The following is a 72,089-nucleotide window of genomic DNA, read 5'->3' as shown; positions in this document are numbered from 1 at the left end:
TGGGATTTCTTTAAGTGGAGCATGTCCAACAGCTCTGGGTTTGACATAGCTTTGTATGTTAGGCAGAGATCACCTCTGAGTAGGCGATATGCGATGGAGTAAAGCTGGAGTTTTTTGAAACTGTCTGCGTAGGGCATCTGTTTGAGGCCGGTAATTCTTTTTGTGAGGTATTTCTGTGGCCTTTCCAGTTGTTGTAGATGTCTTGTGAGGTACATACCAAAAGGGATGTTGTACTCTATAATAGGTCTAATGAGTGATGAGTAGAGGGGAACAATGACCTTTTTTTTTTCTGGATGATAAACCTCTTGTGATGAGGTGTGCCACGTAGAAGGATTTCCTATCTGCTGTGGCGATGTGATTATCAAAGGAGAGACTACTGTCCACCTGTGTCCCAAGGTCTCTTATCACACTTTTGGTGTTAAGTATACTACCGCCTATGTTGTAGTTCATGGGTACAGAGTTTTTACCAAAGGGGATGACAATGCACTTTTTGGCATTGAGCTTGATGCCATGGCTTTGACACCAGGCATCTGTCTCAGTGAGGCCCTTTTGTAGGATGTCCACATCGTTAGGAGTTTCAATTATGGCTCCTGGTTTGCAGTCATCTGTGAACTTCATTAGCCAAAGACCTTCTGTGTTAGCCTGTACTTCAGAGAAGTAGATACAAAACAGAAGAGGACCCAAGACTGAACCCTGTGGTACTCCACTTGCCACTGGTCCGAAGTCAGATTTGGAGTCTGCTACTTTCACAGTGTGGATTCTGTCAGTGAGCCTGTTGACAACCCATCTTATGACATAGGGATTTATACCTAGTTTAGTGAGTTTATCTATAATTCCAGAGTGGGGGATGGTGTCGAAAGCCTTGGCAAGATCTAGATAGGCTGTGTGAACCACCTTACCCTTGTCTATGGCTTTGGTGACTGCTTAAAAGAAGTCTATCAGGTTTAGGAGACATGATCTGCCTTTTATAAACCCGAACTGGGTGGGGTCTAGAGTTTGGAGATTACCAATGTCTTTGTTTATAAGTTCCATGATGATACGTTCCATGGCCTTGCAGACCAGGCTCGTCAGGCTAATGGGGTGGTAGTTCCCGGGGTCTGTGGTGGCTCCCCCTTTGTGGAGTGGGATAACAGTTGCTGTGCGCCATTCAGCAGGCACAAACCCTGAGGTGAGGCTATGACTGAACATGGTACTTAGGTGGGGTGCCAGTTCGTTCTGTAGTTCATGTAGAACGCAACCTGGAATGTTGTCTGGTCCCATGGATGCTGTGTTCTTGGCTTTGGAGAGTGTGTTTTTTACCTGTGCAGCCGTGATTACAGGAACTTTGCATTCTTCCAGTATAGAGATGGGCTCTTTAGGGGGTGATAGGGGGGTAAAGTTAGCACTGAACCTATCTGCCAGGATGTTGGCAATATTAGTTGGGTCTGTATATTTAGTGCCATTGTGCTGTAACTTAGAGCAGATCTGAGTGTTGCCATTGAGATTCTTGACATAGCTATAGAATGCTTTGTGGTTGTCTTTGGAATCAGTGGCGATTTTGTTTTCATAACTAGCTTTGGTGGATTGTATCAGGGATCACAGCTTCTTACTGAGGCTCCACTCATGGGATTTTACTCTCTTTTGCAACAATTTCTTCCTTCTGTTGTACGGTTTATGGCAGGGGACCACCAGATTGGCTTCTTTTTTTTTTTTTTTGGAGGATGGCATCTTGGTTCTGTTTGGGATAGCACGATCCATGCACTCATGTAAGTGCTTATAAAGTGCAATTGTGTAGGATTCAGTAGTTGTAACTGTATTGTCCATCTGCATGGGTGTCATGAAGTTCACTACTTCTGTCTTAAGAAGCATGAAGTTGGCTTTGGAGAAATTTTTTACTATGGTTTCCTTAATGGGGGGTGGGGGCAGGATGTGGATATCTAGGGTAATTAGCTTATAGTCATATCGGACCAATGAGGCTGGATTTTTCTTAAACAATGTCATTGTATAATAGCAATAACCCACTTCTGGGTGTGGGTAATGCTGGATTTACCCACGGTTGTCTTTGTTTGGCCACTCAGGCTTCACCCTCGTGACCAAACCACACCAACCGTGGGTAAATCCAGCATTACCCACACCCAGGCATGGGTTATTGCTTAATTTAATATGTTGTTGACCATATATGTTGAATGTTCAAACAGTCAACAAGAAAAAACATACTGAAAACTCCTTGTAACAAGTGAGGCAGCATAATAAAGGGCAGAAGGGACTGATATATAAAGACATCAGACAGCAGAGAAGCATTAAAAGAAGAGTCAGACTAGAGGGGATCTGGATGATTCAGGAAACTATTAACAAGGAAATAATTCAGGACAATTGGAAAACTACATGAGAAAATGCCTTTTATCTTAGGAAAAGGTCAATACTTGGGATCAATAAATGAGGATCCTTTGTTTGTGGTATAAAATAGCACATGATAGAGGAATTTCTCATTTTTATATGTTACAGATCTGGAGCTAAAGATGCTGGAAATATTCATTTGTTTTGTGAGTGTAGGAGAACAAAAAAAAGATAGAGGCAGGCCATTCAAGGGTAGACCGAGATATTTGGTAAAATAAAGCTTGGGACTGGGAGGCATTTCGAGTCAGGTTAAGGACACATGCAATAGGTTGGAGGAACAAGGAATTGCCCACTCAAATGCTACTGCTATTTGTGAAAAAAAAGGTCCTAGCAAAGGAATGTAGAATGATGAAGATGCCCTCTGCAAACGTGGGGTATTTGCTTACAAGGGATTTGAAACTGATTAGAAGAGTTAATAGGTACACAGGTTCATAGGAGGTTACTAGGCTAATGGCCGTAGGGCCTTTACAAGCTTAGCCGTGTAAAAAACAAAGTACCCTTATTGACCATATTTAGATGGTCATTATTAGCACAACCATTCTGTGATCAGTACCAACTGCCCCTGTTCATGACGGACATAGGTGCTGCCCCTGGGATGAATTTATGGTCAACCATCCAGTTGTCAAGGTTGTGCTTGAAAAGGGTAATTGAGAAGCTCTGCTTCACATGGAGTGGGAGATCATTCCAAAGGAGCGGTAATCATTGGGAGATATATCTGTCTCTCCACATGTTGTATTAATATCATAGGCTAGATTGAGATCCCTGGAGTGAGTTATCCTTGGCCCATTTGATTTGCGGATGTGCAGCAATTCCATTAGGGCAGGATCTGAGACTGCTCTATAGGTCAGACACAGGTCACCCCTCAGCAGCCTGTATGATACAGAGTACATTGACAGGGATTTCAGTCTTTCCATGTACGTCATGTTTTGGAGGTCCTGGATTCTCTTGGTAAGAAAACTCTGTGGTTTCTCCAGTTGCTGCAGGTGTCTGGTGAGGTACATAAAGAAGGAAGCATTGCACTCAATTAGGATTGTACTAATGGTCAAGTACAGTGGAGCTATAACCTCCCTGGTCTTGGATGTGATGCCCTTATTTATAAGCTGCACAATGTAGAAGACTTTCCTTTCCACTATAGACACATGGTGATAGAAGTTTAGATTGCTATCAACCTGTGTTCCCTAGTCACACACCACTGGGTTTGACTTTAGAGGGGTGCTATCTATATCATAATTAGCAGGGGCTACTTTTTTGCCAAAGGGGATAATGAGGCATATTTTTGCATTAAGTTTTAGTCTTTGAGTTTGGCACCAATCATTTCTCTGTGTCAGCTCTTTCTGTAATATGTTAACATTGTTCAGGAAATCTATAATTGCACCCAGTTTACAGACATCTTCAAACTTGGTAAGCCACGGGCCATCTGCCTTTGGCTGGACTTCAGAGAAATAGATTCCAAACAGTATAGGGACCAGCACAGATCCTTGCAGAACCCCACTAGTAACTGGTCTACTGGTGGAGGCCAACTTCCCAACTTTGACAATGTGAATTCTGTTGAGGAGCCAGTTGGCTACCCATCTAGTAATGTATGGGAAAATCCCCAGCTGGGAGAGAGTTTCTCTGGGGAATTGTGTCAAAAGCCATGGCTAAATCTTGATAGGTGGTGTGTACTGTTTTGCCCTCATCCAGGGCTTTGGTGGCATTCCTAAAGAAGTCCACCAGGTTTAATAAGCAATATCTACCCTTGATGAAGCCAAACTGGGTTGGGACAAGAGTCTGAAGGTCTCCTATGTCCTTGTAGATAAGGTCCATGGTGATTCTTTCCATTGCCTTGCAGATAAGGTTGATTAGGCTTATGGGCTGATAGTTCCCAGGGTCAGCTGATAGTCCCCCTTTTGTGCAAGGGAATTACTGTTTTCCACTCTGCCAGGACAAAGGTAGTTCTCAGGCTATGGTTAATGAGAGTGCCAAGTGGTTCTTCTAGGTCTTATTTTAGATTATTTAGTAAGCAGCCAGGGATGTTATCTGGTCCCATAAAGGCTGTATATTTGGCCTCGGAGAGTGCTTGTATGACCTGCTCTTTGGGGACACTTGGTAGAGAACTGGTGTTGGGAATAATTTGGGGTATGTCAGATGGGAACAGGGGGTGAAATTATTGCCAGATCTGTCAGCTAGCAAGTTGGCAATTTCCTCATGTTCAGTGTGAGTGATACTATTCACTATATGTTTGGCCCAAAACTGGGCATTCCTTACTGGGTTTCAGATGTAGCCAAAGAATGCCTTATGATTGTCTTTAGCTAGGGATGCTAATGTAGAATAATAGCTGGCCTTAAAGGACTTATCAAGCTTTCTGATTTGCTTGTTCAAGCTGTGGTGGGTATTCTTCCTCTATTGAGTTAGTTCCCTCCTATTCTTAGATATCTGTTTCTTTATTTTGTTGTACAACTTATTTTATACTTCCAGTCCACCAGGATGGCTGTTTTTTGGGACAACCTGGTTTTGTTCCTGTTAGGTTCTGTGACGATGTGAGGTATTGCCAGCTATACCAGGAGAAGTAGGGCAGTGGATGTGCAACATATGCCATTGTAACAGCTACAAACAAATGCAATCTGAGGGGCATGCTGCTCAATGCTAGAAGTCTAAATCTCAAAATGCACTTGCTCTAAGCACTCCTTAAAATGGAGAACATCGACATTTGTGCTGTAACAGAGACCTGGTTCAAGGCAGCAGAAAGCACCCCTGCACTACCAGGCTATAACTCATTCCACACCTTTCGGCCTTGGAACTTGGACCGGAGCTCCAAAGGTGGTGGTGTTTCCATATTCATAAAGGATGCGCACACCTCCAGACTGGTAGCCCAACATAATGCATCAGAGATACTTCAGGTGCAGCTAACACTGGGTAAGATAGAGATTCACATCATAGCCTGCTATAGATCGCCAACCATGACTCAAGACTCACACTCCATGCTCCTAAGCACCCTGGAGAATATTAGGGTCCATCCTAACACTCTCATACTGGGCGACTTCAACTACCCCTCCATTAACTGGGAAAACTACTCATGTACCAATACACTTGCCCAACATTTCCTGGAATTCATTAATTCCAATGCCCTGGACTAGCTCCTTCTTACCCCCACTAGAGGTAGCAACATCCTTGACCTGGTCATTACTAACATGGGTGACCATTGCTCTACATCAATAGTCAACTCCTCCCTGGTTAGATCTGACCACAAACTAATCACCTTGGAAATCCACATCCCTTCCATCTGCCCCAGAAAAGTAACCACCATGAAAAGTTTCTCCAAAGCTAACTTTGGGCTCCATAAAACAGAGGTGGCTAACCTCACATCACTCATGCAAATGGAGAACAGTTGCATGACCACCAAATCATGCACCAATGCACTGTACGAACATGTACACAAATGCATGGATCTCGTCATACCCAATAGAACTAAGAAGCTCTCCTCCAAAAAAAGGAAGCCAATCTGGTGGTCCCCTGCCATAAACAAACTCTACAACAGAAGGAGGAAACTGATGCTGACTAAGGTGAAGTCCCAAGACTGGAAAAAGTTGAGATCCCTCATCAAATCCTCTAAAGCTAGCTATGAAAACAGAATTGCAGCAGATACTAAAGACAACCACAAGACCTTCTATAGTTATGTAAAGAATCTCCATGGCAATACCCAGATTTTGGTCTGAGCTATTGCACAATGGTACCTCCTATACCGAGCCAACAGATATTGCCACTATACTTGCCGACAGATTCATTGCCAACTTTGCCATTCTCTCCCCCACCAAAGGACCAATCACAATACCAGTAGATTGCCGGACATCTAGTATTACTGCTGCACAGGTTAAAACAGCACTGCCCAAGGCCAAGAATACAGCTTCTATGGGACCTGACAATATCCCTGGCTGTGTTCTACATGAACTACAGAATGAACTGGCACCTCACCTGTATGCCCTGTTCAATCACAGCCTCACCTTAGGCTTTGTCCCTACCAAATGGTGCACAGCTACACTCATCCCTCTCCACAAAGGAGGAGCAACTACAGACCCTGGGAACTATTGCCCCATTAGCCTGACAAGTCTGATATGTAAAGCTATGGAACACATTATCATGGACCTAATAAACAAGGATATAGGGAATCTCCAAACTCTGGATCCCACAGAGTTTGGTTTTGTGAAGGGTAGATCTTGGCTGCTCAACCTGGTTGACTTCTTTGAGTCAGGCACCAGAGCTGTGGATGAAGACAATGTGGTTCATATAGCCTATGTTGATCTGGCCAAAGCCTTTGATACCATTCCCCACTCAGGAATCATAGAAAAACTCACTAAGCTAGGCATCAACCCGTATATCACTAGGTGGGTTGCAAACTGGCTCACAGATAGAACCCACAGTGTGAAAGTAGCTGACTGCAAGTCAGACTAGCGTCCAGTCATGAGTGGATATACACAGAGTTCAGTCCTGGGACCTCTCCTGTTTGGTATCTACTTCTCTGAAGTCCAGGCCAACACAAAGGGACTCTAGCTGAGAAAGTTCATAGTTGGGAGCTATTATTAACTCCCCAAGTGATGCTGACATACTACACAAAGGCCTCACTGAGACCAACGACTGGTGTCAGAACCATGGCCTTAAGCTCAATGCCAAAAAATGTGTCATCATCCCCTTTGGGAAAAACTCATTTCCCATGAATTACCACATCGATGGTAGTCCACTGAACACAGAAGGCATTATAAGAGATCTGGGAACACAGGTTGACAGCAGCCTCTCTTTTGACCACCACATTGCCAGTGTGTTCAGAAAATCCTTCAATGTGGCACATCTCATTACTAAGGGTTTTGCATCCAGGAAGAAAGAGGTCATTGTCTCCCTCTACTCTTCCCTCATTAGGTCAATCAGCAAGTACAATGCCCCATTTGGTATGTACTTCACTAGACTACCTGCAACAACTGGAGAGGCTACAAAAGTGCCTCACAAAGAGGATTCTAGGCCTTAAACACTTGTCCTATATGGACAGACTCAAAAAACTCCAACTATTCTCTGTCTCATATCACCTACTTAGAGGTGATCACTGCTTGACTTACAAAGCCATGTCTGATCCAGCTCTGTTAGAAATGATACATCTAAAGAAATCCCAATCCCTCGACACCACACACTCCAGAGACCTCAACCTCATTTCCACAATCAACAGAACAAACTGGAGGGACAGGTTCATAACCCAGAGACTGCCCATGCTATGGAATAGACTTCCCATACATGTCAAACAGAACACCTCACTGGCCCTCTTCAAGAGAAATCTTGATGAGTGGATGGGAAATAGAAAATTCACCCTGGGGATCACTCCAGTGGCTCTACTTGACAGATGCACTGGAAACTAAAGTCAGGTGGCACAATACCAGGGTAATCATATGGGCTAGGCTTGTAAATGCTCCAGGGCCATTAGCCTAGTACACACTGATGAACCTATGAACCTAAAACTGGCTGAAATTTTGTAAAGAAGTATATGTCATTTGTATATCAAACTGATTTGTACAGATACTTGTGTTTAAAATGTATTTGTAAAGCTGCTTGTGTTAAAAATATACCTGTATGCCAGACTGCAGTGTAACTGATTAAATGTATATGTTTTAAAAGAGGATACTGGAAGAGAATAGGTTAATCTCAGTCCAGACAACTTTGAAAAATAATTTGGAATTAAATTGCTTGGTAGACCATGCAGATTGTATCTTACAGTTCTGATTGCAGCCAGGGATGAAATGTCTGTGAAAACAAGGACTATGAATCCTTGTTGTATTGTCCTTAGCAGTGAATTATTTGCTAACCTGGAAGGGTGGAAGTGTTGAGATGGTTTTATGACTTCCAGAAGCTGCAACATATCTTAACAAAGCTCCAGGTGTGTAAGGTAACACATCTGTTATAAATCCTAGCAGTTTCAAGTAATGGGGCTAGTATGGGAACCAGATGTGAGATGACTCGATGTATGTAATGTAATTTTGTAAATCATCACTGAAATGATGTTTTAGGACTAGATAAGAATGAAGTCTCAGGGCAGTCTGTTTTTGAAACCTGACATAGAAGGATTACTTACCCACTTTATCTTGCTTTGCTCTAGTAAGTGACCAGGGAATAGTAATTCTTTAGATCAGACAGGAAAAATAGTGAGATTAGTTAAGTACTGTTTTTCTATATCTGTGTAAATCTATTCATTTGTGTTATTTTAATATTTCCTGTAATGAAACTCTGGTGTTTATTGTAACTAGATATTTAGTATTTTCATGCTCTTTTATTATTTATTATTAAATATATTTAAACTTTTCATTGTGGCTGGTCCTTTAGAGAATAATTTAACCTTTGAGAGTACTTATATTTATTTGGTGACACTGTGGCTGCACCTGTGTGTATGTGTGTCTGTGTGTGTATATGTATGTGTGTGTGTGTGTGTGTGTGTGTGTGTGTGTGTGTGTGTGTGTGTGTGTGTGTGTGTGTTTTTGAAAATCAAATCTCAAAGAGTGTGTATGTGTGTGTGTGCATGTGCGCGCGCATGTGTGTGTGCATGTGTGTGTGCGCGCGCGCGCGCGCGTGTGTGTGTGTGTGTGTGTGTGTGTGTGTGTGTGTGTGTGTGTGTGTGTGTGTGTGTGTGTGTGTGTGAGAGCTGCTTGGAGCAGGGACACAAAGCACTCATTTCACAGAGAGGGTACTAGAGGACTTGACTTGAACACTCAGCTGAGGACTCAACTCTGAATCTGTGCCAGTGGGGAGTCTTATAGGGGGACTGGAGAGAGAGAGAGAGAACTCAGTCCCCAGACTGAGTGTGTTCCTTGTGTGCTCTTAAGGGAAATTGTGCTTGATGCAGAAAGCTGCAGCTGGAAATACTGAGTGTATCCATTTTTGTTCCAAGTGAACATCCTTCTCCAGTGTCAGTGATGAGGATTCAGGATTCTTGATTACTGGCCCAGAAGAGGGGGCATCACATATAGGTGAGCAGTGGTGGGATATGAATTGAACTTCTGTAGCCTGTAAGTGGATGTACTCTCAGTAGCCACAAGGTAAACATACAGAGTTGCATTTTTACAACAGTTTTATTTATTTATCTTTTGTTAGTTTAGTTTAGCCAGAGAAAGCAAGCAAAGATGTCAGTGGAGGATTATGGCAAGCTGAAAAGAACCACTTGACCAAGATGTGCAAAGTCAAAGGACTGGTGCATGCCAATCTGACTAAAGAGGAAATTATTTCAGCCTTAGTCACAGCTCAAACCAGCAGCCAGGAGGATAACCAGTCTGGTGATGGGGATTTGCAGCCCTTAGAAACAGGACAGTTCATCTTTTCTTCAGAGGATCTAAAAATCCATCTGGAGTTAAAGAGACTTGAACTGAAGACCAAACATTTGGAATTAGAATCAGCAGAGAGACTGTAGCATTTGGAGGCTGAAGAAAATCAGAGACTGGGGCAGGCAAACCATACTGAGTTAGAATCAGCAGAAAGACTGTGGCGTTTGGATGCCAAAAAAAAAAAGAGAAACAGTGCCAACATGTGAGGGAGATGCTGACTCTTCATCTGGGTCATGGAGGTAATGGGGGAAGTGAATAATAGTACCCCAGAAGCAATAAAGGTCAGTAAATTTCTTTGACAGTTTACAGAGGGTGATAATTTTGATAGTTTTATTCATATATTTGAAAGAGTATCTATATAGTACAATGTTGACCAAGGGCTCTGGGTACGGTTCTTGACCCCCTTACTCCATGGTAAAGTTGTAACTGCTATTTCTAAATTGTCTAATACTGATTGTTTAAAACATGATAAAGTAAAACATTGCTTACTAGAATGTTTTAAGTTAAGACCTGAAGCTTACAGAAAAAAGTTTTGTGAGCGTAGACACAAGGCAGATGAAAGTGTGTGTGTGATTATGTTGCTGATCTAAGCACTTATTTTCATAGGTGAGTGAGTGGGTGTCAGTTCACCACTTTTGAAGGGCTGGGAGACCTTTTGGTGAGGGAACAAGCCCTTAGCACTTTGCTTGAGGACATGAGAATCTGGTTGGCAGACCGGGAGTGTAAATCTGCAGATGAGCTGGGGAAAAAAGGGGATCTCTACTTAGCAAGCAGGGCATTACTGCACAAGAAGGGGATACCCAGTACTGCACATGGATATAAGGAAACCCATTGTGGGTAGCCTAAATCACCCCAACAGAGTCCACCAGTAACAGGGGAAGCCACTAGTTCAGGTACACAGCCAGGATCAATGGTTAGATGTTTAAATGTAACCAGTGGGTCCACATATCATATAGATATCCATGGAAGCAAGGTGGGGAACAAAGGGTGGGGGAGGCAGCAAGTGGGATTAACGGTATGCCAGTGGTAAGTATTCTGGAGACAATGGGAGTACCAAACTATCACAAGAGTTTATATCCTATCTTAGTGAATTGAAAACAGGCCACTGCTAAGAGATATACAGCCTCTGACATAACTACTGTGAGACCTGCAGTGGTTAAAGAAGAGCAGTACTTGCTTAGGCAGTCCACTCCAGTCAAAGCTTTAGGAGGGACCCCTTTCCAAATGTCTTTGGCAAGGGTTCACCTTGACTGGGAGGGGGAAAAAGGAAGCAATCAAGTAGGTGTGTTTGAGGATATCCCTGGATAATGTGGGACCTCTGAGTACTCCAAGTTTCACAGTGAAGAAGTCTATCCTGGTGGTAGTAGATTATGCTACTAGATACCCTGAGGTGGTGGCGGTATCCTCTTATTGAGGCAGAGAAGATGTCAAATGCTTTTTTAGAGATTTTCATCAGAATAGGTTTCCAAAGAGTAATACTGATTAACAGAGTTGCCAGTTTCATATCAGACCTGCTGGCCTTTCTGTGGGAGTGCTGTGGGGTGAAGCACCTAAAGACCAACCCCTACCATCCCCAGAATAAAGATCTTGTGGACAGTTTTAACTACACTATAGACTATGCTACGGCCATTTGCAGACGACTTTAAGATAGAGTGGGATAAATATTTGACGCATTTGCTATTTTCATGCAGAGAGGTACCCCAGGAATGCACAGGTTTTGCACCCTTTAAGTTGCTGTATGGGCAGAAGATGAGGGGGCCTTTAGATTTGATTCATGATGAATGGGAGGGTGAGTATAAATTGCACAAAGAGTCCATTGTGGCACATGTCCTAAACCTCAAGACAGGGCTTAAGAAGCTCATGGGCTTGGCTCAGGAGAAACTAGCAGGAGCCCAACAGCAGAAAAAGGTCTGGTGTGATAAGAATGTTCAAGCCCGAGAGTATGCTGTGGGTCAGCAGGTTATGGTTTTCATTCTTGTCAGATACAATAAGATGCAGGCAGCTTGGGAGGGACCCTTCAAAGTGGTAAGGAAGGTCAGTGATATTAACTACATGGTAGAACTGCTAGGCAGGTGACAGGGGCACAAAATGTACCATGTTAACATGATGAAGCCTTACCATGATAGGGAGGCCCTTGTGCTAAGTAGTGCTAAGTATTTGCAGTGGATGACAGGAGGAGTCTGAAGAGGATCTATGGCTACATCGAGCCAGCCAGCAAAATGCCAATGTATTAAGGTGGTGCCTAGTTTGTAGGCATATGATATGGCAGTGCAGCACCTTAGTTGCATCAGCAATGCCAATGCAGATGGGCTGTCAAGACAGGGTATGGGTTAATGTATTCCTAGACAGGCTCATTCCTCTCAAGCAACGTTTCTCAAGGATCACTTGAAAAAATAGCTTGAGTCTTTAAAGGGAGGAGATGGATGTGAAGACGTGAGGTTTTGACAGCTATGCCAAGAGAAGTATGGCAGTTGATGTGCAACATATGCCAGCATAGCTAGCTGGAATTTTGTAAAGAAATATATGTCATTTGTATATCAAACTGATTTGTAGAGATGCTTGTGTTGAAAAATGTATTTGTAAAGGGGATTGTATTAAAATATACTTGTATGTTGGACTGTATTGTAATTGATTAAATGTATATGTTTTAACAGAGGATACTGGAAGAGAAGAGGTTAATGTCAGTCCAGATAACTTTGAAAAATAATTTGGAATTAAATTACCTGGTAGGCCATGAAGATTATATCTTACAGTTCTGATTGCAGTCAGAGATGGAATGTCTGTGAGAATAAGGACTAGGAATCTTTGTTATATTGTCCTTAGTAGTGAACTAACTGTTACCCTGAAAGGGTGGAAGTGTTAAAATGGTTTTATGACTTCCAGAGGCTGCAACAGATCTTAGCAAAGCTCCAGGTGTGTAAGGTAACATATCTGTGCTAAGTCCTGGCAGTTTCTAGTAATGGGGTTAGTATGGGAACCAGAAGGCAGATGACAAGATGTATGTAATGTAATTCTGTAATTGATCACTGAAATGATGTTTTAATACTAGATGAGACTGAAGTTTCAGGGCTGTCTGTTTTTGAAACTTGCCCTAGAAGGATTATTCACCCACTTCATCTTGCTTTTGCTGTAGTAATTGACCAGGGAATAGTAATTCTTTAGATCAGACAGGAAAAATAGTGATATTAGTTAAGTACTGTTTTTCTGTATCTGTGTGAATCTATTCATCTGTGTTATTTTAATATGTCCTGTGATTGAAACCCTGGTGTTTATTGTAAATAGATATTTAGTATTTTCATGCACTTTTATTATTTATTATTAAATATATTTAAACTTTTCATTGTGGCTGGTCCTTTAGAGAATATTTTAACTCTTGAGAGTACTTATATTTATTTGGTGATACTGTGGCCACTCATGAAAGCCTTACTGCATTGGTCAAACACTATCATTTGTTTTAATATTAATTTCACTCATTGTAATTTGGTACCCTTGTAAGAGCCGGTGTTGGAGGACTTGGCTTGGAGACTCAGCTGAGGACTCAACTCTACAGCTGTGCCAGTGGGGAGTCTTACTGGGGGCCTGGTGAGAGACAGGGAGAGAGAGAAAGAGAGAGAGGACCCAGCCCCTGGACTGAGTGTGTTCACTGTGTGCTCTTAAGGGAATTTGTGCTAGATGCAGAGAGATGCATCTAGAAATACTGTGTGTATCCATTTTTGTTCCAAGTGAACATCCCTCTCCAGTGTCAGTGATGAGGATTCAGGCTCCTTGATTACTGGTCCAGATGAGGAGACACCGCAGGTACAGCAGAGTCAATGCATTTGTTTAAGTGGCTATATAGTGCAAACGTATATTCCTATGCATAGGAGACATTGTTGTTTATGCTGTCAGGGGCTTTGAAACTTTTTATACCATTGCTCAGTAGGCAATAGTTTGCTGTGGAGAAATTTTTAATTTTTTGTTACTCCTGTAGGGGTGTCAGGTTTGATATTTACTTCAAACAAGACAGATTTATTGTCTGACCTTACCAGAAAGGGCACCACACAGGGGGTAGTGCAGTAACCCCCCACATTGGTGAGCCTTAAGTCCAGGACATTTAAGCTCCTTGTGGCGGAGCAGACCAACTGTTCCAGGGGATTTGAATTAACAAAGTCCAGGAACCTCACAGTGATCATGTTTGTGCTCATGTAAGTCATCCAGTCGATGGAAGGATAGTTGAAATTACCCATGACCAAGGTGTTTGGCTGTATGTTGATTTGATCGGCTCTAGCAAGTCCAGGTAGGCAGTGTGCCTCTCCTAGCTCATTGTCAGGGACCTGTAGCTAGTAATGATATGGAAAGGTATTTTTCCTATAGTTAATTGGAGCTAGAGTAGCTCAAGAGAGTCGTACTGTTTAACCAGTCTTGAAGTGTATTGGGATTTAATGAAGATGGCTACACCTCCACCTTTGGTTCTTTCATGCTTGCTTTGGGGTCTGAACATGTAAAAGGCATTGTAGCCTTGTACGGCCAGGGTGCTCTTAGTCGCCTTGAACCAAGTCTCTGTGACTGCACAAATGCCAGCATCTACCAAGATGAGGAGTGCTTCCAGGGAGTATAGTTTACTGTTTAAGCTCCTAGTATTAAGCAGCATGTCCTTGAGTTTGTCTTTACTGGATTTCTTTATGTTGGAAGTTTTGTTGTTTGGACATTGCCTAAAAAGGCACTATAGGGAAGGCAAGCATCTTTACCTGTATTTGAAAGCCTTGAGGAGAGAGGTGAAGGCCATCTCTGGCAAAGCAGCATGGACTGTTGACCATGTCTTCCCAGGCAGACAGATACTGGATCCCCCTACAGTGACACCAGAGGCTAAGCCAATTATTGAAATCAATCATATTTTGTCTGTATTGTGGCATCGTCCTTAGTTAAGGTGGAATGCTGCTTAGGGCTAGGGACGTACCTGTTGGGACACATAATCTAAGAGTTCGGTCATGTCTTTGTTCATATAGTCCAGAGAGGTCCATCTCAAGTCATTCACATCAACAGGTACTATGACAGAGTCATAACAGTAACTTTTGCTGTGTGACTTGAGTGCGTGCGTGTGTGATTTGATGGATCCTGGCGTCTGACAGGCAGTAAACCATGACCTTCTCCTTGTTAAACCTGGTGAGGGGAATATCTGTGTGTCTCACTACTGTGTTGCCAATAACCTGAACATTTGGTTTTGAGGTGTTTTGCCTTAGGAGATTAATTGTCAAGACACTGATATGTGTGTTATGTGTGGAGGTGGATTCTGTTTGTGTACCAGTATGTGTATGTTGTTTGTGTTTGGGAGGTCTCTTATCTTTTGGTACGTTCTTAGTGAATACCTCCATGTATGTGGGTTTATGTGTCATGACTTTCTCTTGTTTGAGAGGGAAGGATTGTGTGCTGACAACCAGTTGTATGCCTTGTTTGTTGTTATGTGAGAGGACTGATTCTAATTTCATGGTATAGTTCCATCTCTCACATACTGTATTTGGTTGCTTTCGAAGCACTGTTACAACTGAAAATGGTGGAAACTATGCCTAAAAGTGGGATACCTGTGACACATGTTATTGGAATTTGAGCAAAACTAATGGTCTATAAGCTATATTGGTATTGTTCAGATAATAACTATGCATGTGAGGGTAGAAAACATGTTGGTCATTCACAAATATGTATATAATGTTTAAATATGGTTTAATTCTGTTAATGTATCACACACAGATTGTGTTTACATGTTGTAATGCTGAATCTGTTGACGTTCTTGTTGTTCATGTTATTTTGTTTTGAAAATCTAATAAAAAAATTATTAGAAAAACCATTAATATTAAACAGCAGGATATTCAGACTGATCTGCTTCACAGTTATTATCTAAGCATAAACTAAACAGTGTCCATATCTGTACATTGAATTATATTTTGTCACGCGTTTTAAAGTGGTTGTGAATTACCACAGAGGTTATGATTTGCTCTCTGATCATAACCAAGTTAATATATGTTTGAATAAAGGGTGGTAAAAAATCCACATTGAGAGCAGAGTAAAGCAGAACTCAAGAAGTGAATCCTCACATCCCATTCCAGAACATATAACTATTTGATTACCATCAGACTGGATCATAGTTCTTTGTTGCTTTACTAGCCAGAGAAAGAGAGATGTAGGTCAGTCAAGTGTTTTACAGCTTCAAAAGTTGTAACACAGTGCTGTCGCACATATGTGTTGCTAGTCTTTATAAAAGTATAGTCATTGTGCCATACAAATAAAAGTTTCACAATAAACCAATAAAATCTGATATACAGGAATGTAAATGTACTATGTTTCATTAACTGTGTATTAATCAATTTACATAACGTTTCTAAATCCCCCTGACAACCTGTTATTATAAGACTTCTTGGAGGTTTAATCAAACTTTTATAAACTTATGAATGAAAGACGGAATCATTGACTGATCACCAATCAAACTTTTTTGAAATCAGGGTAATAAATAAGGCCTTTCATCCTTATTACAAAGAGATTTATGTTACTGCAAAGCTTCATCGTGCATAGACATGTTTCCAGTTTTAGAGAACTGAAGTACCCTGAAGATATTTATAACCCATTATTAAATATTCCTGGGTTTTAAAATAACAGTATTATCTTCTATTGCGAGCTTAATTGATGACAATATTTTATTATTCTGTAAGTCTTTAGTAGTTGTACATTCCATTTTTGTCAGATTATATTAATTTTATTTGCTTATTAGTATGGTATATTCTAAATGCACTAATAAAGTTTTGTTTATTATATTTATAAAAATCATTTATATGGTGACTAGTAAAGGGTGGAATAAAGTTGCTATCTGTTACTATATACTTTGTCAGTGAAATCCTGGAATGGCTGTAATTCCACATATTCACAAATTTATTATCTGATGGACAAGAGAAAATTTCATCTGTGTTTAGAGTTTAAATTTACTTAGAGATGTAATTTTGCTTTAATAAATAGCTAACATTAGAACTGAATATAATGTTAAAACTAATACAAGATATAAGGATACCAGATTTATTTTCATGTTTAGTACTTTACCGTCTGTTAATTTAAATATTGAAGTAACATGTAAGCATTCAGTTTAATTCTAGCGGTCTGACTTGTTACACATTATTTAATTTCAATGTACTAAGTTCAGGAAGGAGCTGTTATATGAGAAGGTAACAGGGGATGGTCTCAATGTTAGATTGATAGATACAGATAGATCAGGAAAGTAGCAGCTGTGTAAGACACCAAAGTGAAGGCCTGTGTATGGAAAGGGTTTGACAAAGTTGTGCAGAATGACTTTCACATCACTTCACTGAAGTTCTGGTAAACTATCTGGTGAGTCTTGGTTGGGTTGGAGAAATTTCCTTGTCATTGTAAACCAGGGTGAGGAAATACTAGCCTCATCTGGGAACATTACTTAGAGGTAAAGAATATTTTGTGAAACTTCTGAAATTGATAGATATGGGGCCCAATTCCAAAAGAGTTGCTCTCGGTATAAGTAGTCACTTTCACTGAAAGCAGGCTGAGAGTAGGTGTTTTGGAATCTGGCCTCCTTTGTAAGTCTGCTTGTAGATAGGCTTTACATTGAAGTAAGTTACTTACACTGAGATCAACTCTTTTAGAATCTGGTCCCTGTTCTCCATTGAGGAGGAACTGCCAGAAGCAGTAGGCCAAACTTGTTCCTTTTCTACAGATGATGGCATTGCGGCAGTTAAACATTTTTTTTTAAATTCTGTAAAGGCAAAGCTTGAGGAACTGGACAAAATCCAACCAAAAACTGTGAAGGTGTTGGCTATTATTGGGGTGTTATGGTTAATGTGACTTTTCAATATTGCTTAGTAAGTGGAGAATGACAATCTGGGACTGTGGTGCCCATTTTCAAGGAGAGCACAGGAGGTTGTATTCCAGTTATAGAGGGCTCATGTTCTTCAGCCGTCTTGTGAAAGTCTACATCAGAATGCTTGGAAGGAAACCTAAATTAAAAAAGCTGAACATTTGATGGAAAAGTGCAGATTTTGTCCTGTCCATGAAATACTTGATCAGTTCTTTGTGTTTGCACAGATACTGGATAAGTCATGAGAGTTCATCAGTATACTCTAGCTATGATTTGTGAGTCAGAAGAAGGCATACACCTGTGTACTCCTGAATGTTTTGGGCAGAGTGCTAGAACAGCATAGGATCCCAGAGCATTTGCTGTGTGCTATTTGGTTCCTGTATTTGTGGAAATTAAAAAGTGCCAACATTTTCAGTGTTAAACCAAGTATATGGTTCAATGCCATTTGACTGAAAGAAAAAAATGTTGAAACACAAAAAGTGTAAAACACAAAATCTTGAAAATGTAATTTTCCCTTTCCACATTTTTGTGCAATCCTGAAGTTGGTGCACATAATTAACAGAAGGTGTGGAGGATGCTGGTGCAGGAGGGCTTTCCCCATTCAATAAATAATTTTGACATTTTGTGATTTTCAACATTTTTTTTTCCAAACAAACGTGTGTGTGCATATATATATATATATATATATATATATATATATATATATATATATATATATATATATATATATATATATATATATATATATATATATATATATATCTATATATATATATATATATATATATATATATATATATATATATATATATATATGGGTCCCCTTCAGTTGATCGAACGTTTACAAGTTCGAACCACATATGGCCGAGACCATATGTTTGAACTTGTAAATGGATCGGACTGAATGGAGATCTCCGTACAGAGCGGAAAGGGAAGATTTCCCATTTCCACACTGTAGTTCGATCTCGGAGTTGCTATATTTAAGTAAGAGGGTGGGGGGGTGCAGGGGGGGCATAGCCCCCCTGCTATACACATTTTGTTTTGTGTTTTTTCATTTTATGTGTTTTTACTTCAGTGTTCGAACTTTTATGAGTTTGACATATGGTTTCGGCTATATGTGGTTCGAACTTGTAAAAGTTCGATTTACTGAAATAGATCCCTATATATATATATATATATATATATATATATATATATATATATATATATCTCCCTCCCTCTGCCCCTCCATTTCCTCTACCTTTAAAATGCACCTTCCAGAAAGACTCAAGATCCAACAATCAGAACCTGATTGAACTGCACAAACCAGCCCACTCTCCAGGCAAAAACCTTTTGTCCTTTGCCCTAGCATGCCTTTGGAACTCCCTACCACCACACATCCATACCACCACAAGTCACTCTGTCTTCAAAACCATACTCCACTCACATCTAACATCTTGCTGGGAATGCTCCTGCTCCCATCCCACATAACATCTTTATCTCTTACCTTCCTCACCCCTCCCCTTTTTCTCCCTTCTCTCAATCAATTTCTCCCCATCTCACATCCCCACTAACATCCGAGGTACCCCTAGTGCTCATTGCCCAGCTGTCTTTATAGCAGGAACAGATATATTTGTAAATATTTATACATACTTATATTTTATGCTTGCTTTGTTTATTTTTATACTTAATTGTGGATTTTCATTAATTGTATCTCTAAATGCCATGTTTTTACATGTTCTACTGTTCTACTATGTAACTTACAATCTGTTGTTCATGAATATTGTCTGTATGGAGCTTTTCTCCCCTGGACTCCATTGAAAATGGTCTCTTCTTGGCCCAGTGGACCATCCTGGTAAACCAACTGCAAATACATAAATACAAAAAAAAAAAAAAAAAATATATATATATATATATATATATATATATATATATATATAAAAACACTCCTTATAGAGGTTATGTGATTACCCGGTTCAGTTCTCAGCTGGAGTACCTTCTGTGCGGTTTCTACATGTCCTCCCTATGTTTGTGTGAGTTTCCTCCAGGTGCTTCGGTTTCCTCCCATATTCCAAAGACATGCAGCAGGTGGACCGGACAGTCTATATTGTTCCTAGGTGTGAGTGTATGTGCGAATGTGTATTATGGATGAACTACCGCTGCAGGACTAGCCACCCATTGGTGTAAACCATGGCTCTAAAAATGATTGTCACTGTTGAAGTGACACCCCAACCCCGTGTGCAAAAAGCAATTAACTCAGAACTGGGTGTGGGATTATCAAGATTTACCCATGGTTAGTGTGGTTTAATCACAAGGGTGAAACAGGTTAGAGATAATGGTATGATCTGTATTAATTACAGAGGGTGCAATAAAGGGTATGGAACAGAACAATTCTGGGTTTGTCAGAAAAAAATATTTGTAAGAAAGTGCCATCCCTAGATGTATTTCATACTATTTGCTCCAAGCTATTTTGGCTACCATAATCAGTTACTATTTGTCATGATTTATTCATATTTATTCGATGTTGAGTAGTCTGCCCAATCTGCATTTCGATAATTAAATCCCTACATGAGTATTGTATTTTTATTCATTTTTACATTGTGGAATTAGTAAGGAGATCCTCTTTTTCTTTGCACAACATAGCTGGTGTAATGTAAGTTCTGATAATATTATATTCAATATCTCTGATGTTAATTATAATACAAGCAATTTCTAGATCAAAACTGATTTTCTAGCCTCTGGCTTCTGTGTTTGCAAATATGGAGACACTGCCATCTCTCCAGCTGGATCTGTAACAATGAAAATTAGCTGCGCACCCCTGGAATTTATGATAGCATTTTGGATATTTAAACCAGCTTTCGGCAGAGGCACCGATGTGAACATCCTGAAAGCGGAGAAAAGCTTCTGAATCATCCATTTTAATGTTGAGACTTTGGGCATTTAGCAAAGTCACCTTCACCTCTGATTTTTCATCCTTTACATGTTTTGGAATTGGAAGATGTTTTAAAAAGGCACTATGGGGTTGGAATTTTGCTGTCTGGTACTTGTATTCCCCAGGGAAGATGGTGAAGCCTATCAAGTGGAAATCACTGCGGATGGTTGCACATCTCACTAAAGCTTAACAGATACTGAATCCCCTATCTATGATGCGGTGTTATTCGCCATTGACTAAATGCAAACTTTTTTTCTTGATATTCGGCTTCATTAAGCAGATGTGTTTTTCCTCATTACTGGCCATGATTTAATTATAATTAACTCTTTTTAATGTAGATAATATCCCAAGAATAGAGTTTTCATTGCTAAGTCACTGAGGTAACAGAAAACACTCAATTCCTAAAACAGTGCTAGCTTAAGTGGCAAAGTGAAAATCAAAGAATACTGTAAATCCTCGACAATTTATTACAATACTTACTGCAGAGTACAAAAATAACTAGGTGTAAGCTTTCAGAGTCATGTCACATATGCCTCTGTTCCAGCACATACACAGCACAGGACGTGTTGTATTGCTTGTCTTGCACAGTGAATTCTCATCCCTTTATCTTATTTCAGATCATATTGTTTATAAGAACATCACAGCCAGCTAATCATCTCTGCTGCTTAAGGTGTCTACTTATTTTGCACACAGTTGGATGGCTATCTGCAGTCTCTAAACGTCCTTCAACCAGCAATGCATATATGCAAAGGTGGTGATGTAAGTCTGCTCAATTGCCACTGTTGTCATTCCACTTCTTGCACCGAAGGCCATCAGTAAATTGTTTTCCATCCAGACCACTGATTATCTCATCACATTCAGCCTCTGAAGTGTCTGCTGAATACTGTTGCTGTATTCCTTACTAGAGACAATTTCCTTTATGACAGTATTGCTGTAACACCATGTAAACATACCAAAACTTTGACTAAAGAGGACCTCTGATCCAATTGGCCCAACCATGTTTTGCAGCTTACCCTGAATTGCTGCATCCTTTTTGCATCAGTCTGATTTATATTTAAACTTTTCTGTCAAACTGCATTTCATCTCCCCTTTAGCAATGACATCTGAAGCCCATCTAGCTTCTAAGTGAAGTAATATTTTAAGATGTCAGTTTTAAATCTCCTCTTCAGTTACTACATATACCCCAGAATATTCCATATGTTCTCCTCAATGCTGTGAAATAGTCATATCATGTTTCTTTTTTCTCTTCTCTCATCTATTATGTCTCAGCAGTCCCATAAGCCTTCCCTCATACTCTGTGTCTTCCATTTCCTGTACTGTGACCAGTCTTGGCGTATAATTCACTGTTCTGTGTTTATAAATAAATGTAAAAATAACGCGGTAGCTGCTGTGAGCAAAAACAAGTAACCAAAGTAAACAGCACCAAAAACGAAAGACAATGGTCACGAATCTCTCTAAAATCTTTTATTCCACAATAAATCCAGTCAATAGTTAAGCGCTTTCATCAAATAAAGTTTGACTTCATCAGAACAATGAAATACTAGAACTACAAGTTTAAAATAGCCAGAGAATGAGCCCAATTGGACAACAGTTTGACCAATCAACTATAAACAATCATTAAAAACTGGTCAATACTAAAGGTGTATAACCATACATATAATTCCTGTTAATGCTAAATAGGAAATACTTGATATTAAAATATGTATAAATATATTGCATGTCATAAAATAATACCTCATAAAAACTATTGCACATTTTCATCATAAAAATTGTGAATACTTTTTAGAAAATTAAAATTTGGCTGCTTTTTCTTTCAAGGCCGGTGCAACAGAAGTACAATCATTAAGCCCTGGATATATGTTGGCAGCCAAACGTAATTGCCACATCATTTCTTTTTATTCAACATATTTTTCCAATCCCCTCCCCTCACATCATTGGATACCTCGTCAATAATACCGAAACTGTACCCTGTATAGTTTTCACATTTCTTGCTGTGCCTGTAAAGTGCATTTGTTTCCTTCATAGTCTTGATGTCATATAAGTGTTCATAAATCCTAAGTTTTAATGCCCTCTCTGTTTTACCAACATAAAAGCTGGTACAGGTGTTAAACTTAGCAAGGTACACTATCCTTCTAGTAGCACAGTTCCCTTCTCTAAAGTAAACTTCAGTTTCAGTGTAGTTATTTAATATGACTGAGGATTCCTGTATTATAAACTTGCATTGACCCCACATTCCACATGCCTTTGTTCCTTTGTTCACATTTTTTGTTGTAATTACAGGATGACCTTCTAAAATGTTTTTAATATTTTTACCAACTTTAGTGGAAAAAGTGGGTTTTTCCCCCAACTTTGTAAAAACATCAATATTAACTCTAAAAATATTACAGTTCTTACATAAAATGTTTCGAATGCCACTATAATGAGAACTATATTGTATCACACAAGCTTGTGTAAACCTGCAAGTGCTAGCCATGCCATTATTTGAATGTACAAAGTGTACATTTCCATCAAGCTTTTTCCCTAACAGGGGTTAATATTTCTCCCCCCAACCATTGTATGTATCTTGCAAAATGTCATGGGCAAGTGCAGTCGGGTATCCTAGTTCTAGGAACATACTGGATAAGATATCCAATTCTCTCTTTAAATCCTCCTTATTAGGTGTCATCCTAGCTATTCTGATGGCCTGTCCTTTGATAATACCCTTTTTCTGAAAAAAAAAGGTGATGGCTGTTGAAGTGGAGATAAGAGTTGCAAAAGGTGTGTTTACGGAATACTTTGGACCTGAAATCATCTTTGTCCTTAATGATCAAGGTGTCTAAATAACTAATCTCCAAGGGGTCACAATGGTATGTAAACTTGAAGAAATGAGTGCCGTTGATAAGATGTTCAATAAATAGTGGAATTTTATCCAGATCTCGCTTCCATAACATAAAAATATAGTCCAGGTACCTGTTGTGTAATAAAATATCAGAATTAAAATCACTCTTGAAGACATGTTCACGCTCCCACCCCAACATGACAAGGTTAGCATAAACAGGTGCACAGGCCGCTCCCATAGCAACCCCTGAAACTTGTTGATAGTATTGCCCTTCAAAATAAATATAATTGTATTCCAAATTAAGGGCCATTATTTCACAAATAAGTTTAACCTTGTCATCATGAGGTTGGAACTAGAATGCAAAATTTCCTCAAAGTAATTTAAACCTTCGGTTTTAGGTATGCTGGTAAAGAGGTCATGGACGCCAGTGGTGAGGAATATGATGTTTGGGGACCAGAGATCAGGGGTAAGATTAGCAAGAAAGTCCCACGAATCCTTAACAAGATGGGGGACAGCAGCTGCCACGTTTCACCATCTGGTCAACAAAAAATGCCAAATTGTGGGTTTTTGACCCACTACCTGCCACAATTGGCCTAAAAGGTGGATTAGCAACATCTTTATGCACTTTGGGTATACAAAAAAGTGCAGGTATTTTAGGGTGGGAGTTGGTTAAAAAGTTGTAGGTGTCGATGTCTATTGTGCTCTCTGATACATATTCTTCCAGGAAACTATCAATCCTGTGGTATGAAATGCGGATTTGATTGATGGACACTTGCAAATAAGTGTCTTCATTAAAAAGTATCTTTTGCATGGTATTAGTGTAGTCCTCAGAATTGAAAATCACTAAACCACCTCCTTTATCTCGGGTCATAATATGGATCTTCTTATCTCCCCTTAATTCACTAAGTAAATTTTTCTCTTTTTCATTCAAATTGTGGTGCATTTTCTTATTGTCCACCCATAACCTATATATATCATCCATGACTGTCCTTTCATGGCTGGCAATCAAAGGATGTAAAATAGGGTTGAATACACTATTTTTCTTGAAACCATCTATCATATCAATATCAGAATTAGGAAATACAATTTTGAAATTCAGTTTCCTGGTGTACAAATGTATATCCATAAGAGTGTTGGCTATATCTAGTAATTTACTAACAAATTTGAATCCTTTTAAAAATAGTGAAACAAATTCCTCACCAATATCCCGATCAGTGTAATTGTAGACATTGAAGCCTTGAAAACTAAGGATAATGTGGTCAGAAGTAACCATTAGTATCTCCCCTGCCCCTCCCCCTTTTCATATATCCTTGTTGAAATTCCCCCTATTTGTGGGTATAAGACCCCTTTGTATTCCTTTTCGCTATTCTCTCTGAGCACCTCACAGTATGAAAATCCTGTGACTCAAGTAAATCTTGTTCATCTGCTTCAAGTAAGTGGCCATTGGATCCACTTTCTCTACCTTCTACCCCCAACCCTGTATCCAATTGGTTGGGGTGAACCTTCAGGTTAGACAATTGTTCTCCATCAGTAACTAACCTGTCAACTGGGTATACAGAATGCGTATTGTATTGTTTAACATCTCTGTTCAGTTTTCTTTTCTTTTCTTTTTCTGAAACAAGCTGTTACATTTTTTCTCCACCCTATCAATATTTTTTTTCAAATAATCCCTCATACTGATCAAACAAAAGGTCTGTGGTGATATTTCGGTGTAAACATGCAACCTCTTCCTTTTCAGAAAAAGGGTATTATCAAAGGACAGGCCATCAGAATAGCTAGGATGACATCTAATAAAGAGGATTTAAAGAGAGAATTGGATATCTTATCCAATATGTTCCTAGAACTAGGATACCCGACTGCACTTGTCCATGACATTTTGCAAGATACATACAATGGTTGGGGGGAGAAATATCAACCCCTGTTAGGGAAAAAGCTTGATGGAAAGGTACACTTTGTACATTCAAATAATGGCATGGCTAGCAATTGCAGGTTTACACAAGCTTGTGTGATACAATATAGTTCTTATTATAGTGGCATTTGAAACATTTTATTTAAGAACTGGAATATTTTTAGAGATAATATTGATGTTTTTACAAAGTTGGGGGAAAAACCCACTTTTTCCACTAAAGTTGGTAAAAATATTAAAAACATTTTAGAAGGTCATCCTGTAATTACAACAAAAAATGTGAACAAAGGAACAAAGGCATGTGGAATGTGCGGTCAATGCAAGTTTATAATACAGGAATCCTCAGTCATATTAAATAACTATGCTGAAACTGAAGATTACTTTAGAGAAGGGAACTGTGCTACTAGAAGGATAGTGTACCTTGCTAAGTGCAACACATGTACCAGATTTTATACTGGTAAAACAGAGAGGGCATTAAAACTTAGGATTTATGAACACTTATATGACATCAAGACTATGAAGGAAACAAATGCACTTTACAGGCATAGCAAGGATTGTGAAAACTATACAGGGTACGGTTTCAGTATTATTGACAAGGTATCCAATGATGTGAGGGGAGGGGATTGGAAAAATTTGTTGAATAAAAAAGAAATGATGTGGCAATTACGTTTGGCTGCCAACATATATCCAGGGCTTAATGACTGTATTTCTATTGCACTGGCCTTGAAGGAAAAAGCAGCCAAAATTTAATTTTCTAAAAAGTATTCACAATTTTTTATGATGAAAATGTGCAATAGATTTTATGAGTTATTATTTTATGACATGTAATATATTTATACATATTTTAATATCTGACATAACAGAAAAACACTTAGTCTTACTTACATAGAGCAAGGCAGTGCTGAGTTAGATAGTCAGACAAAAATGCTTAATAATCTCTGGTTCTCACTGTTTAAATTGAAACTGCAGTTCTATTTAGCATGAACAGGAATTATATGTATGGTTAGACACCTTTATTATTGACCAGTTTTTAATGATTGTTTATAGTTGATTGGTCAAACTGTTGTCCAATTGGGCTAATTCTCTGGCTATTTTAAACTTGTAGTTCTAGTATTTCATTGTTCTGATGAAGTCAAACTTTATTTGATGAAAGCGCTTAACTATTGACTGGATTTATTGAGGAAAAAAAGATTTTAGAAGGCTTTGTGACCATTATCTTCGTTTTTGGTGCTTTTTACTTTGGTTATTTATAAATAAATGTGACTTATTCTCCCTTGAAAGTGTTCAAAGAAATTACATAAAATGATTTAGGGGTTTAAAAAACTGCCTTAGAATAGTAGACTGGAGAAATGTGGACTGTTTTCATTTAGCTGCAAATGGTTGAGAGATTGATTCTGTCTTGCTTTTACAGTACACTATAAAGAACTCAGGATATTATTGAATCTAAATCTCTTTCAGATGATGATTGACTCAATGGGAGGCACAATAACACTGAAAATAAATGGCTATAGAATTATGCTAAGAAACAAATTCCTTACAGAGGCTTTATCAAGACTACCAAATGTGTCACCAGTGAATATTAGACTAAGTGCTTCGATGGGTAGATTTAAAAAGTCATTGGATCCATGGATAGGACCTCTTGTGTATTTAATGAACCCAGAGTCTGTGCTCTGACTGGCCATAAATCGGCCTAGATGCAGTTATCTTTGAACATCTTCCTTTGCAGTTATCTTTGAATGTCTCCCTTGAAGACACTCTTCAAGTGTGTCCAGAACTGAGCAAAATATTTCTTACAAAGTTTCATCAGCATATCACATAATGGAAAATGGAGGTAATCCAGTGAGCTCAAGTGAAGTCTGGTATCCCACCTGTGACCCAGAGGGTGACAGGACTAACAAGAAAGAGAGTATAAAGGAATAGTCTGGATAAAATCATTAGCTAGCAGATCTAGGAGACTCTGTCTCTGATACCCTTCCTGTGGGAGGAATAAAGACACCTTGTTAAAGTTTCCAGTAGTTTATTCAGTTAAGTAGGTAGATGGATGAGTGTTCTTGTTCTAATGAACCTCCACCAGAAACAATTGGTCTCAATGGACAAAAGTCAAGACTGCATCTGTTCTCTGGATATATTATTTCTGTGCTTGGACAGTTTACATCTCTTTCTGAATTTGATGTTATAATTGCTTTACAAATAATGTGATAAACAATGAAAGCAATGACTTATAGGTGCAGTCACATGAGTGAAAAGCCACTTGAACATTAAGTATGGAAAAACACATAATCATGTGGTATGTACACAATTAAATGTATTTCATTTAGAGCAGTTGTAATGATTACAAATGTAAAAGCAATTCATACTACAGGCAACATTATGCAGTGCTAAGCATTGTAACATCTTCTACACTGTATACACAAATCTTCACCATTAACATAATTAAATCCATCAGTGACTGCCATGCCCTGGTCCAGCAATCAAGGAGCCTCAATCCTCACCACTAACACCAGAGAGGGCATCTCATATAAGAGGAAAGGATAACAAATATACAGTAAAGTACAATTTCCCTTAAGTGCACACAACAATCACAGTCAGACTGGGGCTGGTTGCTCCCTTGCTCTCCAGGTCTCCAATAAGACTCCCCCTGGCACAGCTATAGGGTCCAGATCTCAGCCTAGCTGGCAAGCTAACCTCCAATACCCTCTCTGTCCAAACAGTGCTTTGTGTCCCTGCCCAATTATCTGACACACACACACACACACACACACACATACACACACACACACACACACACACACACACACACACACACACACACACACACACTTAGAGATAAGTATTTATACAACTTCACAGGCACTCATGGGAAAGGCTGACACAGATTCTCCAGCTGTGCCCCTTTACCCAGACCATATGGTAGTAATTACTGCCACCACCAGTTAATAATTATCAGCTACCAAAAGTACCTCAAAAGGGTGTCCAGTTATTACTGTGCAATATTATTATCCAATTGGTATTATAGCCCAGGGCTAAAGCTATAGGAGTGGCTTAGACAGTAAACTCTATAAATATGCAATGTACTCTAGAGATTAACTTATCTGTAAATAAACCAGCCACAGGTAAAAGGTTTCAAAATATTTAATAATAAATAATTAAAACACAAGACAATACTACTACACCACAATGTTATTCAAGAGTTCAGAGATCACACATAAACTTAAAATAATTCTGTAGTACAGTTCTGACATAACAGAAAAACACTTAGTCTTACTTGCATAGAGCAATGCAGTGCTGTTAGATAGTCAGACAAAAATGCTTAATAATTTCTGGTTCTCACTGTTTAAATTGAAACTGCAGTTCTGATAAAACATTACATCATCTTTTTACACTTCCTGGAGTTCCCAGGGTGACACATTAACTACATTTACATTCTTAACATCCCCCTTTTGTCATCTTGCAGCTGGTCAGGAACAGAACAATAAAATACATTTGCATGTTTAAGTGTAGCAATTTAACTATTGGTTAAAACAATAGAACATTTTTCTTCATCTAGACTATTTGGCATCACTGTTCCCTTGAAAGGGTCACCACATGCTTTTACTGGATCAGTAGAGAGCACTTTTGCCACATTTTTGTAACAGTATTTTTTTACATTTAAAGCAACAAGCCTGTAGTTTACATTTATCTTTACAAATGATAGAATTATGTATCAAATTCTATTTGGCTAGGCTGGCAGCCTTCACCATTCTCTACTAGTCTTCACACCATCACTACCAGCTCCTGGTATGACTTCATCTACAAATACCTGGCAGAATTAGCCTGTGAGGTCACAATACGATACTGTCTGTGATGGCAGGCCTCAGAACACCCCTGGGTATGTATTATTTACACAATAACACACATCCTATTGCTTGCTTAGAAATGTTGAGCAGGTCCAAAATTTTGAACACTGAAAAAAATCATAATTCACTTCCAGTTTAAGTACTACTGAATGGGACTGAACAGGCATGTCACTGTTGATGAATGCTTTAGAAGCACCTACTCTAACATGGACTGACCACATCATAAAAAAATGTGCAGGCATGAGTTAAGCATGGGCATCAATGAAACCTCCCAAATACATCTGCTATGCACTCCCCTTCATCAACATGTCACAAACAGCAAAACATACCTGAACACAGACTTGATGAAACTTGCTATCCATATTTCTGTCAAGGGTAAGAATCTGGTCTTGAATGGTATCCTCAGATCACTGAAAATGATCCCTAGATTAAAAGAAAAGAATTGGTTTCAAAAATTGGATAAGTAGTTGATGTCATTTTCAGGAGGTCCAGTATGTGTATCTCTGGGATGGGATGACTGACAATCTTTCTTGGTTTGCCACCAAAGGCTTCCACATACTGATCATTAATCATTGCTATTCTCATTTCCAACCTAATTAACAAATCAACTCATAAGTTATATGACAACAGCTACCACATAGGCAGTAGTCTGCTTAACACCGAAAGTGTGATAAGAGACCTTGGGACACAGGTGGACAGTAGTCTGTCCTTTGATAATCATATCACCACAGTGGTCAGGAAATCCTTCTACGTGGCTCACCTCATCACAAAAGGTTTCTCATACAGACAAAAAGAGGTCATTGTTCCCCCTACTCATCACTCATTAGACCCATTATAGAGTACAACACCCCTTTTGGTATGTACCTCACAAGATATCTACAACAACTGGAAAGGCCACAAAAATACCTCACAAAGAGGATTACTGGCCTCAAACAGATGCCTTATGCAGACCGTCTCAAAAAACTCCAGCTTTACTCCGTTGCATATCACATACTCAGAGGCGATCTCTGCCTAACATACAAAGCTATGTCAAACCCAGAGCTGTTGGACATGCTCCACTTAAAGAAATCCCAATCCCTCCAAGCTACATGCTCTAGGGACCTAAACCTTGTCACCACAATAAACAGAACATGCTGGAGGGATAGATTCCTGTCCCAGAGACTTCCCATACTCTGGAACAGACTACCTATCCATGTCAAACAAAGCTCCTCATTAGCACTCTTCAAGAAATATCTTGATGATTGGATGGGTAATAGGAAATTCACCCCGGGGATCACTTCTGTGGTTCTGCTTGACAGGGGCACAGGAAAATAATTTTCTTGGGTGGTGAAAGCCAGGGTACCTTTTTGGCTAGGCTTGTATAGGCCCTAGGGCCAATAGCCTAGTACCTACCTACCTATGAACAACAAGATGGCTCTTTTCAGTGCCAAGAGATGTAATAACAAATTGCCTGATTTGGAGGTTCTTCTGCTTCTGGAATGAGTTCATGTTTGTGTAGTGACTGACACATTGTTCAAATGTAATGAGAGCACCCCTTCTGTGCCTGAGCCCTTTGCCTATCATGCCTTGAAGCCAGTAGCATAGCTAGGGTGGGGTGAGAGGTGCAACTGCCCTGGGTACAAGTGCTCAGCCTATCCCGAACTTTCCTTAATGCAATACTGGCTTTTAAAAGCTGCTACTGGATTTGCTGTCAAATCTGTGTATGGTCAAAATTGTACCAACTGCTTGTTAAATTGTAGCAAGCAGTTTGCATAGTTTAAAAGTTAAAAAAAATGTTTTTGTTTTAACTAAAACCTGAGTACTGTAGTGATTGGTGCAGGCAGGGTATAAACTGTAGCAAGTGTTTGCTACTTTTGTAGCAAGCAATTTTTTTTTTACCTAAAATCTGAGTGCCATAGCAAGCAGGATTTAAACTGTAGGAATTGTTTGCTACAGTTTAAAATAAATTATGCTGAGGAAGGGTTGGTAAGAATACACAGAAATGGGACCAGAATGGCTGGTGCAGGAGGGAAAGGGTGTGTCATGCATCAGTTTGGCGATTTGGTTGTTGTGCCAGTAGAAGGAAAGTCTTTTTTTTTCATTTTGTGCTCTTAAATGGAAGTGCTGTGGGTGGGGGTCATAGATATAACTGTAATAAGCTAATCACTTACACTGTATCGACTGGCTTATTACAGTGAAGTGTTTTTTAGTTATTTTTTTTTTTGCTCTTCACTTGAAGAGCAGATGGGATGGAGTGCTGGTTCATAGTACTGACCCAGGGTCCTGACTGAATCAGCTATGCTTCTGCTTGAAGCCCATGGGTAATGCTGGCAGTTTATGAATTTTTATTTTGGATTTCCTACTAATGCGATACATAATGACCCTCCCAGTGAGCCCACTGAACTCCAGGTTGCACTAGGTAAATTAGGTTTTCAACAAAAGGCTTGTTACTGATTAACTTCTTTGGCCTTACAGGATCATGGTTAAGTTCCTAGTATTCCTAGAAAACATCCCAGTTAGAGAATGACCACTAATCCTTTGTACCTTCAACTACCCTTCCATAGACTGGAGTACTTATAGTTCAAATATTAGGTATGCACAATGTTTCTAAGACTGGGTGAACAAGAATTCCCTGGATCAGATTTTAACCATACTAGCGATGGTAATATCCTGAACTGAACCTAGTTCTCATAAACTTGCCTCTGGCCTGCTCCCTGCCCATGGCTGATCCCTAAGTTACTAAGTCTGATCACCAACTGATTACCTTTACCCTCAGAACATCCTTTCCCTGTGTTACCACTACCACAGTCTTTAGAAAAATTCAAAAAAGCCAACAATTTTACAATTGTATGATGAAAATTCAAAATTTTCTCATGCTACTACCACAGCCATATCCAATAAGGACGTTTATGCTCATTTAGGTAAATGTATCGATAGCATTGTCCACATAAGCACCAAAAAAAAAAGAAGAAAATGCAGTAACAAAAGAATAAAATGCTTAGACTTTCTTGTAAGTCCTGAGAATATAAAATGCCATTAAGACCAGCAAAGCCACCCATGAATGTGGGCTAGCTTCTGAGGTTAAGGATAAATATAAGCCCTTCTGCAGGTATGGTAGGAAACTAAGGAATAATTCATATCACTACTATAGACTTACGTACAATGACTCCTTGTATTCAAATCAAAACAATATTGCCAACAAATTGTATAACAAGTTTGCTTAAAATGTCTCCCCCAAAACTATTATCCCCACTCCAAACATACCTGAGTCACTTCCGCCCAACTATCTCCAATGCCCATATCATTAAGGTACTCTCCAAGACCAAAATAATTTTTCAGTGGGTCACAACAACATACTGGGTTCTCTTAGAAACAGTGTCAAGTAGGCCCTTGCTGATCTTTTCCCTACGTTGCTTAACCTTAGCTTGTTCACAGATTATGTTCCTGAATAATTGTGCACTGCAGTCATGATACCCCTTCATGTGACTGGCCCCATGACAAATTCAAATAGATACAGATCTTTTAGCCTTACTAGTCTTGTCTGCAAAACTATGCAACACACACACCATTGCTAACCTCATAAATCAGGACATTATTAATGTAATTAAGCTTTCACTGCAACAATTTGGATTTGTTAAGGGCAGGTCATGCCTCCTCAGTCCTGTGAACTTCTTTGGAAAGGCCACACAGGATATTGGCGATGATCACACTGTGCGGTCTACATGGATCTAACAAGATGTGATACTATACCACACAATGAGATTGTAAACAAGCTGATAGCCTTAAACATAGGTCCCCTTGTGGTGAGATGGATTGCAAGCTGGTTCAAACACAATGTGCATGTTTTCAGAGTCAGTGATGCCTCCTTAGTCAAGGAGAAGGTGACCAGTGCCATTCTCCAGGGACCCCTAGTGAGTGCTCCCCCCTCCTTTTTGATATTTATTTCTCTGATCTCAACACAAAGTTCATGAATGACTGTAAGTTGGGTGTAGTTGTCAAATGATATAGATTCCCTTCAAATGGAATTGTCACATGATAACACTTGATGCACAGAGAAAGGGCTCAGACAAAATGCTAAGAAATGCAGTATCATCTCCATCTGAAAATAACAAATTGCTGCCACCTACTGCATCAGGGACACTCCACTGTCTGCTGAGTCTGTCATCACAGACCCAAGCACTTGGGTAGATGACTCCCTCTACTTTGATCACCATGTAGTGACTGTAGTCAGAATATATATACATATATATATATATATATATATATATATATATATATATATATATATATATATATATCTCACAACTAATCACAAAGGGCATCTCTGCCAAATCCAAGGAAGTTATGGTTCCCCTGTATTCTGTCATGGATAGAACTATTACAGAATATAATATAATGCACCTTTTAGCATGTATCTCACTAAAGATATTAAAAAAAAAAATTGAATGACCACAGGGATTCCTAAAAAATCTCAGGCATCAGAAATCATACCTATCAGGAAAGGCTAGAACCACTCTCTCTGAACTCAGGGTCATATAGAGTCTTGAGGAGAGACATGTGCATTGCTTTCTGTGCACTCAGGAATCCAACAATCTGAGACCTTCTTTTTCCTTAATATGTCAAATAGTGCAGATAACACTAGAATAAGAGAACCCAGTCTTCATCAGGGAATAAATAAAACTAAAAGGAGAAACAGATTCATTACTCAGTTCCTCCCCTTGCTGTGGAATAACCCCCGTGCTTGTCAAGCAGTGTGATTCCTCATCAGCCTTCAAACATAGCTTAGGTAATTGGATAGGTACCCTAATATACAGTTCTGGACTTATAGGCCTTGCCCTTCTTGAAAATATTGGTAGATCCTGAGGGTGGTTATTAGCTAGGCAAATATACCCTCCGGTTTTATAGCCTTATATTTCTTAAGATTTCTATGATTCTTATAAGTAAAAGGTTTCCTGCCTCAAGGTTTCCAGTCAGATATATACATTTACATAGTGCATTCTAAATTAGCATATCAGTGTGATGGTTAACACTAAATCGTTTTAAATGTAAGATTTTGTAAACCATATTGGGTTATTTACATGTGTTAAGTCGGTTTGCATCCAGGCATATTTTGTATAATGTTAATTTGTCTGTACAGAATTTATTGTTATTATTTGTAGTGGCAGCTTATTGGAATCATCATCTCATCTATTTCCTCCCTGGTGAAACCTTCTCTAATATATGCATGTATATTATGTAAATCTACAAGCTTATTTTATTGTATTTTATTATTAAAGTGGAGCTTTTTTCTTTCCAGGCCTTGACTGAAAAAGGAGATCTACTTAGTCAGACTTTCCTGGTCAATATCTACAACATACCTCTCAGCTTTCCATTTTTTCGCAGAATGTTCAGATTTTTGCCTCATATTTTTGTCCTGTTCCTCATAAAATTTGTGGCTTTCTTTCAAATCACTGAGGTTTGAAATGATTAAATAATGACACCCATTTGATTTTCAGATTTCATATCATTTAAAAAATGCATGATAACACAATTCATTTTATTCTAGCAACTACATTTATCACAGCAATATTTAAAATGTGTCCCTATTTTGGGGCCTTTGTCCCCCCATTATTTTTGGCTTTGCCCAGTTTCATGCGCTAAGAGTTTGAGAAGTATGATCTGCAAATAAACAAACAACCTACCTACTTACATAAATAAATACATGCATAGCTAGCTAGCTTTTTCACCTTATCCTGTTCCATCTAATCCTTATATATGACTCAAACCTCTCTTAGATATCAATAAGCCGTTTAGTTTATCTAATTATAAAGGAAACTTGGATAAATAAGTTTTTAATTCTAAACTGGACATGTAAAGTTTATACAAAGGACCCTATTTAAAAAGACTTGCTGTCAGTGTAAGTGACCTCTTACACTGAGAGCAGGCTGAGAGCAAGTGTTTTGGAATCTGATCCCCATAGTAAGCCTGTTTATAAATGAGCTTTGCACTGAAGTAAGTCACTTACTGTGAGAGCAAGTCTTTCGGAATCAGGGCAGATTTATACTGAGAGAAAAAATTGGAATTTTGCCCATATAGAAGCAGATGCATATTAACTACAATCAGATTATTTAGAAATAAAATGGTTTATGGGCAGACATAAAATAATAATCTTTATATAATTCTATATTCCCATAGGGGAACTATGAATAGACAGAATAAAATTAATATTAATGCACTGGATAGGAGCTCTGTTATAAAAGTAATATATTTATAAGATTATTACTTTTTTAATTTTATTAGCAGTTCTGCTCTTTACATTTAAAATATTTTAAGATACCAGTCCATCATATTTTTTATATGGACCAGCAAAGCTGCAAGAGTAAGTCTAATCAGACTGGCAAATCCTAAATTTAAGTAGGGTCAAACTATCTAATTTTAAATGTTATGTTTTTAGCAGGTTTACAAAACAGCTAATGGTATTATTTTATATTATTAGGGTTTCATCTTATGAGTAAGCACCAAAAGATATGCGCTTAATTAAAAACTATTCATTTTTAAATGTTATCTCCACCAATAAACTACCGAAAGTTTTAGTTCAACTGATCAAAGAAGTACAGTCCTTCCATCCACCCATCCATCTACAACCCTTTTCCCCATTTTTTCACATGGGGTATAGGTGGTACTTTAATGCTGCTGAGTGGCTTTATTAAGGGACTGCATCTTTTTAATGAATTTTAATGTGTCATCTGATTATTAGTAATGTCAGCATTGTGTACAAAGTCAGAATGCTTTACCCACTAATTTATAGTAAATAAATAATTGACCACATAAATATAAATGCTTAATTTACATTAATGTATAGCCACTTAGCAAGTATATTGTTAAAAGTATAGTAATTAAAATATTATGTTTAAAGAAATGTTAAAGAAAATAAGGCTTCAAAATAAAAAAAGATAATTATTTTCCAACAGCTTTGGTAACATGTTATGCATTTTCTGAATGCCTTGGAATTCAGAAAGAGCTACCACACATGGTCTACAATAATGCTAATGGTCAACTACTTGCAGACACTCTTTCTGATTCAGAAGCAGGGTCACAGCAGTGATTCTACACAGCTGTGGACATTTTGGTGGATCATGTCTAAATGCTAAGGTATTCCTGGAATTGCCCATGAGAAGGAAGTTACACTGACTGGTGATTCACAGAATCACTCAGCAGTGTACATTAGCATGGCAAGTTGTGTTAATTAACAAGCCCAAATGCTGCATTTTCTTATTATAGAAAAACAGAGAGACCACATTACAGATAATGCTAGATAAGATAAACTGGAGATGTAGTAATTCGGGTGTGTGAGTGTGTGTATCTGTGTGGCAATGTATGTGCATGTCTCCAGGGGTCTGAGTGTTCTCAGATGACTGTGTGTGGGTGTGTAAGAATGTGTCTGCCTGTGTGGTTGCAGTAGGGGAATTACATAGGGTATCAGTAGTATATGTATTTGTGTGTGTGCGTGTGTACGTGTATGTGTGTGTGTGTGTGTGTGTGTGTGTGTGTGTGTGTGTGTGTGTGTGTGTGTGTATGTGTCTGTCTGTGTATTTATATGGTTAAATTAGTGCATCTGTGATTGTGACTGAGTGAGAGGAGAAGATGAGAAGATTCACGTTGTTTGCATGTCACAGTGTGTGTGTGTTTGTGTGTGTGTACATGGATGTTTGGGAAGTTAGTTTGTGTACGAGTGTGTATGAATGTTTGCATATGTGTGGGAGAGTGAATGAGTTAGACCCTGTTGTAATGCTGTGCTATCAGTGGTAATTATTGCTGAAAAGTACTGATTCAGAAAAATGAAAATCAGCCAATAATTAGGTGTTCTTCAATGTGGCCAAACTTGTCTCTGAATTGGATTTTACATGCTCACTCAAACTACAAACTGTGGCTGATTCACTTTAAAGGATTCTTGAATTCTATGGATGAGGTCATAACAAATTGAACAAGGTTAGTTTGCCCAAGAAAAAATGGTCCAGGCAGAAACAAGGATGGCGGTATAAATGTCTTTAATGAAGTAACACATGCACTTTCGCCCTGCCTCAAATGCAGGGCTTTTTCAAGTGAATAACAAAAAACAAAATTCCAACCACATTTAAATATCCTGTTCATAACAAAGACATTGTCTGTAAGGTGGGTGAGAGCCCCAGTTTTGTTTTTAAAACAGGAATTAATTTAAAAAGGGTGTTCGAAAAGAATAGTTATCAGGATAGATCTCAGGGTGATCAGGGGACTAGAAAATGTGGAAGGTGTGGGAGTTGTAAATATATAACTGACAACGTTAGTGTTACCTTGGACAACTATGAGAGGAGTATTGTTTATTTTAGTAGAGGTAACTGTGCAACTAGGGACATAGTTTATCTGGCCTACTGTAGGGACTGTGTCAGTTTTTATGTAGGTAAATCTGAAAGGGCACTTGGTAAACGTATATACGAACACACTTACAGTATTAGGAAAGGGAATTTAAACAATGCATTGTGTAGGCACCTACAAATGGAACCAGAACATTCTGGTTTTGTATTTGGAATTTTGGAACAGGTCCATCCAGACCCAAGGGGTGGTGATTGGGAGAATTGGTTATGTTGCAGAGAGACCTTTTGGCAATTAAAACTCAATTCATCCCAACCCCCGGGGCTGAACGACCATTTTTCTATTAAACCATATTTAGTAAAAAGAGCTGAGAAATTATAAGAAATTATAGGTTATAGCAATATAGATGGTAAGGGCATTTACTCATAGTCTTTTTGGGGATCCTATTAGAACTATGTTGCTATAGTAGATTTGGAAATATTTTACTGTATGTATGTGTTTGTGGAGGTGTTTTGGTTTAGTAATTTTTTATGCCTCACCTTTTTACATCTTCCTTTTTTATACCCCCTTTTTTGTGTACACTGTATGGTTTTCAAAGAAGGTATTTCATGCTTCATTCATTTATGGTAGACTCTGTCCACACACTATATTTGTTAGGAGGTTCTGTTTAAGGGAAATTGAATGTTATTGGGTTTTAGTTCTTTTTATGTAAGAATGGGACAGTGTGTATTGCTTTAAATATTTTGGTGCCATTTTTATGAACAGGGTATTTAAATGTGGTTGGAATTTTGTTTTTTGTTATTCACTTGAAAAAGCCCTGCATTTGAGGCAGGGTGAAAGCACTTGTGTTACTTCATTAAAGATGTTTATACTGCCATCCTTGTTCCTGCCTGGACCGTATTTTTCTTGGATTTTGTTATTTGTTAACGATCTTTTCCTTTTTATTAATATAAGGTTAGTTTGTAGATAAATGAATGTCATAATATACATACATTACCCTTTATTATATAAAAATAATACGCATTAGTACATGTTCTGCATTACATATCTCAAGATATTAGCCTGGAGCTATGGTATTCATCAGGATTGGGATCAGATTTTGGAATATGATTTTAAATACATACCATTTTCAAAATGAATGCCTGCACAGTTCATACTTAATGACAACCTGTATAATCTCCATATTAACTAATTTCTCGTAATATTTTTATATTGCGTATCTGTCAAGTTTATATAACCTAGAAAATAAATTTGAAGCTAAGTTTATTGGACTGTAAGATTGTAAGTGTGGTCTAGAGGAAAATATGTCACAATCTGATCAAATTGAAACAATCAGTTCTCCATTTAAGTGATATTGAAAGTACCTATTACTTTTGTTCCCAAATAATCGATTATACTGGTCCAAGTTATATCTCATCTTGTTAAATCTTATATTACTAACAAATGGATCACAAAAGAGAAAAGGAACGGGCAAAATATTATGTAAATTGTTGGAAACAATAAGAAATTCTGATACAGAAACTATATTAATTATTATCAAGATACCTGGAAAATGTATTAAGTAATAGTACCCCAGACTGACAATAAAAAAAATGAATGATTTATGGTATATGTTAGTGTACAAACCATATAGCAAAGATTAGGAATGAATGCACAATAGCTATATTTGTCTTTTGTATTCCTGTTAATCTATATACTACAATATAATACAAAGAACTTTCTCCTTTTGCTACAGTTCATGTTTTTTACTTGCACTGCTGTTTTATATGACTATAGATTATATTAATGTGTTCAATAAAAAGCTTGCATTTATTATAACAGCATAACACTGCTAACTTAGTACTATTTTCAAACACTCGGATGAAAAGTATATTAAGCAGTACTGAAAATGTGCCATGTGGAATGTGATGCTTTAAAAGCAAAACCTCCACACAATCTTCACAAAACATTTGTTTCCAGAAAGCTTATCACACAAGTCAGAGTCCACTTTATTATCAGCTGTTTATGCTTGTTCTGATTCTGGTTCTCTTGTTCAAAACACCAAATAGAAGTGCTCCAAGATAAGGCAATCATATACAGAATATGTTTTGCAGGTTATGTGATTTTAGATCCTACAGTTCCATGCTTCAAAAGCAGGGTAATACAAACAAATAGAAGTTCCCTTCATCACTAACAAGAGTTGATGTAAACACAGTATACTACAATACAGTATAACAAATTCAGTGGCCATTGGTTCAGTTGTGTATTTCTGGTAGAGATTTGTAGAAAGCATAGAAGTAGAGTTTGCGCCCGCCATCATTTGAAAGCACAATAGCCCACTCACTCAACTGCACCTTATTACTTTTTGTTATTTTAAAATATGATGTAAGATCTACATTATGGAAAAGTATCATTGACCATGCTATAACCATCTTCAAGGCCCATACTGTCTCTATTTTAGTTACAGCATTATTTCTAACCATATTTGTAGAGGGGCTGATTCCAATGACACTACAGTATGCTGTTAACATGAACACCTAACATAATAACATATGCCCTGTTTGTATTTTGATAAGGGCTGCTACCTCACCTTCAACAAGCATATATACAACAGGCACACTAGTGCTCTTGGCAGGTGTAATACATGGAGATATATTGCAGTAGGACTTCTTGTCCTATCAGTCCCTGTGTTTTGTAGTTCATTGCATCTTGGGAGTGTGCAGCACATCTGCTTATGTACAGTATATGTGGTATAGCTTAGGAAAAAGTACATTGAGCAGGTGCAAGGGTAAGCTTGGACACAACAGATATGTCATTACAGCCCCTTCATATGCACTGTGTTACATAAAGGTGTATTATGACAGTGTAGGAGGACCTTTCTATGGTGCATATCAAGAGGATGGCTTTATATACCCATGATATCCAGGGTTAATGAGACTTGGTACGCAGACATGTCTTTAGTTTTGTTGTCTGCCACTGCTGCTACAAAATGACCTGTTGGAACGGTGAGTCATACCGGATCATATGTCAACTCAGGTGTGTTAAAGCAATATTGTGGTACTTGTACACTAGTTCAGCACTTACTTGCTTATTTGTTGTTTGCTATCTGTGAAGCTGGGCTTGTCAGTTCACCATTTTAGCTATGAACTGCCCAGGAAGAAGGTTACATAAGTGATTAGTGTAAGACAGATGGCAGCAGTGTCAGTGCTGCAACAGATAGCAAATGTGTCTTTGGTGCAGAAAGCTGTGGGTTCTATTCCTACACCAAGTAGATGGATTGCTGATTGTGCAGTGCAGCATAAGGGGGTGATATACTCCCGAGTATGTTATCCTTCAGATGAGATGTTAAACTGAGGCCCTAACTGCCTAAGTTGGTCTTTGCTCAGGTTGATGTAAAAGATCCTATGGAACATATTGAACAGAGTAGGTGGTGCTTTATTAACATTTGCATTCATTTTATACCATGTAAAATAATTAAATCAATTATTTGTACATTCTTTTTTTTCATTCAAACTTTACATTATTTACAAACTATCAGCACAAAAGGACAAGTTATCAAACAAAATAATTTATTTATTTATTTTTTGTCTTTGCTTACCGGGTACAGTCCGACTTTGTAAAACCCTTTTTCAGCGGAGGCCTGGAGAGAAAAGCTCCACATTTAAGTTGCACATGATATACATTTTTAGTTGCAGGATAAAACATCTATACACAATCTTATTTAAATGATTTTTAAATATATCTTACATGTACATAGCATTTTAACACAAAAACAAGAGAGAAGTTAACATAAATTTGCTAATTATTGAATGGAAAAATGAAATACAATAGCAGTTAATGTATTTATAGCATGGTGGCTGCAGGGAAAAGATCAAACTGGGGTGTTTTTGAGGTTAGTAATAATAGACTGAAAAGTAGTGATGTAACTTAAAAACTGATGATAAAGAGAGATAAGAAAGGAGAAATTATGGAAATAAACAGGAAGATAAATGGACAAAGGATGAATTGCAGCTAGTGGTGGGGTGTGTGAGAGAGAGGAAGAGTAAGAGTTTAGGAAATTAGTGCAGTATGAGGAGGAGCGATAAGGTACAAAAGACTGGGAAGCAATGTGGCTGTAAGAGTTGGAGAAAAATAATCTGAGTAAAGCTAGCCAGGTGAGCAGGATGAACACTGCCATCTTTGGCACAGGTGCTATTTAAGTAAAGTTTTGAAACTATTTACGTTTTCTATCTGTTTAATCTGTGTGGAGATTTCATTAGAGAGTTTTGATGCATAATTGGAGTAGAGAGAGAGAGAGAGACAGATCTGAGCAATGTTGAATGTCTTACTGATACATAGTAAGAGTTTATTGCTAGAACGAAAGTTTCTAGTGGGTGAATAGTACAATACAGTATTTTGGAATAGATTCATAGGCTCAGATTAGTAGATTAGTACTAGGCTAACTGCCATTGTGGGCCATTTTAAGCCTAGCCAATTACCCCGTGTGAGAATCAAACCCTGCACCTTGTGTCTATAAGGTAAACAACTTAACCATTATGTCAATCTCCTACCATTATGCCAACCTCCCACCGTTTATACCAACCTCCCACCTGCTTGGCATTTGTCTGGAGAGTACAATAGGTTGCAGGCAATGAGTAGTTGTGAGTATGTCAACTGGTCTGTTTAACTGTTTAATTCAAAGCAGTGGTGTATTTTATAAGGTTGGTTGTTGCAAATGTAGCTATTTTGTAGTAGCAGGAAACTAGTTTAGTTTTATATGTAGTGCTGATATTTGTAAGAATAGGGGACGCATATATTAGTGAAGGAAGGAGGTATGCTGATGCTAAGGTAAACTTTCCTTAATCTGTCAGGTAGTGCTTGGATCTATAGAGGGAACTGAATTTTTGACACGTTTTCTTGATGGAATGAAGAATGTGATGATCAAATATGCATTTGTCATCTATTAGGACTCCAAGCTGTTTAGTTTGGCTTATGGTTTCTACTTTTGCATTATTACTTGAGGTAGTATGAAATGTGTGTTTTTGGTAAAGGTGTTGTTTTGGAGTAAATAGCATAAGCTTGGTTTTCATGTCATTAAGCAGCAAATTAGAATTTATAGCCATATTTTAATGTCAGTGAAAGATTATTGAGTGATTTCCTGTAATTTTGTTATGGATGGGGCAGAGGAGATAAGTCTTGAATCGTCAACATATTGTGCGAGAGTGGCAAATATTGTAGTGGTATGAAGTTTATTTATGAAACTATTAAATAGAAAGGGGGCGAATATTGACTCTTAAGAAACACCAACAGATATTGATTGAAATGCTGAAAGGTTTTGTTGCACTTAAGTTGTTGCTGATAACTACATAAATAACTGTGAAACCAGGAGAGGGAGTGATAAGTGAAACCTAGTATTGCAAGTTCAGAGAGGAGCTTTTAGTGGGACACTGTGTCAAATGCTTTGGAAAAAGCAAACAAACGGAAACCAGTAAAATGCACAAAAGCAGTCCGAACAAGCACCGTAAAGCCCAAAAAAATGTTAAAGTCCTTATTGTGAAGGCTGTTTGCAGTACAAGCTGCAACACTGAAATTGAAATCCACTTGCACGTATAAAGCCACACTGAAGTCGGAAAGAAACTTGAACCTTAACGCACTTTATAGTCAATAAAGTGCGTTAAGGTTCAAGTTTCTTTCCGACTTCAGTGTGGCTTTATACGTGCAAGTGGATTTCAATTTCAGTGTTGCAGCTTGTACTGCAAACAGCCTTCACAATAAGGACTTTAAAATGCTTTGGAAAGGTCAAGGAAAGGTGAAGAAACAAAGATGGTCTCATTTCTGTATTGGTTTACTACATTGGTGAAGTTGAGGAGGGCAGTAGTAGTACTGTGATTGGGCCTGAAACCATGCTGGGTATTGGAGAGGAGCTTGTCTTTGGTTATATGTTTCATAAGCTGAAAATGAATGCATTTCTTGAGAATTTTAGAGAGGGGTGATAGGATAGCAAAAGGTCTATAGTTTGTTGACTCTGCTGAAGTACCTCCTTTATGAAGGGGTATAATAATAGATTTTTTTTCCAGATGGATAACATATCGTTTTAAGTTATTGACTGGTTGATTAGAATGGAGATACGGAAGGCTAGTGCTTCTGTACCTATTTTGAGGAACCCTGTGGAGAAGCTATCTGTAGCTGATATTGTTGCTTTTATTATGGATAGTAATTTTTTATGGTTGATGTTCAGACAGGCTGAAAACTAAAAGACAGTGTGTTGCTTTCTAGAATAGATGAAAGCTGGATGAGGTAAAGTGAGGTGGTCATTGATTAGCACTAGAACTGACTGGATAAAATGAGTGTTGAACTGAATGCCAATGGACTCTTTGTTGTTTGAAGCAGATGGGCAGGGTGTAGTGGATGTAATAGTTTATTTAGAGAGGATCAAAAACATTTGGAGTTGTTTTGGTAATTTTGTTGCAGATTACTGTACTATGATTTCTTGTCAGGTTTAACAAGAATCTTGGTACAGTTTCTGAGATATCTAACATTTTGGAAAGCATGTTATGTTTTAGTCTTATAGCATTCTTTCCAAGCTTTATCTCTTTGCAGCATGAGCTGTTTGGCCATGATGCTGTGTTAGTTGTTACCCTTCTTGTTATATCTGGTTCTAGATTATTTAGTATTTTTAGGAAGGTGAAACTGAAGTGCATAACTGCTTAATCTGGGGACATTATTCTTAATACATTCCAACTGTAGTGGGACAGGGCTATAATAAACGTGTCTTTTTGAAACGTGGTTAAATTGCATACTTGTTTTAGATTGCTTGGGAGAACCATGTTGATATCTGATTACATAGGTTGGGATGTGGTCACTTATAGACTCTGGTAAGCAACCAGAGGATTTTATATTATGGGGTTTGTCAATATCCAGTCAAATGTGGACTGCCTGTTAGTGCTTTTGTTGATTCTGGTCGTGGAGATTATTAGTTGGGTGAAACCAAATAGGTTAATAGAGTTCCTGGGGTTGCTATTATTTATGGATTGCCAGTCTATATTCAGGTCACCTAAGATGAAGGTTTCCTGGGGGCTTTTGTCAGATATCCAGTGTGGGATATGTTCAGCGGTGGTAATGTTGTTGTTTGGTGGGATGTATACTGCTGAGATACATATAGATTTCTTTTGGTTGATTTTGAGGTATGCAGTCAGAAGTTCAGTATTATTAAACTTTGGCATATTTAGATGGGTTGGAGTTATTTCTAGGTTGTTTTTATAAATAGCAGCAACACCACCTGCTCTTTTAGGTTTTCTGTCCATTCTGAGTATGTTAGAACCTACAGGAGGTTATAATTTCATTGTAAGTTATTTCTTGTTCTAGCCAGGTTTCAGTGGCAATTAGAATGTCTGGGTAGTAAACATCTAGACATGCATTGATATCATGAATTTTGTTGCAGATACTTCTGAGGTTAATCTTGAAAAGAATGTGGTTAGATTCATTACCTGATGGCAAAGTTGTGTTGGGAGCATTTGAAAGTAATGGGTTGGTCATGGTGGGTAGCTGAATGGGTGGGCCATGGTGGGTAGCTGATGTGTGGGCCCTGGGTTAGGGCGAATATTTCCACTAAGTTTCCGGATGGAGGTGGGGTGAGTAGATGTATGGAGCCATTTGTATTTGCATCTTACTTTCAGTACTGCTGAAAAATTGCTATTCTTAACTTTAATATATATATATATATATATATATATATATATATATGTATATATATATATATATATATATATATATATATATATATATATATATAAACAACAGATCTGAGCATGTATATTGTTACAGAGAAGGAGAGCTAGACAGGGAGAGAAAGAGGGTTTTGTGATATAATGTATGTGTGTTTGTGAAAGAGTTGGGATATGATGTGGGAGTATTATGGTAGTGAAGCGAGCTAGTGTTGAGTGTACAAAACAATAGCAATTGACCTACTGTAATTTTGAGTTGAGATGGTAAAGTTTAGATGGTGGAGGTCTGGTAAGATGGTGGCTATGTGGTATGTTATTGAAAGGAGTGTTATGAGAAAGAGAGAAAAAGAGGTGTTGTAAAGCATGGGAAGATAATTTCAGGGTGGTATACAGATAGTTAAGGCAGTGGAGAGTAGTTAGGTTGTGTGCAGAAAGCTGTGTGGTTCATAGGTTCATAGGTAGGTACTAAGCTATCGGCCCAAGGGCCTAAGTAAGCCTAGTCAACAAGTTTCCCTGGCTTACACCACCCAAGAAAGTTATTTTCCTGTGCCCCTGTCGAGCAGAGCCACAGAAGTAATCCCCGGGGTGTATTTCCTATTACCCATCCACTTATCAAGATTTTTCTTGAAGAGTGCTAAGGGGGAACTTTGCTTGACATAGATAGGTAGCTTGTTCCACAGCATGGGAAGTCTCTGGGACAGGAATCTATCCCTCCAGCATGTTCTGTTTATTGTGGTGACAAAGTTTAGGTCCCTAGAGCGTGTAGTTCAGAGGGATTGGGATTTCTTCACGTGTAGCATATCCAACAGCTCTGGGTTTGACATAACTTTATATGTTAGGCAGAGATCACCTCAGAGTAGGCAATATGCTACGGAGTAAAGCAGGAGTTTTTTGAGACTGTCAGTGTAGAGCATCTGTTTGAGGCCAGTAATCCTCTTTGTGAGATACTTCTGTGGCCTTTCTAGCTGCTGCAGATGTCTTGTAAGGTACATTCCAAAAGGGGCATTGTACTCTATAATGGGTCTAATGTGTGTCGAGTAGAGGGGAACAATAACCTCTTTTTTCCTAGATGAGAACCCTTTTGGGATGAGGTGTGCCACATAGAAGTTTTTCCTGACTACTGTGGTGACGTGATTATCAAAGGAGAGACTACTGTCCACCTGGGTCTCCAGGTCTCATCACACATTCGGCATTAAGTAGACTGCCGCCTATGTGGTAGTTCATGGGTACAGAGTTTTTACCAAAGGGGATGACAATGCACTTTTAGGCATTGAGCTTGAGGCCATGGCTCTGACACCAGGCACCTGTCTCAGTGAGGCCCTTCTGTAGGATGTCCACATCATTTGGGGACTCAACTATGGCTCCTAGTCTGCAGTTGTCTGTGAACTTCATTAGCCAAAGGCCCTCTGTGTTAACCTGTATTTCAGAGAAGTAGTTACCAAACAGGAGAGGTCCCAGGACTGAACCCTGTGGTACTCCACTTGCCACTGGTTTGAAGTCAGATTTGGCGTCTGCAACTTTTACAGTGGGGGTTCTGTCAGTGAGCCAATTGGCAAGCCATATTGTGACATAGGGATTTATGCCTAGTTTAGTGAGTTTAGCTATAATTCCAGAATGGGGGATGGTGTTGAAAGCCTTGGCAAGATCAAGATAGGCTGTGTGAACCACTTTACCCTCATCTACAGCTTTGGTGACTGCTTCAAATAAGTCGATCAGGTTCAGGAGGCATGATCTGCCTTTCACAAACCCGAACTGGGTGGGGTCCAGAGTTTGGAGGTTACCAGTGTCTTTGTTTATGATTTCCATGATGATACGTTCCATGGCCTTACAGACCAGGCTCTTCAGGCTAATAGGGTGATAGTTCCCAGGATCAGTGGTGGCTCCTCCTTTGTGAAGTGGGATAACTGTTGCTGTGCACCATTCAGTGGGCACAAAGCCTGATGTGAGACTATGACTGAACATGGTGCTTAGGTGGGGAGCCAGTTTGTTCTGAAGTTTGTGTAAAACGCAGACTGGGATGTTGTCCGGTCCCATGGATGCTGTGTTTTTGGCTTTAGAGAGTGCAGCTTTTACCTGCATAGTTGTGATTACAGGGACTCTGCATTCTTCCTGTATAGATATGGGCCCTTTAGGGGGTGGGGGTGGGGGTGGGGTAAAGTTAGCACTGAACCTATCTGCCAGGACGTTTGCAATATCGGTTGGTTCTGTAATTTTCATGCCATTGTGTTGTAACTCAGAGAAGATCTAGGTGTTGCCATTGAGATTCTTGACATAGCTATAGAATGCTTTATGGTTGTCCCTAGAATCAGTGGTGATTTTGTTTTCATAGCTAGCTTTGGAGGATCTTATAAGGGATCTCAGATTCTTACTCATGGGATTTTACTCTCCACTCATGGGATTTTACTCTCTTTTGCAACAGTTTCTTCCTTTTGTTGGAGAGTTTGTTTATGGCAGGGGACCACCAGATTGGATTCCTTTTTTTGGAGGATAGCATCTTGGTTCTGTTTGGGATAGCACAATCCATGCACTCGTGTAAGTGCTTATAGAGTGCCTCTGTGTAGGATTCAGCAGTTGTAACTGTATTGTCCATCTGCATGGGTGTCATGAAGTTCACTACTTCTGTCTTAAAAAACATGAAGTTGGTTTTGGAGAAATTTTTTACCATGATTTCCTTAATTGGGGTGCGAGTGGGATATGGATATCTAGGGTGATTAGCTTATGGTCAGATCTGACCAACGAGGAGTTGACTTCAGGTGTGGAACACAGGTCACTCATGTTCTTAATGACTAGGTCTAGGATATTGTTGCCCCTGGTGGGGGTGTGGATAAATTGATCCAGGGCATTGGAATTTATGAATTCCAGAAAGCGTTGAGTGAAGGAGTTGGTACATGAGTAGGTTTCCCAGTTAATGGTGGGGTAGTTGAAATCGCCCATTATTAGGGTGTTTGGTTGAACCTTAATATTTTCCAGTATATCAAGAAAAGAGGAGTGGGAATCCTGGGGCATGGTGGGGGATCTGTAGCAAGCTACAATTTGGATTGCAGTTTTGCCCAGAGTTAGTTGCACTTGGATAACCTTGGATGCATTATGCTGAGCAACTAGTCTGGAGGTGTGGATATCCTTAATGAATATGGACACGCCTCCGACTTTGGTGCTCCGTTCCAGGTTAGGTGGCCGAAAAGTGTGGCATGAGTTATAGCCTGGTAATGCAGGGGTGCTGTCTGGAGCCTTGAACCAGGTCTCAGTCACTGCACAGATATCGATGTTCTCCATTTTAAGGAGTACCTCGAGGGAATGCATTTTGAGATTTAGACGTCTAGCATTGTGTAGCATTACCCTCAGTTTTTGCTTGCCTGCTCCTGTTATGGTGGTGAATTTGTCATTTGAACCTTGCCTAAAAAAGGCACTATAGGGGTGGCAAGAACCTTTGCCAGTATCCGGAATCTCAGGGATGACAGGTACAGGCCATCTCTGGAAAAGCATTGTGGTCTGTCAACCATGTTGTCCCAGGCAGACAGATACTGGATCCCCTTAGAATGACACCAGAAGCTTAGCCAATTGTTGAAGTCAATCATGTTGTCCTTGTACTGCGGTATCATTCTGGGCAATGGCAGGATGCTACTCAGGGCTAGGGTCATACCTGCCTGGGCTACAAGATCGGAGAGCTATTCCATGTCTCTTTTCATGTAGTCCAGGGAGGTACATCTTAGGTCATTCACACCAACATGGGCAATGACAGAGTCATATTTGTACTTGTTGGGAGTGACCTGAGTGCGTGAGTTATACGGTGGATCCTGCCTCCCGACTGGCAGCTGACAGTAACCTTCTCCTTATTTAGCCTGGTGAGTGGGACATCAGTGTGCCTAACTATAGAGTCACCTATGACTAGTGTGTTGGGTGCATTGTTTTGCCTTATGGGCTGTGGTTGAGTGGCACACTGAGTCTGTGGGCTATGTGTCATTTGGGTTGTGTTGGGGGTGGAGGTTGCTTGTGTTTCTGCTTTAGAGGTCTCTGTTGCTTGAGAAGATTATTATTGAGAGCCTCCATGAATGTTTTTGTGTTTCTATGTGTGAAATTTGGTGGTGTAGGTTTAGTGGTATTATGTGATGAGTGTGGTGTGGTGCAAGTGTTTACCTGATCCTCTTGACTGTCAAGTTCAGTCTTGGTTGGAGAGAGCTTTACCTCCAGTTTGGCTAGATAAGTGCATCTCTCACAGGTTGTGGTGTTGGGCAGTAGGAGGAGAGGGTTGCCTGTGTACATGAGGCAATTTCTACATTGCCACAAGATGCCCAGATTCATCAGATAGACAGGAGAGAACACTGGGAGCTGATCCTTAGACATGCCTGAATAAAAAACTACTTTCCTCTAGAGAAGTGAGGAAAGTGAGTATAAGAGCTATTTTTTCTCTAAGCAAGTGAGGAAAGTAAGTACAAAAACTGTTTTCCTCTAAGTAAAGAGGAAGGTTGAGTGTTGTAGTAATTTGTAGCTTATTTAGTGCTAACAACAAGTTCTGAACAAGTGCTGAGCACAAATAATCAAATTCAAGTGCTAAAACTAAGTATGGCATGTGTTTCCTTAACTGAACTACACAGTTATATTCCTTTCATTATGTTTTACACAGTTCTATTCCTTTCATTATGTTTTACACAGTTCTATTCCTTTCATTATGTTTTACACAGTCCTATTCCTTTTGTTATGTTTTACACATTTCTATTCCTTTCGTTATGTTTTACACAGTTCTATTCCTTTCGTTATGTTTTGCACAGTTCTATTCCTTTCATTATGTTTTACACAGTTCTATTCCTTTCATTATGTTTTACACAGTTCTATTCCTTTCGTTATGTTTTACACAGTTCTATTCCTTTCGTTATGTTTTACACAGTTCTATTCCTTTCGTTATATTTTACACAGTTCTATTCCTTTCGTTATGTTTTACACAGTTCTATTCCTTTTGTTATGTTTTACACAGTTCTATTCCTTTCATTATTTTTTCTTTTATATTTCCTTCTGTCCTCTATCTTTTCTTCCACACTATCATTGCATTTCAGCTAATGTATCATCATCTTCCATTTTCTTGTTGTATAAAAAAATTCTCACATCTTTTTTCATAGCACCAATATTGTCACAAACAGTACTTTATCCCATTTATCAATATCACGTCTTTACTTTATTATACTTCCCATATAATATCATATTCATATTTATACATTTAAACCCTTCCACCTATATTCATTTTTAAACTGCAATCCAAAAATTATGTTTTGTTGTTTCTTTTCACTACAGTCAACATATTTTCTTGCCTCCATCAACTTATATTTCATATTCCTTTTCGTCATTCACTTGTCTAATAAAAAGTCTCCACAAAAAATCCTCTGCTTCATAAAAATTCAAACCTTTTTTCTTCATTTATTGTCTTTTTCATATTCTTTAAATTCCTTCCATGAGTACACCAATTTTTGTTCTAAAATTATATTATGCCATTTTATATTTTCTCATTGACTTCACTTACTTTTAACTTCCATAATTTCATGTTTGTCATATTCTTTTTCTTCCATCTTGTCCCTTTTTCTTTTCCCTGTTTTTTTCTTCCATGCATTTTTATATTTTTCATATAGCATCTTACCTATCATTTCATTTTTTCTTTCTTTTACCTTTTCATTACCCAAAATATATGCATAGATGCTAAGTACATTACTGGATTCTTTAAATTCAAACCACCTTCTTTTTTTATTATTAATTAACTGTCTTCTCACTGGGTACAGCCTTGACCCTCAAATGAATCTTAAAAAAAAAAAAAAAAACTTTAATAACATTTTTCCATTTGGGTGGGATATATATATATATATATATATATATATATATATATATATATATATATATATATATATATATACCCCCTGCCTGAATTATGCTATTTTTCCTAATACATAAGTATTCAGCATATATGTCTTTTTCTCTTTTTTTGAAATAAGTAAAAATGTTTCTACTAAGCAAACATTTTTTTATTTGTTCCAGTATCATTCTCCATTTACTTATTACGCTTTAATACTCAACAAATGTCACTCCCAATATCTTTACTTCTTTTCTTGTGAAGTGTATTCCATTTATTTTTTATCTCACCAAATTCCTTATACTTCACTTTGTTTAACTGCAGGCCAGCTTCTTTAACATCTTTTCAATCCTTTCTACAACCTCACTTAGCCATCGCTTGTTTTTTTTTTTTTTTTTTTGTTATTAGGACTAAACCATCTGTCTATGCCATACATATTGGTAATGTTATATCTCCTTCCATCTCATATCTTGTCTCCTTTATTTCATATACACATGGCTATACTAATACAAGTTAATAACAATACTTATTGGGCATCCCTGTTTACTCCTCTTTTAATAACTTCTTTTTTCCCATCCATCCATTTATTTTAACTTGCACCCATGAATTTTCAGAACATTTTGTTATTACATTTATATGTTTCTCCTATGTCATATGCTTCTAAAATCTGCCACATTGCTTCATGGCTTACTTTCCCAAATGCTTTACCCACCTCACATCCCTTCAGTCTTACTTCTTTATTCTCTTTTAGTATCATCTCTACTACTTCTTTTCATAATAATTAACATATATTTCACTTCTCTTCCTTTTATACCATAAGTCCCTTCTACTACTATCTCATCAAATACTTTCTCCATTGTTTTATATACGAATCCTTTTTTATAGTATTTTCATAAATATTTTATAGTCAGTATTCTGCAGTGTTGTGGTCCTCCAATTTTCTATATGTTTCATTTCATTCTTTTTCCAATAAATTTTATCACTCCACCATATATGTCTTCTTCCATCATACCGTCCTTCATCCATTCATTTAATATTTAAAAAAACTTCTCTTTTCTTTATTCATTCCCTTTAATTCGCATAACTTATATCATCTGATCATAGCACTGATTCATTTTACCTTCTTTTGTCACCATTTCTATTTCTTTTACTGTTATATCATTTTCTAAAAAAAATCCTTACTTTTTCTGATATTTTCCTTTCCATTCTTCTTGCCCATTCATTTCTTTTTTGTCATATACATTTTCTTACAAAACTTTCTACCATCTCCATAATATCTTATTGTTTGCATTTTATATTTCCTTTGCCATTTAAGATAGCATCCATCCTTCCTTCTCTCATTTTTACATCTTTTCCTAAATAAGGGCACCTCCTCTTTAATTCCTTTCAGAACAAATATGTATGTAACATCATTTTTACTTTTTCACTAATCTTTTCATGCATCTGTTTTCTATTCCCCTTATTTTGTAATTACTTTTTCATAATTCTATAGAATTTCTTTATATTTCATGCTATTTCTTTTTTTATTTGTCTTTCTATTTCTAAATATATTTGTAATATTTCTGCTTATATACTACCTACCACTGTGTCCAATTTTTATAAAATAGAATCATGTCACATGATCTTTACATAATAATTATTTCTCTCTTACCATTTCTTCCTCCTTTGTAAAACACTGCAATTAATCCCTTTACCCCTTTTCCCTTCTTTATCATTTCACTGCCTTCCCCAATTCCAGCCCATACTGCTATATGATCTGAAAACTGTTGTTGCATCTAAAATTATTATTTCTTCTTTTTTATAAGAATTCCTTTTCTAGCACGTCTCATTGTCGATCAATTTGTACCACCCATACTGACTGTATTCTTTTCACTTTTTCTTCCTTGTTACATCTGGTATCTAGGAAACACAAACTATCCATTTTTTATTATTTTATACCATTCCATCCCCACCAAATCTCTAACATAATTTCCAATGCCATTCAAATTTATTGCTATAATTCTGATATCATACTTTTCCCTTTTCATAAATGTTTTACTTCCAGATCTTATTTTTCTGTTCCTTCTCCTAAGTCTCCCACCAATTAATTTCTCACAATCTTGTTCTACTCCTGTCACAATTTCTCCATCTCCTTCCTCTTTACTTTAAAATTGTGAATCCATTCTCTTCCTGTGCTTCAATAACCTTAAGGAAGTACCTGTATGTTGTTTAACCCTTCATTAGTATTCCCATCCCCCACACTACTTCCTTTTTCAACTTTTTCTGTAATATAATTTTCTACTATTTGCCTTTCTTCTGAGATTTCCTCTTCATATACTCTTTCCTCATGTAATATGGGGCAGTCAAACCAGAAGTGTCCAAATACTTTATATTTCCTACAAAAAGGCTTACTGTTTTTTGCTGTATGTCCCTTCTTCCAGCATTGGCCACAGCTTTATTTGTTACAGTACTGTACTAAATGTTTTCATCCCCCCAGAAATAACAAGCTTTGGGTGACCCCAGTACCTTACAAATCCTATTTTACCATTTATTTATTTATTATGTATTTGTTTATTGGGGTGCTGTACTGATCTCAATGGACCATTTGCAGGCACAGTTTGGGTGACTAAGATCACATAAGAAATGAACAAAATATGTTTACAGATACAAAGATATACTAAGAAACATATATTTACAGATACAAAAATATACTACAACATTTAGTTCAAGAAGCAATTTATAATGTCAAAACATGGATGGAAAAATGCAATCATACTTAGAGCTTTATGGATAAGATGAAGCCATAATGGCCAAGATGATGTATGCTACAAGAACAGTGGCATATCATTATATAGAGAGGTATGAAAACATTAGAAGAGGCAGTGAGAATAACTGCAGGAAAGGATACCATGGGGAGAAGACAGAGAAAAGGTGAGAGAGGCTTGCAGAGGTAAGAGGGGTAGAAAGGAGAAATGTGAGATAGTTGCAAAGAGAAGAGGAAGGTAGGATGAATGAGAGGCAGTAAGTACAATTACTGTATTTGAAATGTGTTGAATTTTCCCGTTCTCAACATCCATTGTTACCAACACTTCCCAACGCCTAGTCCATACATTTCTTTCATTACATATGTTTTATTTCATGTACTTTACTACATTCAGCAAGCAAAGGAGAGTAGTATTGCTGGAATTCAATTCATCCTCAAGTTTTAGTGAGTACTTTCATGAGGTGGACCCTGCTTTCACAAAACCTTACTAAGGTGACACTGATATATAGACTGTATTTTGTAGAGCATATATCATGGGCAGAAGTAGGTTAAAAAATAAAAAAAGACAGCTGGATGCACAAAACTCAGGATAAAAAAGTGCTCAATCCTGGTAGGCACATTGGTGCCAGGACTGGAAAAAAAGTGTAGAATCCTCAAGACATGGAAACATTTCTAGAATGGGGGTTAGGCCAGGCTCAGGGGAAGGATAGCCCCCCCCCCCCTGTTGTAGAAGGAAGTAGTCATCCATAAACATCACAAAAACAGATAGGCCATAAAAGAGCCAAACAGAAGATAGAGTGGACTATTGAGGATAAGAAAAAAAATATGTATTCTTACTATTATGCAAGAAACCTACAATTTCATGACAGAAGATATGCAAAAAAGATTAAGAGAAAAATTAGAGGAAAGACAAATACTTGCACAAGAAAAAATGCTGTCAGAAGCTTCAAATAAAAAAAAATGTGTTCATTAATACAACAGATTTATGAAAAACATTGGAAAGACCAAGAAACCTTGGGCTGTTTGGAAAAAGAAGTGATTGAGGAACTGCGAAAATATAAAGAACAAAAGCTAGAGATTATTGAAAGGTATAAAAAAAAAGAAATATGGACATGGTGTCATGCCCGTGCCCTGGCCCAACAATCAAGGAGATTCAATCCTCAACACTAACACCAGAGAGGGCATCTCATAAGAGAGGAAAAGATAACAAATACATACAGTAAAGTGCAATTTCCCTTAAGAGCACACAGAGATCACAGTCAGTCTGGGGCTGGTCACTCCCTTGCTCCCCAGGTCTCCAATAAGACTCCCCACTGGCACAGCTATAGGGTCCAGATCTCAGCCAGCTGGGCAAGCTAAAATCTCCAGCACCCTCTCTATCCAGCCAGTGCCTTGTGTCCCTGCCCAAGTAGCCGACACACACACTTTGAGATAAGTTTATACAACCACACAGACACTCATGGGGAAGGCTGGCACAGGTTCTCCAGCTGTGCCCCTTTAACCAGACTATACGGTAGTAATCCTGCCACCCCCCAGCTAATATTTATCAGCTACTCAAAGGCCCTTAAAAGGGTGTCCAATTACTACTATGCAATATTATTATCCAATTGGTAGTATGACTAAACAGTCTCAAGGCTTATTAGAGTGACTTGGTACAGGACCCTTAGATACATGCAATGTACTCTTAGAGCTTAACTTATCTCTACACATACCAGACACAGTTAAAAGGTTTTAAAATATTTAATAATAAATAATTAAAACCACAAGACAATACTTTCTACTACACAGTCAGTGCTAGTCAAGAATTCAGAGATCACACAGAAATACTTAAAATAATTCAGTAGTACAGTTCTGACATAACAGAAAAACAGTCTAATCTTTCTAGATTCTAGCTATCTTTAAAAGAAAACACAAGTCTAAGATAACTTACATGTGAGCAAGAGGCAGTGCTGTGAGTTAGATGATCAAGACAAAAATGCTTAATGTCTTCTGATTCTCTCTGTTTAAATTGCTATTGCAGTTCTGATAAACATTACATCATTTCACACTTTCCTGGTGTTCCCAGGCCAACAGAAACTGCATCTACATTCTTTTACACCTCCTTTTGTTATTTTGCAGCTGGTCAGGAGCAGAGCAATAAAAATACATTTGCATGTTTAAATCTAGCAATTTAACTCTTGGTTAAAACAATAGAAAGAATTTCTTCATCTAGACTTTTTGGCACCACTGTCTACTTCAAAGGATCACCACATGCTTTACTTTGGTCAGTAGAGTGCCCTGTTGTCACATGTGTTTCCAGTTCCACATGTAACAGTATTTCTTTACATTTAAGACAACAAGCCTGTGGTTTACATTTATATTTACAACTGACAAAATTATCTGCAAAATTATATCTGGCTAGGCTGGCAGCCTTCACATTTCTCCTCCCAGGAGAACTCAAGCTAGTTTTTCAAGTGACCCTTGAGAAACGCTGCTTGAGAGGGTCAGGTCTATCTGAATGTACCTCACCCCATTCCCTGTCTTGAGAGCCCATCTGTATTGGTATTGCTACTCCCACTGTGGTGCTGCATTGACATATCATATGCTTGCAACTCTAGGCTCCATCTTAGCAACTTGGCATTTTGCTGGCTGGCTCTGTTTAATCATGTTAGGGGGTTGTGACCTGTCATAACAGTGAATTTCCTTCCATACAGATAAGGATGGAGTTTCTGCAGTGCCCACACTATGGCTAGACATTCCTTTTCTACAGCTGTATAGCCTTCCTCCCTGGGTTGGTGCATTCCTCCCTGGGTTGGAGTCTACGACTGAGATAAACCACTGGGTGCTCTTCCCCCTCTGAAGAAATCTGGCTAATTACAGCCCCCACCCCATGGTTTGAAGCATCCACCTGCACAGCAAATTCTTTGCTGTAATCTGGACTGGCTAACACAGGGGGTCCTCCCAAAGCTTCTTTAAGCTTCTGGAATGACTGCTGACATACTAGGGTCCATGCTACCTTATCTGGTCTGTTCTTCCTTGTCAGGTCTGTGAGGGGAGGAGCTATGGTACTATAACTGGGGAAGAAATTTCTGTAGTACCCTGCTGTCCCTAAAAATGCCCTCACCTGCTTTTTGGTAACAGGTGCAGGCCATGCCTGAATGGCTTCCACTTTGGCAGATTCTGGTCTTATCTTAACACTCTCCACTCTATGTCCTAGGTAGGAGACCTCAGCCATACCCACCTGACATTTGCTCAGCTTAATGGTCAACCCTGCCCTCTGTAGTCTCCCCAGCACCTCCCTGACATGCTGAAGGTGCTCTGTCCAGGAATGGTTGTAGATGGCAATATCATCTAGGTAAGCAAGGGCAAACCCTCCTGCTCCTGCCAGGATATTATCTACCAGCCTCTGTAAAGTCGCTGGGGCATTCTTCATCTCAAAGGGCATCTTTGTGAACTCATACAAGCCAAATGGAGTCACAAAGGCTGACTTATCTCTAGCACTGGTTGTGAAGGGCACCTGCCAGTAACCCTTGGTAAGCTCAATGGTTGTAAGATACTTAGCCGCACCCAGCTCTAGGGCCTCATCTGTCCTAGGCATGAGGTAAGCATCTGACACTGTGTGACTAATTTCCTGTAGTCCACACAGAACCTGGTGCTGCCATCCTTCTTCGGCACCAGCACAAGTGGGGAGGCCCAGGGACTGTTGGACTCTTGAATCACCCCTAGTTCCAAAATCTCCTGTACCTCCTCCCTCAGGGTCTGTCTGACTCTCTTAGGCACTCTATAATGGACCTGCTTAATAGGCCTTTGGGGTCCTGTATCCACCTGGTGCTGCACCAGGTGGATCCACCCTGGTTTCCCAGTGAACCTGTCTCCAAATTCCTGCAACACTGCTCTGATTTCTCAAACCTGGGTAGGAGATAGCTGCTGGGACATTGCTACTCCTTCCACTGAGGTGTCAGCCCGAGCCTCACTGAGGAGATCAGTCCCCAGATCTCCCTTAGACTCCTCCTGCAATCCATTGGAAATGCTCAGCACAAGGGCCTCCCTATCATGGTAAGGTTTCATCATGTTAACATGGTACAGTTTGTGCCCCTGCCTTCTGCCTAACAGTTCCACCATGTAGTTAACATCACTTACCTTTCTTACCACCTTGTAGGGACCCTCTCAAACTGCTTGCAGCTTGTTGTGTCTGACTGGAATGGGAATCATTACCTGCTGCCCTACAGCATACTCTCTAGCTCGAGCATTCCTGTCATACCACACCTTTTTCTGTTGTTGGGATTCTGCCAGGTTCTCCTGGGCTAAGCCCATGAGTTCTCTGAGCCTTGTCCTGAGGTTTAGGATGTATGCCACAACAGACATCTTGTGAGACTCACACACACCTTCCCACTCATCTCAAATTAAATCTAGAGGTCCCCTCACCCTATGCCCATACAGCAATTCAAAGGGTGAAAAATCTGTGGATTCTTGGGGAACTTCTGTATAAGCAAACAACAGATGGGGCAAATATTTGTCCCACTCCCTCTTAAACTGATCTGCAAATGCATGTAGCATGGACTTTATTGCAGAGTTTAACCTCTCAATGAGACCATTAGTCTGGGGATGGTAGGGGGGTGGTCTTTATGTGCTTCACCCCACAGGACTTCCACAGACAAGCCAGCAGGTCTGACATGAAATTGGCACCTCTGTCTATCAGTATTTCTTTTGAGAAACCTACCCTGCTGAAAATCTCTAACAAAGCATTTGCCACCTTTTCTGCCTCAACTGAGGACAGAGCTATTGCCTCAGGGTATTGTGTAGCATATTCCACTACCACTAGGATATACTTTTTCCCTGTGGGACTTGGTGTACTCAGAGGACCCACAATATCCCTAGCTACCCTCTGAAATGGCTCCTCAATCACAGGCAAAGGCATCAAAGGAGCTCTCACCTTGTCTCCTGCCTTGCCTACCTTTTGGCAGTGCTCACAGGTCCTGCAGTACCCTGATACATCTCTGGAAATTCCAGGCCAATAGAAGTTCTGTGTAATATGCCTCTTTGCACATTTTATGCCCATATGACCTGCAAAGGGAATATCATGGGCTATGGCTAGAAGCACCAGACGGTAGGCTCTAGGCACTACCAACTGCTGTGCTCTCTCATCTTCTAGCCCTCCCTCAGGGGTCCACTCTCTGTATAGTAACTCTTTGTCCCAGTATACATATTCCCCCTTTCCTTGAGAATCGGGTGCCTCCCTAGTTAGCTGCCTCAGGCCTTGCAATGTAGAGTCTGAGAGTTGTGCCTGTCTCAACTCTCTCCTTGTAACCCTTACCAGCTCCCCTTCCACAGAAAGTCTGGCATTCTCTGACAGTGGTGTCTCACTGACAGCCTGGGTACTACTACTCACCTCTACCTTTGCAGTAACTCTGTCCAAGGGACCATCAGTACCCACAAGCAGCTGTGGCTCACCTTCAGTTTCACTGCTACAGAGTAGCTCTCTCCCTGAAGTATCCACCTCAGCAGTCCTGGCTGCATATATGCAGCCTTTCTGGGTCTGCCCCAGGCTACCAGACCCACATGCTTGTCTCCTATCCTGACTGTGTGTAACTACGTAAGCACATGGTACTGCCTCATACAAATATTTCCCTCTCAGGACATCTGCATGATGATAGTTTAGTACCCCTGTTGTCTCAAGACAACCTACTATTGGCATTTTGTTTTTTCCGCTTACTGGCTCTCTCACCTTTTGTTCCCCACCTTGCCTCTGTGGACACATGTATGCCACATGGCCCCACTGGCTGCATTCCTAACATTTAACCCTAGCTCCTGGATGTGTACCTGGACTAGTGGCTTCCCCTGCTACTGGCAGATTCTGTTGTGGCAGTCTGTGCTGCTCACCATGGGTTCCTTTAGACCCAAGGGCAGTAATTGGGGTCCCCTTCCTGTGCAGGACTGCCCTGCTTGCCAGGTATAGGTCTTCCTTCTTCCTCAACTCATCTGAAGTAGCACATTGTCTGTCAGTTAACCAGATCCTCATGTCCTCAGGCAAAGTGCTAAGGGCTTGTTCCCTCACCAAATGGTCTGCCAGCCCTTCAAAAGTGGTGACCTGGCATCCACTCACCCACCCATGGAAATAAGTGCTCAATTCAGCAACAACTTCACACACTTTCATCCGCCTTGCATCTATGCTCATGAAACTTTTTCCTGTACATTTCAGGTGTTAGCTTAAACAGTTCTAAAAGACTATTTTTTACAGCAGTATAATCAAAACATGCAATGTCAGACATTTTAGACAGAACAGTTACAGCTTTACCATAGTGTAAAAGGGTCAGGAACTGTACCCAGAGCCCTTGGGCAACTTCATACTGTTTACATACCCTCTCAAACATATGAATGAAACTATCAAAATTATCCCCTCTTTAAATTGCGGAAAAAATTTACTGGCCTTTTAAGCTTCTTGGGTCCAGTTACTCCCTTCCCCATTACCTCCCTGACTCTGGCAAAGAGTCAGCATCTCCTTCTCATGCTTCTGCATCTCTTTTTCTTCAGCTTCCAGACATAACAGTTTCTCATTCTCCTCAGCCTGCAAACATCGCAGTCTCTCATTTGCTTCTATTTCCACATGCCTGGCCTCCAAATCAAGTCTCTTTAGCTCCAGCTGGATTTTTAAGTCCACTGCAGAAAGGTTGAGCTGTCCATTCTCCGAAGGTATTATATCTCCACTGCCAGTCTGATTGTCCTCCTGGTTGCTGTTTTCTGATGCAGCTGTAACCAAGGCTGCAATCAGGTCTGCCTTAGGTTTCCATTCACCAGTACCCTAGCTTGGCATATATCTGCCAGCTGGCTCCTTGTCAGCTTTCCATACTCCTCTGCTGACATGCTGCCAGCTCACCCTGACTAGCTAAGCTAACAAAATAAATAAAACAGTTGTGATCTGAACTCTGAATATTCACTGCATGGCTGATTTAGACTACAAAACACCTTCAAAGCTCACTGAACACAAGCTACAGGATTCACTCTACCCACACCACTACAAGCCAATTAGTATTTGCCAACTAATTAATATGTGATGTGGATATCCCACCACTTTCAAACAATTAATATGATACCCGTGCCCTGGCCCAGCAATCAGAGAGTCTCAATCCTCACCACTAACACCAGAGAGGGTGTCTCATATATGTCCCTGCCCAAGTTACTAACACACACACTTTGAGATAAGTTTATACAACCGCACAGCCACTCCTGGGGAAGGCTGGCACAAGTTCTCCAGCTGTGCCCTTTTACCCAGGCTATACAGTAGTAATCCTGCCACCACCCAGCTAATATTTATCAGCTACTAAAAGGCCCTTAAAAGGGTTTCCATTTATTACTGTACAATATTATTATCCAATTGGTAGAATGACTAAACAGTCTCAAGGCTTATTAGAGTGACTTGGTACAGGATCCTTATATAGATGGAATGTATTCTTAGAGCTTAACTTATCTCTACACAAACCAGCCACAGTTAAAAGGTTTTAAAATATTTAATAATAAATAATTAAAACCACAAGACAATACTTTCTACTACAAAGTCAGTGCTAGTCAAGAGTTCAGAGATCACACAGAAATACTTAAAATAATTCAGTAGTACTGTTCTGACATAACTGAAAAACACTTAGTCTAATCTTTCTAGATTCTATCGATCTCTAAAAGAAAACACAAGTCTAAGATAACTTACATGTGAGCAAGAGGCAGTGCTGTGAGTTGGATGATCAAGACAAAAATGCTTAATGCCTTCTGATGCTCTCTGTTTAAATTGCTATTGCAGTTCTGATAAACAATACATCATTTCACACTTTCCTGGTGTTCCCAGGCCAACAGAAACTGCATCTACATTCTTTTACACCTCCTTTTGTTATTTTGCAGCTGGTCAGGAGCAGAGCAATAAAAATACATTTGCATGTTTAAATCTAGCAATTTTACTCTTGGTTAAAACAATAGAAATAATTTCTTTGTCTAGACTTTTTGGCACCACTGTCTACTTCAAAGGGTCACCACATGCTTTACTTTTGTCACATTTATTTCCAGTTCCATATGTAACAGTATTTCTTTACATTTAAGGTAACAAGCCTGTAGTTTACACTTATATTTACAAATGACAGAATTATCTGCACAATTCTATCTGGCTAGGCTGGCAGCCTTCACACATGGGAAAGAAAGAGAAATCTAATATGGTGCACTATTTTTCAAAGGAGACAGCTAAATTAATCAATACAAAAAAGCAGCCCCAGAGATATTTGAAAAGAAATACAAGCAAAGTCATCCAGATATGGAAATTTCACAATACCAAAAATAAGATCACAAAGAGGGAATGTCGAACAGAAGATTAGTAAAGTAGAAGCTAAAAAAATAGAAGTTGAAGTTATGGAATACCTGTGAAGTGAACGACATATTGTAGAAAGTCTAACACAGGTTATATCACAGGATGGTGGAAGAACAAGTCCCCCCCCCAAGTAAGAGAAACAGGAGGAGCGGGAGACATCTGAAAAAGAAATACAGATATGGGAAAGAGAAAGTGATTTAATATGGTGCAATATTTAATGCAACTGTGAAAGCACATCTAATCAATATAAAAAGAGCAGCACAGAATATATTTGAAGAGAAATACAGGCAAAAACATCTAAATATGGAAATTTTTACAATACAAAAATAAGAAAAGAAAGAGGAAAAGTAGACAAGAGGATTAGTAGTGGAGAAGTTTAAGAAATAGAAAGTGAGGCTATGGATTGCCTGCAAAGTGAAGGATTTAGTGTAGAAAATCTAACTTTGATAACTTCACAGCAGGATCGAGTAATGGATCCCCAAATTAAGGAGAAACCAATGGAGCAGGAAACATCTGATCATTTGCCATATGAAGATACTTTGGAGCCTTCCACAGGAAATAGTACAAATGTTCAATTGAAGTTGCCCAGCAAGGGAAGGATCAGGCAACTGTGGCAACTCTGACACAGTCAATGATGTTAAGTGATAGGCCAGTGAGTTCCCATATGAGTTCCTATATGAAAGAACAGCGGATGACACAGGATGAAATTGAAGAGAATGAGGCACAACAAGATGCTGTAGAACTTTCTACAGAATGCCTGCAGGAAATGGAGAACAAAGAATGTTCCCTCAGTTTAGAAGAAAATGAGCTAAGAGAAGAGTTTCTTGATTTAATAGGGATGGGCAGACATATTAACATTGATGAAAGAAATAGACTAAAGAAAGTCAATAAAACCAAAAAGTTAGAAGTTTGATAAAACAAATGAACACAGTAGTTAGGATTGTTCATGGAGATGCATGTCATATAATAGAAGTAATTAATAACAGATAAAGTCTTACCACAAAACACACGTCAGTAAGGGTAAAGGAAGGGGTGAAATTAATTGCCATCATGGAAGTATTGAATAGAGAAAACTATTAAGCAAGTAAGACAAGAGGTTTCACTGTTTGAAGAGTAATGATAAGGGAACAGATCGACAAAATTACTCAGAAAGATAGATGTGATAAAAGAAATGTACAGTATCATAAAATGTCAGGCTCTATCGTATACTATCACAAATAATAAATTAAAAATATCGGCACAGGCAAAAATGCTTAGAAGATATGCAGATAAATATAAAGGAAAACTACAAAATAAGCACTTTATTCATGACCCAAAAAAGTTTTATAGAGAAATGGGAAACAAGGCAAAAGGAATTGAAACACCACCAAAAAAAAAGAAGAAATAGCTACATTTTGGAGGAATATCTATGAAGATCCTATGGAACACAGCAAAGATGCTAAATGGATAGAAGAAGTAAAAGAAAGAATAAGAAGTTCAAAAGTACAGGATATGAAATGGGATGAAGTAATGGCCAGAGAGATTGAAACAAAGTTAAGTAAAGCTCCTAATTGAAAAACCCCAGGCCCAGATGCAGTACCTAGCTTTTGGCTAAATGTATTAACATCTTTACATGAAGATTTAGCCATGAGTTAGGACTATTTATATGCGTACCCTGAACAGATGCCAACCTGGTTAACAAAAAGAAAAACAATAGTCCTCATTAAGAGTGAACCTGCAAATTATCCTAAAAACTATAGACCAATAACATGACTTCTGATGACATAAAAACTATACATTGATGCCGACAGAGTTTATAGTTACTTAGAAGAAAACTCAATCATGGCAATAGAACAAAAGGGCGATAAAAGAAAGTTATATGGAACAAAGGATCACTTGTTAAATAAAGTCATAATGGAGAACTGTAAAAAGGGGAAGAATCTGAGTATGGCATGGATAGACAACAAAATAAGCATTTGATAATATCTCACATTCATGGATAAAAGAGTGCTTACAAATGTATAAGATACACCCTACACTGATCGATTACATTACAGCAACCATGAAACAGTGACAAGCCACTTTACAGTGAAACCATGATAAAGGTCAAATTATTATTCCAGGGATAAAAATTCAGAGGAGGATATTCCATGGTGACTCTTTGTCACCGCTGCTCTTTTGTCTTGCCCTTAACCCATTAAGCTGTCTACTTAACATATTAGGTCTTGGCTATAATTTGGCTCCCAGAAAACAACAAAGTATAAAGACTTCTCATCTTCTTTTTTGGATGATTTAAAACTCTATGGGGGGGATTCAGTAATCCTCCGTGTAAGACTAACCAAGTGTTACTTGGAGATTGCCGCCTAAGACTATGATGTCAGCGCACCATGCATATTCATGAGGGCACTCTGACTCAACTGGAAGGCTATCACAGAGCATGTAAGACTGCAGGGGCATGTTGGACTGCTGAGCAGTCCAAATATCCATGCCCCTGCAACCGTATAAATGTGAAAATGACAAGTGCAATGAGCGAGTCCGCTGAAATGTACACACAGCAAACACTACACATCCCCACATACTAAACCCCTTTGTAATTGTAAAATGTAAACTTTTAATTTTTTTTTATAATTCCCGATATAGCTGTCCATATTTGCGCGTGTTTGCACGGGTGTGCCCATTGCTTAGCTACAGTTAGCAATTTCGACATCAAAGAGCATAATAAGAAATGTTTATGCAAATTAGGCCAAATAGCAATAGCGTAGTGGTAGAGCCTTCACACAAAGAGGAGGCATTCCCGGTTCTTGTCCCACCACTCCCCTTTCTATTTTATGTTTTAAATTAGTATATAAAATAATTCCTGACATATATGAATGACATTTTAGTAAAAAGCATTGAAATGGCCTATGTATTAGTGAACAAAATGTATATATATAAATATAAGAAGGTGAGCAGCATTAAGGATATTGACATATAATTGCCCATTGATAAGCAGCATTGTACCCAGCGCAATATAGTTGCCCATAGCTAAGCAGTATTGTACCCAGCTCAATATAGTTGCCCATAGCTAAGCAGCGTTGTACCCAGCACAATATAGTTGCCCATAGCTAAGCAGCGCTTTACCTAGCGCAATAGGTTTGTGCGGAGCTGTGCACCGCGCTAACCTGCACACCGTCGGGCAACATGGAGCAACATAGAGCAAAGTTGAACAAAGTCGCCTAAACACAGCCACACCCCCTAGCCTGTCTGGACAGTAGTAAAATAAAAAGCAATGACAAGGCTCGAACCCGGACACTGCACCATAATCAAAGTACTGAACCACTAAGCCATGACAGCTTAGCATAAACATCCACTGTTAACATACATATACTTATAAATGGAAGTTTAACCATTGCTAAGCAGGTTTGCTGTTAGCTGAGAATTTTCAAAAACAGCCAATCACAAATAAGTGTGGGAAATGAGGCATATTTAAGCTCCATAAACAGGAATATACACCATAACTGATTGTAGCTCCCATCTGCAGTCAGAATGGCCAGTGCTGGAGAGGGTACTCACTTTTGAGCGCAACGGTGGGGCATCGAGGAGTCAAAATACATGGTTTGGCTCCTTGTCCACCATCATGAGTCAAGACTCCTGCATGGCCAGTTTCAAGGGACGGAGTTCAAAGTGGAGGCTTGGAACTGGTTAGCTCGTGATCTCACCAGTGCCACAGGCATCCCTTGGACTGGTGAGCAGGTCCGTCACTACCATGCAGACCTGAAGAGATGGAAGCAGGACCTACTAAACTGATGGATACAGGAGGGCAGTGACATGCAAGATGCTCCACTACTGAGTAGGTAGCCATGGAATGAAGTATGTAAGAAATGCTATTGTAGTCTATATAATGGATAGGTATGTCTCAATATCCCTTCATTTACTTCACACCTGCAGGTGTCCGTGCTGCGAATCAGCAAGCCTATGCAGATAGGCTGCTAAGGCTGCACCACCAGGCAGGTTAGTAATTATTCTGCATGTATTATTATATAAAATAAGTCAGAGAGCCTGAAAAAGAGTGTTATAACCCATTAATAAAGGTCTAATAAGTCTTGAATAACTTCTCTGCATGTCCTGTTATATAAAATAAGTGAGAGAGCCTGAAAAAGAGTGTTGTAACCCATTAATAAAGGTATAATAAGTCTTGAATAAAGTCTCTGCATGTAATGTAATATAAAATAAGTGAGAGAGCGTGAAAAAGTGTTGTAACCCATTAATAAAGGTATAATAAGTCTGGAATAAAAGTATTCTGCATGCACCAAAATATGAAATGAATGAGAGAGCCACTACAAAAGTGTGTAATGTAATTGATAAAGGTATAATTCCTGGACTGTCTCCGTGTCACTTTCTTTGATATGTTGTTGTACCCTTGCATTATGGAAATAGTACAGTTGTATTAAGTGCTGTCAATCCACACTTGGGTAGGTCCATATAAAGTGGATGAAGGGAATGCCAGTAGCTCTTAAGCATATATACAGTCCTCAACTGTTGGTGCATGGCTAGCATGTACAGGTTAATCTGGCACATGAGTAGCTTGTGATTATGTTCCCCAGAAATGTCGGTGTGCTGCTAGAAATGTAGGGGTCTGTTTAAATGTAGCTGATAATGTCACCTGAAGACAGCCAGATATGTAGATATATGAATATAAATTAAATATATAAATACGTAGCAGTAACATCTGCATCCTGAACAGTTTGTATGTCAGATACAGGTCAGGTATATAAACAACTATCAAAACCCATTTCACAATTTAATGGACACTGCCTAGTGTAATAATACATGTAGGGGATATATACCTGCAGTCAGTAGGAATGTAGAGTAAAGTTATAAGTATATATAAGTTGTTAATGGAGTGATCTTTTTACACCCTACTTTATGGTTATAAATAATGCCATTCCACACCTAAATGGGTATGTGTAATCTGAAAAACTTTGTTGGGACATATGTTCTATTGGTTTATAAATATCTGCATGTACTTTGATGCATGTGCCCTGTTCACATACCACAATCTTGGTGGCCTGTTGCCACCAATCAACCCTGCATGTTGTTGGAATGTCCACTGTTGTTCTAAATGTGCATGTGTTATGCTTGCTGTTCAACTGTTGGAATTCTTGTGTGTTGGGTTAATGGGAATACTACTGCATGCTGTTACAATTAATTTGGAATGCTGTTGTCTGTTACAAACCCATACTGTCATTAAATCCTGCTAAACATAGAATGTATGGGAAGGCTGGTCCCAGCGGACCCTCCTCTCCCACCTCAGCTGGCGATGGCACCTGGCACCAGCATGTCCGGTGACCAGCCAGGGATCTCCTCCTCCTGTGGCCCTGTGCCACCTTCGGGTGGAAGCACTGCAGGGGATGGGGCTCATCCACCCCATGCAAGCGTGGCCAGAGGAGGGCCACCTATCACCCTCCAAATGGTCCAGGCTGTGGTGCGTAGGGACATCAAGTGTTCGGTCGCTGATCTTCTACGCCAGCTCGAGGCACGAGTGGCCCGACTCATGGGTGAGCCTGCCCCTCCTACTCAGTCCCCAGCACAGCCACCCTCCGGGGCTGTGAAGGTGCAGTGGTGACTGCCCATGGATGAGGATCTCAGTTCCACTGTTACCATCTGTGGGCTCATGGGCTTGCGATTTCCAAACATCCTTCCCCGTCAATTGTGTTCACCCACCCCATGTGTCATATTCCACCACTGTATGCATCTTGTTTGTCATGTCTGTTTCCCTCCCCAACCTACCTCCCACAACATACCTACTTCCCCTACCTCACATTCCACTCTCACCTGAAAAAAAAAAAAAAAGGGGCAATCTGCTCCCGCAAAAAAATCACTCCCCATACATAGCTGCCCATTTCGCACACATGTCTGCTGGACATGTAAACTGATAATTATAATTGGCAGTACAATATTCTTTGTTGTCCTCACCCCTCTCTCGGGGTGGAAGGTTTCAAATTTCACTCCAAATTTCTAACATATGCACAGCTGTTGCTGGTTAAGAAATGGGCAGCTATGGACCTTCCCTATTCCCATCCTGCACATCCCGAGCTGGTTTCCCTACTGTCTTTCCCTCTTTGTGCCCCCTTTTTCACCACTTTCCTATCTCCCCATTTTCTTTTCTTTCAAAGAAATTAGCGCGGGGGTTAGCGGGAGTAAGCACTTTTAAGCAGTAGTAAGTGGGTTTGAGTGAGTGTGTGCATGTGTGTGCTTAGCTAAGTATTGTTAAGCATCACGCAAATCCGCGCAAACCTGCTTACAACTGCTTAAAAGTGCCTTAGTCACTCTGCATGGCAGGGCCCTTTTTCTGCTGAGCAGCAAAATAAAACACCTCTGTCAGTCTCGAACCTCGGACCTTGGACACACTACACCGCATGAAGTACCACTAAGCCACAATAGACATACAACATGTTGGTGTTGTAATAAATATAGCATGCATTACAATGAGTGAATGTAAAGGGAAAATAGGAATGCCATAACACAAATCTTGTTCTGTGGAGCTTTAACAGCAGTTGTTGTGGAATTGCATGACATGACTGTGAAAAGAGAACCAGCCATTCTAGCAGAAAATAATGTTACAGTAGCACTTAACAAACCCCATACAGTATCAGAGCAGGATAAACACTGGCATATTCGAATAGGGCAGAGGCCATACTTCCCAACTGTGACTACTTGTCAGGGATGTCCCTGATTCGTAAACAAATGTTAGCTGTGTCCCTCTGAATTCCTCTGAAAAGTACTGACGTTAGGCAGAAAAGTGGGGAATTACACTTAATGAATAATGTCAATAAGTAAGAGTAGACACTGCTTGCACGTCAGAAAAGGTGTATTAATACATATGCTGTGATTCTCTCACAGTCTCAACTTAATGTCTGTAATATATTACAGGTGTACCTCACTTATATGTACCTTTCCCTGAGGCTGTTCAGATATATTCCTGAGTGTATCAGAGGCCTGGCAGATGCAGAAACACACAGGCATATCAGCTTTTCTGCTGTTACACACTCTGCAAATAGCTTTGGAAGGAGTCCCACAAGCATACCCTTATGTAGGAGTACAACACAGAAATATCAAAGGATGTAGCCATGTACTGGTAGCAACCAACTGTGATAATGCCAATGTTCCTGTGCTGAAAAGACCGGTGTGGTGCACAGACAAAGAATAATAGGCTAACCTCTGGCTACCATCTGGATATGTCCACAGGTGGGAGCTAAGCAGACAGACTACTTGCCTTGATAGACTAACAGGTACACAGCAACCCTGTATGTTCAGCAAGATAAACATCACACAATAATAAATAATGCTCTCTGTACTTCTGCACCCCTACCCAAAAGAACAATATACCTGTGTATTCAGGCTCTACCAAGCATGTAGGTAGGCATACTCAGTACTAAAATTTGTCCAGTTGTCTTGAGCAGCCTGTGCTAATGTCAACACCAAAAAAACACAAACTGTTCAGAAGTGAGTAAATTAATATTTACAGTATAGTAGTTCACAAACAGTTCATGTGCCAGAAGAATACATTGCAATAACTACTTTTGTATAGCAGTTAATTGTCTAATTAGAAAAGAAAGTACATACTCCCATGTATCTTGTGTTAGCATTTGGAGGGGTGAGTAATATTCTACACTGACAAGTGTGTACTAGAAGCAGCAACAGTCAGGTTTGAGTACAACATGCAAATCACTGGCTACAACCCTAGCTTCAGATATAAGAAGTATACCAAGCTTCTGACTGACACAACGGTGTCCACAGCAAACAAGCATGGGCCCCACCTTGGAAAGCTGAAAGGGCTACGCCTACCTAACTTAGCATTTTATAGCAGTGGGCTGTTATCACAGTGAGTACTGCAATTACCACACAGCAGGCTGCATGCAATTACTAAATGGTGGGCACCAATTGGTGCAGAGGCCATCACATGCACATGTGCAGATACCTAGAAAAGCAAGTTGTACTTGCTGTCCACGCATGCAATAATATCATTGCAGCAACAGAGAGAGAGAGCGAGACAGAGACAGAGACACAGACAAAGACAAAGAGACAGAAACAGACAGACACAGAAAAAGAAAGAGCAACATCAACAGACAGAGAACCCCCCCAAAAAAATTATTTCCTTTAAAAACAGACGGAACAGAGAAATACAAAGTAAAGGTATGTAACACATATGTATTTACTGGCATGTAGTTGTTTTTGAAGAGTACTCTACATACTGTGAATAATCCATATGTGGCAGCAGTACGTATCTATATGTATCTGTACATGTGCATAGGGCAAGGGACATACTGCAACTGTTTGTGAAGGGTGTAAAGGGTGTATGTATATATATATATATATATATATATATATATATATATATATATATATATATACATATGTTGTTAAAGGTTGTTCTGTGCATATTTCTACGTAGGTTGTAGTGTGTGGCAAAGAAAACAGCATGCAGTGCTGGTATCTGACATGTGGTGGTTAAACGCTGTGGGTATGATTTGTCAGTGTTGCTGTGTTGCAGCCAGTGAGGCCTGCTAAAGCTACATCGGCTGAGGACACCTTCAATGCATTCTGCACAACACTGTGCAATATTATTACATAACTGTATATCTCACAACTGTCGCATAACTGATATTCCCACCATGAAAAGTGGACTGTATATGTGCCTGTATGTACATCTATAGGTACAGCAATGGATGTTCATATGTATTTGTGTATGTATGTGTGTATATATATATATATATATATATATATATATATATATATATATATATATAGAGAGAGAGAGAGAGAGAGACAGGGTCATACTTACTGCGACAGGTGCCTGGTGACCAAGGCATGGACTGAAGCTCAGTGTTGACACTGCAGTGCCATCCCTTCTTGCCAAAACACTGTACCCATTAACTACCACATAGGTGGTAGTCTACCTAACACCAAAGGTGTGATAAGGAACATGGGACACAGGTGGACAGTAACCTCCTCTTTGATAATCACAGTGCCACACTAGTCATGTACTCTGTCTCCGTGGTACATGTCATCACAAAAGGTGTGTCATCTAGGGAAATATAGGTTAGTGTTCCCCTCTACTCATCACACTTAAAATCCGTTATAGAGTACAATGCCCCATGTGGTATGTACCTCACATGACAACTACAGCAACTGGAAAGGCCACAGACATACCTCACAAAGAGTAATACCGGCCTCAAACAGATGCCCTATGCAGACCCAGTCACAAAACCACAGCTAGACTGTGTTGCATACTGCCTACCCAGAGGTGACCTCTGCCTAACATGCAGAGTTATGTCACACCCATAGCTGTTGGACACCCCCAACGTAAACATATTACAATCCCTCTGAGATACACGCTCTAGGGCCCTAAACCTTGTCAGCTCACTAAACAGCACATGCTGGAGGGATAGATTCCTATCTCAAAGACATGCCATATTCTGGAACAAACCACCTATCAATAGCAAACAAAGCTCCTCATTAGCAGTTGTCATAAATACTCCTGATGATTGGTTGGGAGATAGGAAATACACCCCAGGAATCACCTCTGTGACTCTGGTTGACAGGGGCAAGTGAAATTAAATTACATGTGTGTCAAAGGCCAGGGTAGCATATGGCTAGGCTGCTGTAGGCCCTAGGGCCAATAGCGTATTACCTACCTATGACATGATGCACACACACATGTACTTAGTGCAATAATTGCTATGTGAGGTTGACTGAGTGTGATGGTGAATGTGTTGGTGAATGTGTGCAAGGTCTGTAAAGGTGTGATAGCTTAGTGTGAAATTGTTTCTGTCATGGTAGTTTGTGTCCTAGCTGTGATCCCAGCAAAAGATGTGTATGCTATTGCTAGGCAGAAAAAGTAGTATGGCATACGGTGTGACATAGTCCCTTGTTGTCGACTGTGTTGTCCCATTGTAGTATAAAGCAATACATGTATGCTTAGTGAGTGGTACTGCTAGTGAATCCAACTCCCATATGAACTGTAGTACTACCTGAAGCTGTAGGCCTAAACAGTACAGTATGGTGTATGTTCACATTGCTTGGAAACACTGTTTTGTGTGTTCCCTGTAGTCCTCACAGATTACATACCTCAGGTATAAGGTTTTGTAAGTAGTGACACACAGTACTGTATGGTACACAGGTAAAGCTCATCTGGGTTGGCATACATTTGTGTATTGCATGT

This window comes from Protopterus annectens, chromosome 1.part1 (assembly GCF_019279795.1).
Source record: "Protopterus annectens isolate FY-2018-M chromosome 1.part1, PAN1.0, whole genome shotgun sequence".
Classification (NCBI taxonomy): Eukaryota; Metazoa; Chordata; order Ceratodontiformes; family Protopteridae; genus Protopterus; species Protopterus annectens.
Note: the sequence above shows the minus strand (reverse complement) of the source record.